This window comes from Euphorbia lathyris, chromosome 4 (assembly GCF_963576675.1).
Source record: "Euphorbia lathyris chromosome 4, ddEupLath1.1, whole genome shotgun sequence".
Lineage (NCBI taxonomy): Eukaryota > Viridiplantae > Streptophyta > Magnoliopsida > Malpighiales > Euphorbiaceae > Euphorbia > Euphorbia lathyris.
This window is the reverse complement of record NC_088913.1, coordinates 28,506,152-28,578,240: the sequence shown is the minus strand read 5'-3', so window position 1 is coordinate 28,578,240 and position 72,089 is coordinate 28,506,152. Positions and strand designations below refer to the sequence as shown.

The following is a 72,089-nucleotide window of genomic DNA, read 5'->3' as shown; positions in this document are numbered from 1 at the left end:
ATCTATTCATAAGAAAATGAAGAGTATAAAGGCAATGGATTGTCTTAATACCATATTAGTTTGAAGAGCACCCAACCCACAGCAGCAAGCAATCAACAGCATAAAGGCAATGGATTGTATATATGAATTTCTTAGTTGACAAAATCGAAAAACTCAAAAAGGGAAATTGAAAAATGAAAACAATATCAATGTATTGGATATGAGAAACGTTGGAGCAATAAATCCCTTGTAAAAATTGATGAACCCTTACGGAAATTAGTAGAGATATACGTTCATCCTTCTTTCTCTTGCTAGCATAATTTTAATTGAAAGCTTTTGAGAGAGAGAAGGGAGTTAGAGAGAGAAAGGGAGAGAGAAGAGTTGTAAAGAATAAGAGGATAGGGAAGCCAAAGAGATGGGGTATTTTAGTAATTGAACATATGGTGGGTCAATTTTTGACTTTTTGACTAGTCAAAGCTTACATGGCGCGTTGACTTCGCGTTGATCGGTTGTTTTTTCCTGCTGTATACCAAAGTGGGAGGTCACCTATAAGTTCATATATATTAGTGAGACAAATTGAATGTTGTACACCAAAATATGAAATGAGGTAATTGTTGTACACCATTGATGAAATTTACCCTAAAATTTAACTTTAGGTTCATCCTGATCCACTTCCATTAAAATCTACTTAATTTTTTGGGTGAATTTGAAAATTATAAAAATAGTACTGTCAGCATGGTTATCAAAACTGCACCGGTTAAACAGCCGGTAAAAATAAAAAGTTTAAGGTTTAATTAGGATTTAATTGAGGTTGAACCGAGATTTAAAACATCATGTAAAAGCTAATATTTTAAATTTTATTTAACCTTTTAACATAGTAAAATATATATTAATGATATCAATAAAAAATTATTTTAATAGTTATTATAATCATGTTATTTAATATTGAAAAATAAATTAGAATTAATCCTAAAATAATAAGTTCATAATATAATATGTTATGTTGAAAAAACATATATAAGTTAGAGAATGCAATGTAAAAAACAACAAAGTGAGAGAATATCATTGAAAAAAAACAATAAAAAAAAATTCATCATAAACATCAATTTGTCAATATCTCTATATTTTGTTTTTGATAGTATGTAGTCAAAATGAATGTTTGTTTTTCCTTTAATGCGTTTTGTTATTTGGAATTGCTTTGGCGCTGGAGGAAGTGTCTTCCAGAAGTCGTTGTTTCATCTTATTAGGACCCATCGTCCTTCTATTGTTGTTCTTATTGAACCTAGGATTCCTGGCTCCCGTGCTGACCAAATTCGGAAAGGTATGGGGTTTAGTTCTATGGAGATTGTGGAAACTGATGGCTTCAGGGGAGGGATTTGGATGTTCTGGGACGCTGCTGAGGTGCTAGTTGATGTTCAGTACAAAAATAACCAGTTTATTCATGCATGTGTCACTATCCTGGTTGGTAGCTCAAAGGGAGTTAAGTTTGAGCTTACTACTGTTTATGTTAGACCCCAAGGCGCTGCTAAGAGTCAGTTTATGGCTGATATGGCGAGTGTGAAGTCCTCTGTCAGACTTCCCTGGGTTATTGCAGGAGACTTCAACTGTATTAAATCCGCTGAGGAAAAATTAGGAGGCTCAAGTGTTTCTGCTTCTCGTTGTGCGTCTTTTTCTAATTGGATTAACTCTCTCCAGCTCATTGATGTGGGGTTTGTTGGCCCCCCTTTTACTTGGTTCCGTGGGTGCTCCCCTCGCACTCATGTTGCCTGTAGGTTGGATCGGGCTCTGTGTGATTCTGGCTGGAGGCATTTGTTTCCTAACGGGATTGTTTGGCATCTCCCGAGACACAACTCTGACCACACGCCTATTTTGATTGATGTAATGGATGGTAGCCCGAGGCATAGCCGCACTCCATTTAGATTTCAGGCTGCTTAGGCTGAACACCCTGGTTTCGCTGCTGTCCTTAGAGATAACTGGGATGGGTCGAATGGGTTGGTTAAGGGCCTCCAGCATCTGGCTTCTAGTCTTCAGAATTGGAACTCTAGCACTTTTGGTAATATCTTCTATAGAAAGAAAAGGCTTATGGCTCGTCTTGATGGTGTTCAAAAAAGGTTATGTCAGGTTAATGAGGGAGGCCTGTTTAAACTGGAAAGATGATTGTCTAATGAGTTGTCGGCGGTTCTTTTACTTTACAGGAGGAACTTCTTTGGTTCCAGAAATCCCGTGTTCAATGGATTAAATGTGGTGATCAGAACTCCAGGTTTTTTCATACTTCGGCCTTGATCCGTAGGAGGAGAAATCGCATTGATGGCCTTCAAGATATTGGGGGGAGTGGATTTGGGATGATAGTCGTCTAAAGCAGCTAGCAGTTAGCTACTTTCAGGGGGTGTACACGGATGACGTGAGGGGTAGACCAAAGCTCAGGACTTGTCAGAGTTTTCCGAATTGGAATGCTACGGCCATTGATGGTCTGAACAGGTTGTTTTCTACTGAGGATGTTAGGAGAGAAATTTTCGCTATGTCCCCTTTTAAAGCGCCTGGTAAAGATGGGTTCCAGGCTTTTATCTACCAGAAGTTCTAGGACATCCTCGAGCCCGCTGCTTGCACTTGTGCTCTGAAGGCGCTCAATACGGGAGTTTTGGAGGAGGGTTTGAACACAACCCTGATTACCCTTATTCCTAAAGTAACCAATCTTGTTAACCTGACCCAATTCCGGCCCATTAGCTTGTGTAACGTGATGTGTAAGGCCATCACTAAATGCTTAGTTCTGAGATTAAAAGAACACCTCCAGTATCTCATTGGCCTGTGTCAGAGTAGTTTTGTTCCGGGTAGGCAGATTTCTGATAATGTTATTCTTATGCAAGAGGTTGTGCATTCCCTTAAATGGAGATCAGGTAGAACGGGAGTCATGATCCTTAAATTTGATCTGGAGAAAGCTTATGACCGCATTAATTGGGATTTCCTCCATGACACGCTGATGCTTATTAATATTCCTCTTCATTGGGTGGACTTGATTATGACTTGTGTTTCCACTCTGCATATGTCAGTTCTGTGGAATGGAAAAGAGTCTCAGGAGTTCAGCCCGAACCGTGGTCTTCGTCAAGGGGATCCTCTGTCCCCTTATTTGTTTATGCTTTGTATTGAGCGGCTGAGCCATCTTATTGGTGATGCCATTGGAAATGGGATCTGGAAGCCGATACAGGTGTCTAGAAGAGGTCCTAAGCTCTCTCATTTGATGTTTGCTGATGATATCGTACTGGTAGCGCAGGCGTCGGTAGATCAGGCCATCACGATGAAAGGCATCCTGGACAGTTTTTGTTTTGCTTCAGGGCAGTGTGTTAGCTTCTCCAAATCGAGGGTCTCCTTCTCCTCTAATGTTTCGGAGTGGGTTGCTTCTAGGATTTGCACAGTGTTGCAAGTGGCACCGACTACGAACCTGGGTAAGTATCTGGGAGTGTTTCTCTTCCATAAACGAGTGGATCGCAGTGACTTTCAGCATGTAGTGGATAGAGTGCAGAACAGGCTGAATGGGTGGAAAAGTCATTGTCTATCCCTTGCTGGTAGAACCACCCTGATTCGCTCTGTTGCCTCCTCTATTCCTTCTTACATTATGCAGACAACGATTATGCCGATAAATATGTGTCGCCTTATGGATCGTTTGAATCGTCAATTTTTGTGGGGTAGTATGGGTAGCCGGTGTAAAATTCACCTTGTTCGATGGGACATTGTGTGTCGGCCAAGATGTTGGGGTGGCCTAGGAATTCGCCCCACACAGGAGTTTAATTTGGCTATGGTGGCGAAGCTTGGTTGGAGGTTAATCACTGAAGATTCGACCCTTTGGGTTCAAGTTTTGAGGAACAGGTATATGAGAGGTACGTCTGATCTTAAGGAGATTCGTGCTAAGCAAAATTCTAGTCATGTTTGGAAGAGCATTGTGTAGGGTTCAGTTTTATTGAATCATGGGCTTGAAAGGCTCGTCGGGAATGGTACTTCAACGAAATTCTGGACTGATAGATGGGTGGGGGATAGCACTCTTGAGGAAAATTGTATTTCAGTGATTCCTGAGACTGTTAGAGGTAGATCTATAGCTTCCTATTGGAGGAGGGAAGGGGGCTGGGATTGGAAGATGCTTCATGGTCTGATTCCGAGCTCTACTTTGCTTCATCTGGCATCAATGATCGTTTTTCCTGGCGACGAGCAGCAAGATTCCTAGAGGTGGAGGCTCCCTAGTTCAGGTATGTTTAGCGTCAAATCTGCGTTAGTTTAACCCCGGTCCAGGGGAGGGATTTTATGCATACTAAGAATTGGAAGATGATTTGGAATTTGCAAATCCCGGAGAGATTGAAATACTTTATTTGGTTACTAATGTATGAAGCTGTTTTGGTTAATACGATTCGGATGGCGAGACATCTGAGCGAGTCTGATGTGTGCTTAGCGTGTGGTTTATCGGAGTCATTATTGCATGTTTTGAGGGACTGCAGTGAGGCTGTGGGGCTTTGGCGGATCCTGATACCTGCTGCGGATTGGATTGAGTTTTGCCGCGCTGATCTTAGTTCTTGGCTGTTAGCTGGTCTCAGTAAAAAGGGGAATTGGCATGGTATAGGCTGGAGTACCGTGTTTGTCTACACCATCTGGTGGCTGTGGCGGTGGAGATGCTCGGCGGTGTTCGATCCGGATACTGCTTTTTGTCGAAATAAGCTAGAATTTATATATGGTAAAGCTGGGGAATGTCAGAAAGCCTTTTTAGATGAGCAACGCATGCGAAATAGAAGTAGAAGGACTGTCATGGTAAGTTGGAAGCCCCCGTCGAAGGGCTGGATCAAGGTGAATAGTGATTGTGCTTGTAAGGGAGCCCCGGGTCCGACGGCTGCAGGGGGCATTGCTCGGAATGACAAATGGAGTTTGGGTAGGAGGGTTCACTATTAACTTAGGTATTTGCAGTGCTGTGCTTATGGAGCTATGGGGTCTGTACTTCGGGTTGAAGTTTGCTTGGGATAGACATTTCCGTAGAGTTGTATTCGAAATGGACTCGCTTGTGGTTGTGGATTTGGTGAAGAATGGTAAGGATCATAGGCATAGTTTCTTTTGGCTGATTGATGAGTGTCAAAGATTGTTAAGATAGGATTGGGAAGAGGTTAGGTTGATTCATGTTCTCCGCGAAGGTAACCGTGCCACGGACTGGATGGCGAATTACGCAGGAAGTTTTTCCCCCGAATGTCTACTTGCATTTAATACGCTAAAGGAAAAACTAGTTAATGCACCTATCATGGTGAAACCCGATTGGAACATCCCCTTTGAACTCATGTGTGATGCGAGTGATTTGGCTGTAGGTGCTTGTTTGGGCCAACGGGTGGATAAAATCTTTCGCCCTATCTATTATGCGAGCAAAACGCTCAATGAGGTCCAACAAAACTATTCAATCACGGAAAAGGAGATGCTTGCCGTTGTTTTTGCTTTCGATAAATTTAGGTCATATCTTGTGTTATCCAAAATTATCGTATACACTGACCACGCAGCTTTCAAGTACTTGATGACTAAGTAGGACGCCAAACCACGCTGGATACGGTGGATCCTACTCCTACAAGAATTCGACATTGAGATCAAAGATAAAAAAGGAGTGGAGAATGTTGTGGCCGATCATCTCTCTCACTTACAAGGCGAGCAAGGCGAATCTCCGGAAGCTATTGAGATTAAGGAGACCTTTCCCGACGAAGCACTCTACACGGTAACATCTTTACCTTGGTATGCCGATATGGCAAACTACAAAGCCGGTAATATTCTTCCCCCGCACCTTACATATGAGCAGCGTAAGAAATTCTTTCACGATGCTAAGCATATTTTTGGGAAGAACCCTATCTGTTCAAATCTTGTGCCGATAACATTATTCGTAGGTGTATACCGGAAGAAGAGGTTAATCATGTGCTACATATGTGGCATACCCAAGAGCCGGGGGGCCACTTTGGCCCTAGTCGGACTATGGCAAAAGTCTTACAATGTGGATTTTATTGGCCTACTTTGTCCAAAGATTCCCAGGACTTCGTCAAATCATGTGACGCTTGTCAAAGGAGCGGAAACATTTCCCGAAAACATGAAATGCTCCAACAAGGAATCTTAGTTTGTGAACTTTTTGACATATGGGGGATAGACTTCATGGGACCTTTCCCTAAGTCGCATAACAACGCTTACATTCTTGTAGCGGTTGACTATGTCTCCAAATGGGTAGAGGCCGTTGCCATGCCTTCAAACGACTCTAAGGCGGTAGGGAAATTTATAAAGAAAAACATTTTTACTCGATTCGAGACCCCTCGGACTATCATTAGCGACGGGGGTTCCCACTTTTGCAACCGACAATTCGATCAACTCTTACTTAAATATGGGGTTGCACACCGAGTCTCTACACCCTACCACCCGCAAACTAGTGGGCAAGTTGAGGTTTCTAACCGAGAGTTAAAACGTATTTTAGAAAAAACAGTTAACTCCTCTAGGAAAGACTGGAGCTTGAAGCTCGATGATGCTCTTTGGGCTTACCGCACGGCATTTAAGACGCCCATCGGGATGTCCCCTTATCGTCTAGTTTTTGGAAAATCATGCCATTTGCCCATAGAATTAGAACATAAAGCATATTGGGCGCTGAAATTTTTAAATTTTGACGTGTAGGCTACAGGAGAACACTGCCTCCTCCAACTCAATACTCTTGATAAACTTCGCTTAGGGTCGTACGAAAATGCCAAACTTTACAAAGAACGTACAAAACGGTGGCATGAGAAGCACATTCAGGTTCGGGAGTTCACCAATGGGGATCAAGTTCTCCTCTACAACTCGCGCCTCCGGTTATTCCCCGGAAAATTAAAAAGTCGGTGGTCGGGACCATACACCGTAATCAATGTACACTCCTCCGGAGAAATTGAGATCTAAGGTCCCGACAATGCAACCCTGCGGGTCAATGGCCACCGTCTAAAGATATACCGCGGCGGCGTTTTTCCACAACAAGGCGAAACCACGCTCCTCACCACACCGTGAGTTTGCGCATCACCTAGGAAAGTTGAGCTGCTCCGACTCTAAATGTAGCGCTGGTTTGATGCTCTCAAACCCTGTATATATCCATCCATTCGTTTCGCTTCACTCCCACGGAAAGCCAAATCCCAATTCGACATAATACGCGGGGCGTCTTCCTATGCACGTCCTGCGTCTTTGTGCCTCTGATCCAAAATTCTGCAAGGGACACCTTTCACGCAGGGCGTACCCCCTATTACACCCCGCGTATGAGTTCCTTTCCGCGGTTCTCAAAGTTCAGAAACTCAAACACGCGGGGCGCCCTGTTCCTGCGCCCCGCGTATTTGAGTCTCTGACTCCACATGCAATAAAAACGCCGCCCTACACGGGGCGTCCCCCTGGGCACGCCTCGCGTAGGGCCCCTGACCACTAAGAGTCTTCTTTTCCTTCCTTACCTTTATTTTATTTTTGTTTTTGTTTTAACTTCTTTTTGCGACGCCCTTGGAATAGACGTCATTTTAATAACGCGGAGGGCCGTGCAACCCCGCACTCATCATTTGTTTTGCACTAACAAAAACAAAAATAAATAAAAATCAAATAAACAACAAAATAATTAAACTAATTTATTGATCCTAAAATACTTCCGACACACTACCCCCTCGGAAATTAATTAAAGTTTCGTTATTTGTCATCAAAAATAAAAAAGCGTCGGAACATAAAGGAATGATTCAATTAAGAGATTTTAGTCTTGATCTTAAAGTTAGGGAATTTGTGCAAAACTTAGGATTAGTACTAAACTAAGACATTGAGTCTTAACCCAAATGTTATCTCCATAATAAACTTTAAAAAGGCAATAAAAACGGGATAGTTGAGAATTTAGCGAATACTTGATAATACACAATTTAAACCCGAATCTTTGTGAGGTATTCTTGAGCCTAAAAGAGTTCGTATGAGAACTCTAATTCTTTCACAATTTTTCGAGAGCTTTGACTTCACTCGACTCATAGAATTTGCATCCAATACCAGGTTAAGTACACTTATTTGTGGTAAAAAGGCAATAGATGATAAACCGAACCCACTTAGGCTAATTTTTCTTAATTTATTTTTCTCATTTTCATTGAACATTAGGAAACCCCTTCGAGCCTATTAACCAACTTTTTTGTTAATACCCTCTTAACATTTAACCCTTTTTCCTCTTGTTCAATTACCGACATAATCAAGTTGCACCCAAATTACCCGAAATAAGTCACGACCTTAGCAAATGAGCACCATAAGTTCTCAAAATATTATTTTTGTTCCTCTATCAAAATAAAAGATACAATAAAAATAAAAAGGCATTCTCAAGCTCCACCCGAGCAATTTTGAAGTATATTTTGTAAAATTCGCCAAGACCGAAATAAACAATGATACAGTGCAATCACAAAACGGTATTTTTGAACTCGAGTTTCTTTAAACTAACCACTAAAGAAGCCACCCACATTACAACCCCCCTCCGGGTTCATTTTTAATGTTACTTAACCATATTTTAGGAGGAAAAACCCGGATGAAAATGTAAATTCAACATGATCTCGAGTAAGTGCAAAGAAGAGTGCTAAAACACCGACCCACCTAAAATTGAGCGTAAGAGCGAAAACTATCGGGTTCTCAAAAGATAATCAACCCCCGTTAATATTGCCTATTAATTCTTGATCATGGAGGTTTCAAACAAGTTTCGTACTCAATTGTTTGCGTAGGTACTTACCAAAACCTTTGCACAAAACCATAACTTTGAAATCACGCACTTGGCAAAACCAACCTTCGGTTTGTTTCTTAATTTTCTCAATCCCTTGTCTTTCGATTTCTTTTACTTGAGGACAAGTAAAACTTTAAAGTCCGAGGAGGTTTGATAGGGGTATTTTACCCCTATCTTTTAGCGTGATTTACGGGTTGATTTTGGATAGAATAAATAAGTTTAATTATAAAAATAAAGTGTTTTGATAAAATAAAGAAATAAAAATAAATCTCGTACTTTCAGTTAATTTTCCGTACTTTTGATTAGTTTAGGAAATAAAAAAGTCAAACTAACTCGGCTCGCAAGATTTGTATTTCAGGTACGAGCATGGAGCGAAAATCTACTCAAATACGCAGGGCGTATAATCCTTTACGCGGGGCGTGAAACATATGTCAGCAATAATTACCTTATCCGCAGGAGCCATGTGGAATTGACTCAGCATACGCGGGGCGTATGCCACCCTACGTGGGACGTATGACACATGTCGGCAATAATTGGCCTAATCCTGAAAGTCAGACTGCACTGTCTCCCTGAGTCAACTCTTCGTACGCGGGGCGTATAACCATACACGCGAGGCGTACCGGGCAATTCTTCAATGATAAAAACTCAGAGACTCTTTTACGCGGGGCGTACTTCAGCTACGCACGGCGTAAAAGCCCCAATTCAAGCAATAAAACTTCAGAGACTCAAACGCGCGGGGCGTACTTTAGCTACGCAGGGCGTGCTTGAGACAACAAAATATGGAATTGGTCCATATGCAGGAGATTTCTGACGGAATGGGCACTTACGCGGGGCGTATCATGGGATTTCTGCACCAAATAATGTTGCTCCATACTTGTACTTTGTGAAGTTACAAACTTGCCCTTGCTTGATGTCTATAAATAGGAAGCTCTTGAACTTCATTTGATACCAAGAAATAATTACATACTAGAGAGCAAACTATACTTGTGTTGTTACTTGTTGTAGTATAGATTCAGTTTTTGTAGCTAAACTCTCCACCTCGAGAGCTTGTTCGGTTGTTTCGGCATTCCATCGAAGTTCCGCTCCACCATTCGTCACCAAGCTCGAGAGTTCCACCTCCACGACCTAGGAGACAGCTTTGAGTCCGGTTAGCTAGTTTCGAGGGCGGATTCTCCCCTTTTACGTGCTAATTAGCTTGTACTCTTCCTATGTACTAGGCTTGGTTGTATTCCATTTATATACATTTCATATTTATAATTTCATGATTTACAATCTCTATTCCCCTTTACGTGTTAGTGTTTGCTACTTGTTTTGATATTGATAATTGATTATTGTGTAGGAGAACGTGATTTCCGACGCCATTCGGGCTATCTTTAGGGAGTTATATAGGTGTTGCCCTACCGAAAGTGACAAATCGGAAACCGTAGGAATTAACAAACCACGGAACTTACGGGCCCTAGTTTCTAATTCCCCCGCATTACACACGCCTTGACTAGGAATTACGTAGTCTAAGTGCTTCACGGGTCGGTCCTACTATACTTAGTCGTCTTTGCAAGAGTAAATTATAATCTGTATACATTTAGAGTCATTATTTATCCTAGTTATAACTTATCGATATTCATCCCACTTCATAGGGTTTTAGCTACACAAATCTGAGTCGCCAATAGTTAGGATAGTGTGTAGTTGTATCTTACTTCACCCCAAAGTAATCGCCGCTTAAATAATATACGAAACCGAGTCGTCTAATACTTGTAATTATAAATCCCGTGGATTCGATACCCGGTCTTAACCGGATTATTACTTGATACGACGGGGTACACTTGCCCCTAAGTAGTCGTAGCGTCTAGTAGAGTTAAGAGCAATTTATAAAGAACACATCCATAGATATAGAGTCCGCACTCATAATATATATATTTCGTCATTAGAAAACTCTACCTAGATCTTACGCCATTAGTTATCCTTGACGAACTCCACCATTCGTTCATCATTGATAGAGGAGACAGCCTCAGCCTCTACCCATTTGGTGAAATGATCCACAGCCACTACCACATACTTTCTCTGTCTTCTGGTAGGAGGAAACAGTCCAACAATGTCAATTCCCCAGACTGCAAAGAGTCGACCTTCGATGATGGGCCTTTGAAGGTGCTTAGCAGTGTGTGATTCATTTGCGTAAATCTGACAATTATGGCAAGACTCCACAAACTTTTGAGCATGAAGTTCCGCTGTAGGCCAATAAAATCCTGCTAACTTGGATTTCTTCAAAATAGAGGAAGATGCCTCATGGGCTCCACATGTTCCCTCATGCAACTCTTTGAGGATCTGTTGTCCCTCTTCCGGAACGATGCATTTCAGCCAGGGGTGGCTAAAAGACTTTCTGTATAGGCAATCATTTATCACGGAGAAATAGGCTGCCTTTCTTACGATCCGCCGAGCTTCTTCCTTGTCCAAAGGCAATGTTCCATCTGTTAAGTACTGGCGGATTGGTGATCTCCAATCATTCTCTACAGACATGAGTAAGGATACCATCTCCGAGGCGAACGCCGGTGCTGTTTTAACCTCAAACGGACATTGCAGATCCGCCCAATGCTCCTTGCTTGAAGCCATTTTGGCTAGGTGATCAGCCTCTATGTTGGATCCTCGGGGCACATGTATCAACTCCCACTTGGTGTCTTTGGCTTCGAGGTAATTTAGCAGCTTCTTAACCTCTTCAACATATTTGGCAAGAATGTCATCTTTGACCTCGAAATTTTTGATCACCTAGTTGACCATTAATTTAGAATCGATGTAGATCATGATCCGCTCGGGAGTGATTTCCTTTAGCAGGCGTAGTCCCAATATTAAGGCCTCATACTCAGTTGTATTGTTGGTTACGAGGAAATCCAATTTTGCTGCGTAGTGTAGCTTTATATATTGGGGACCTTTGATCACGATGCCTATACCTGCACCTTCTGCCGAAGAAGCCCCATCTGTGTATATCGTCCATTCCTCAACTTTAGATTTGGGGAGATTCATTCTCTCTTCAGTGAATTCATTCACAAAGTCTGCCAAGACTTGACTTTTCAGGGCTGATCGGCTTTCATAACGAACATCGAACTCTCCTAGGCGGATTGCCCATTCCATCAACCTTCCTGAAGTTTCTGGCTTTTGCAACACTTTCCTCATTGGTATACTTGTACGAACTATGACAGTATGAGCTTGAAAGTAAGGCCTGATGCGTATGGAGGTTGTGACGACGGCCAGTGCCATTTTATCCAGCTTGGAATATCGGGTTTCAGCATCCTTTAAGACTTTACTCACGTAATAGATAGGATATTGTTGGCCCTCTTCTTCCCTTATCATGATCGTGCAAACAACTTTATCTGTAACTGAGACATACATGTAGAGATTCTCACCTTTCAAGGGGCGACTCATAAGGGGTGGTTCCGTGAGAAACCGTTTGATCCCCTGGAAAGCTTTCTCACAATCCTCGCTCCATTCAAACGCCTTTTGCTTATTGATTACTTCATAAAAGGGTTGACATCGTCGGGCTGAACATGAGATAAACCTGCCCAAGGCTACGATACGCCCGTTAAGACGTTGCACTTCTCTAATATTCTGCGGCGCTTTCATCTTCAAGACTGCTTTGATCTTGTCAGGATTTGGGCTCACTCCCTTCTGGCTAATCATGAATCCCAAGAACTTTCCATATGTCGCTCCAAAGGTACATTTCTCCGGATTCAATTTAATGTTGTGATGTCGGAGTACGTCCAGTACCTCCTTTATATCATCTGCATGCTTTTCTACAGTGGTACTTTTGATGATCATATCGTCCACATAGACCGAAAAGTTATCACCTTTGCTTCCGTCGAATGTTTTGTTCATCATCCGTTGATAGGTTGCACCCGCGTTCTTAAGCCCAAAGGGCATGACTTTGAAGCAATAGGTGGCTTGGTGAGTCACAAATGAAGTTTTGATTCTATCCGAAGGCTCCATTGGGATCTGGTGATAACTCGACTTCACGTCGGTGAAGGAGTACATAGCATGTCCTGCGGTTCCATCTACTAGGATATCAATACATGGTAGGGGGTAGTTGTCTTTGGGACAAACTTTATTGAGATTTGTGAAGTCAATACACATGCGGTATGATCCGCCTGCTTTCTTGACTAGAATCACATTCGCCAGCCACTGTGTATAAAGTACCTCTTCGATGGCATCCGCCTGTTTGAGCTTGGTGATCTCCTCTTCTATCACCTTATGCCTTTCAGGGCCATGGTTTCTCCGTTTTTGCACCACCGGTACCGCGTCCTTGTCGATGTTGAGTTTGTGAGTGATCACATCTGGACTAATCCCCGGAAGAATCTCATCTTTCCATGCAAAAACATCTTCTGATTCATGGAGAACCTTTGTAATAGCTTCCTTTATCTCTCCTTTTAGCCCTTTAGCCATCCATACCTGCTTTTCATCCGCCATGAGGTATATCTCTGTTTCACCCAAGGCCATTGTGACAAGTTCTTCCTCATCTTCATCTTTAGACTGTAGGCGAATCATTAACGATGCCAAATACGTCTCCTGAGCCACCTTTTGGCTTCCTCTGATCATTACACCTCCCTTGGCCGTGGGGATGTAAAGAGTTAAGTGGCGTATGGCGATAAGAGCTGCAGCTTTGGAGATAAAGGGTCGCCCAAGAATGATATTGTAAGCTAACTGGCTATCTAGGATGGAGAATTCCAGATCTCCTTTCCAGATTTGATCTTCATCTGCTAACTCACAATCTAATGTTACCTGACCCTTTGTTTGGATGGTGTGCCCTGTTACTCCCAGAATGTCCACTATGGTGGTTTCCACTTGGATAGGGTCGACCATGAGCTTGGCGAATGCTCCTCTTGTGATGACATTGCATGAACTTCCGGTATCAATCATCACTCTTTTCATCTCCCAGCCTTCCACCATCATAGTGATGACCAGGGCGTCCGCATGAGGAGAGATCTCCGGGCCGGCATCTGTAAAAGGGTGATTAAGTGATGCCCTATCCAGAGCAGTGGTTTTTTCCTTTTTCAACACAGGTTGGTACCCAGGTCCGCCTGCTATGACATTGATGGTCCCTTTTGCCTTCTTCTTTTGATCATCTCTGGATCTATCACCATCTCCCTTCCTGCTATCATTTTGAACGAACCTGTCCAACTTTCCTCTTTCGATAAGCCTTTCTATCTCTCTAGCTAACTCCCAGTATGCGTATGTGTCATGGCCATTCTTCATGTGGTATTTGCAATAATTTTTGGGATTTTTTCCGGTGTTGGTGTACTCCCCCCCTTTTGGTTCGGGGTATGAAATGCTCCGCTTGTGCTGGCTATTCTCAATCCACATTAGCACTTCACTTTTAGAGGCATTGAGTGGCGTAAATGACGACACAAATGCTGATTTGTTCTTATAGCCCCTTCGCCGACCTCTAGAGGATGAATCCTGATGCTTGTCCTTCTCCCTGTCTCGATGGCAAGATTCGCCTTTGTCTTTCTTGGGCGGAGACAATGACTCTCTGCGGATGTCATCTACCTCCATGAAGTCCTTGCATCTTTCAATTAATTCTGCCATATCTCGGGGCTTCTTCCGAATTAAATCTTCTTGCAAGCTTTTGCACGTGGTGTTTTTCACTAGAGCTTCCACTGCCATGGAGACATCCACATCGACAATTCGTATACATAATTTGTTGAAATTGTCTACATATTCTCGAAGGTTTCATTCGTCTTCTGCTTCAATTCAAAAATCTTCCGTGACTTGACCACTGGAGGAATACATCCGGCGAATTTAGCACAAAACTCCCTACTCAACTGATCCCAGCTGTCGATTGATCCGGGAGGTAAAGATTGGTACCAATCATAAGCGGGGCCGCCTAATGTGGTGATGAACATCCGACATAAGACCGCCTCACTTGCACGGTTAAGGCTGAGCAACATTCGGTACTTTCTGGCATGGGCCTCCGAGTTATCGGCACCCATGTAAACCGGGATATTAGGTATTTTGAAATGCCTCTCCGTTTCTTCAGCTTCGATCCATGCGGTAAAGGGCGAATCACGATTGGTGAATGGATTATGTTGGGCATTCTCTTCATTAATGCGGAGCACCGCAGCTCTAACGCGATCATCAAAATTTTTCGGACCCGCCCTGGGGCGTCCCCTTCGTGGCGATCTACTCGGAGGTCTCCTATGGGGAGATCTACTCGGAGAAGATGAGGAGCTGGAGCCGGACGACGGATCTGATGGTGAACGCCCACCTCCACCACCCTGTCCCCCAGGAGGAGATTGTCCATCATCACCTCTGTGGTCTCCTGGAAGAACGTGTCTATCCTCTCCTTGGTTCGGCGGTGGCGGTGGCCTATCCGGACGCGGCGTCTCTACTAGCCTCTTGCTTTGTCTACGACCGGAGGACGGGGGTGACCTACCCCGACGGGAAGATCTTTGTCGCGAAGGCGAAGGTGATTTTGATCGCCTGCTTTTCCCCTTTCTCCGCTTTTTGTGTCTTCGACCTTCTGATCCGCCTTCTGGGAGACTCGACCGAGGGCGACTTGGGACATCTGATCCGCCCAGATTCATCCCATGGCTTGCTGATCCCCCCGGGAGAGTTTGGTTATTCCTTCGACTCCCCTATGCTCCATCAGAAAATAATTGCCGATTGAGTGGTGGGTTACTAACTGCTACGGTAGTAACTACCATGGAAGCCGTAGGTTGAATTTGGTAGAATGAAGAATCATGGGCGTTTGATTCTATAGCTTCCTGTGGCCATTGAGATGCTGTAGAGGTTGGTGCCGTGCGCCGAAGCTCTGGAATTATCATAAACGACCTTAGGCGGCGCTCCATCTCAGGGCCAAACGCTCTTCCTATGGACCCTGCACATGTTTCGATGAATGTATCCGGCGACATTCTCCTTCCATCATGCGTCGCAGGAGCATCAACGTGACCAACGCTAGTTATTGGTTGGCTTGATGGTGTTACCCATGGTGTTTCAATCCCTGAAGTGGGATCCAGCCCTCCACTCGTCATGTCTTTAAAATATGAACGTAAACCCTTGTTTGGTTAGGGATCCACGATCACTGCACCAATTGATGACTAGTGGAGAATTTCCGATCAGCTTCCGTCCCTGTGGGGGGCGTCGTTGGGTTCGACGGGGGGAAGCTCCGATGCCAAAGTCAGTATAAGTATGAGAGAGTAAACTGAATTGACAAAGTAGGGTTTCTAGGATTGTGTGAATGTGTACCTTGACAGCTTGAGATGCAAGCTATATATAGTCGTGAAGTTGTAACCATTAGTAACTAGAAAGTCTCCATTAATGCTTCATTAATGGCGGTTACTGGTTTCCTTTAAGTATGCCTGTTAGCTTATTAATAGCTTATTAATGGTCTTTATTGCGGGATCGGCTCAGCTGTTCCGCTGGCGATTTGAGGGGCTATGGCGATTCGCCACATAGGTTCGTCCGCGGATCTCTTGTGGTGAGGTGTTGGTGATCCGCCTCTCGGATCTCCATGCTCGATACGCCGTGACACTCTGGTATCAGGTGATCAACACGTGGCCATTCTAGGCGAATATCTCTTTTGATCCTTAAGATAATATCCCATGTTATAAAAAAAAAAAATACATCAAGATCCTAGAAGGGGGAAGCTTACATTTCTCTATTTTGTTTATATTTGCTGAAGATATTTGGGAGTTGGCAAATTATGTCAATGGAACTTGTACTGTACTGTCATGTGAAGAACAGTGGAAACAAATTAGCTCGTGGACTGAAAAATTTGGCAAGTTTGAAAAGGTATTGTCTCTTCTCAAATTCTATATATATATATATATATATATATATATATATATATAATATGTGAAAATGAATAAGCAAAATGCTTTTTCCTTGAAAACTCCATTGGACTTTAAGTGATCTTGTTATAGTTAGTTGATAATTAAGTATATTATCAATGTGATTTTGTTGGTTATGTAACTAATTATCATAAAAGGAACAAAATGCTGTACTTGCACAAATCAAGAGAATGAACAGTAGTACTAGAATCAAATAAGCACACATTAAGAAAAACCAAGTCTTTTTAATTAATGAACTAAACTAGATTGAAAACTCCTTACATATTGTATTGTTTGTTTTTGTATAATTTTAAATTACTTGGTTTTTATCCCAAAAAAAAAAAAAAACAATGTATTTGTCTTGGAAAATGACAATTAGGAAATGCTATTATAAGTCTTGATTCAATTATATATTATAACTGTATTTAACTAAGTTTCAAATTTGTTAGTTTAGTAGCATATATCTAAATGAGTCTAAATATGTAAATACGCTTCTCCAACTGTATATATTTACATACAAAACTGTTTTTAACTACTTTCCAGTTTTGTTAGTACTCGGTTGTACTCTGTTGGAATATATTAGCTGCTAACAGTAACAGATGAAATGATGAAAACTATAAAACATTTAACTAATCCAATGTTTCTTCCATAGAAGGTATCAACACGAAGCCATACAGTACTTGCTAACCTTGTGAATATATAAGAGTCCATCACTTGATTTTCTTTCTAAGCATTTCTCCTTAATCCTAATCTTCTTTCGGATAAAAATTAAGATTATTAATCATGATTAGCACCAAAAAGTTTCCATAAAATAGCACAAAAGTGGCTTCAAACAAGAAATACATACAGTAGCAAGGAATCATGTAAAGGCCATTTCGATGTCTACTCGAGTGAATGGAAGCGTTTTGTAATACCTTTGTCATATCTCAATGATCGAATTTTTCAAAAGCTTTTCGAGATGTCGGAAGAAGAGTTCGGATTACCAAGTGAAGGTCCTATTAAAATTCCACGTGATTCTGTCTTTATTGAGTAATTAAGGTTATGATAGGTATTCAGATTGTGATGTATCACGGGAATAGTTGTTAAAGGCGCGGTCATGATGCCCTAGGCTGAGCGCCTTAGCAAACAAAAGGCGAGTGCTGCCACTCAGGCAAGGCCTTACTAGTTTTTACAGTATTTTCACATTCTTTTTGCAATATTTTCTCATTATTTTATTTATTGATTTATTTTATTTTTTTTACTGAATGACATGGTACCCTTTGCAACGTTAGAAGGGGAAGGAAAAGAACAGAACTGCTATACACATGTCAACAATGCCCTCAACAGAAGACAGGTAAGCTTTGCATGCAACATATAATCCAAAACATTGAAACTGATTTGAATCATATTCTTGTTCTATTCTCTTCTCTTCTCTGCTCAAATATAGGTATACTGATAAACAAAAATGGCAGATAGCAAGATGAAGATGAGCTCAAATCTTCACATAGCTATGTTTCCATGGCTTGCATTTGGTCATTTCATACCCTATCTTCACCTCTCTAATAAACTTGCTGAAAGAGGTTGCAGAATCTCTTTCTTATTACCTAAAGGAGTTGAGGCTAAATTAGCCAAACTCAATAGATTCCCAAACCTCATTCACTTCTTTCCTCTCACCATTCCTCATGTTGAAGGCCTTCCTCATGGTGTTGAAACTCTATCTGACATACCCATTTCACTCCAAAGCCAGCTCTGCACAGCCATGGATCAAACAAGAGACCAAGTTCAAGCCATTTTAGGCACAATCATGCCTGATTTTGTTTTCTTTGATTTTTCTTTCTGGGTTCCTTGTTTAGGTAGAGAATTAGGCTTTAAGTCTGTTAAGTACGTCATAGTGTGTGCAGCTCTGTCAGCTATAAGCTTAGTTCCTTCTGAGAAGATGATGATTAGAGGCATGAAATGTGAAGAATTGATAAAGAAGAATGAGTCATCTGTTAAACCAGCTGTGGAGTTTGGTAGTGGGTTATCTTTTTATGAGAGGATGCACACTGCTGCAGAAGAGAGTGATGCTTTAGCATATAAGACTTGCTATGAAATCGAAGCGCCTTTTGTTGATCACCTTGCACAGCATTTCTCAAAGCCAGTTCTGTTAACAGGGCCTCTCCTGCCGGAAAAAGCTGAAGTACCAGTAGAGGAGAAATGGGAAAAATGGCTGAACAAGTTTCAACCAGGTTCTGTGGTGTTCTGTGCATTTGGGAGCCAAAGCATGCTACAAAAGGACCAGTTCCAAGAACTACTTTTCGGGTTCGAGTTATCTGGGCTGCCATTTCTTGCTGCATTATCTAAACCAAATGACTGTTCAACCATGGAAGAAGCATTGCCTGATGGGTTTGAACAAAGGGTTCAAGAAAGAGGTCTGGTACATGGAGGATGGGTTCCACAGGAACAGATACTGAACCATCCGTCTGTTGGGTGCTTCGTTAGCCATGGCGGCTCGAGTTCTATGTGGGAATCTATGGCGAGCCATTGCCAGATAGTTCTTGTTCCACCGCGTTTTGATTATGATGTGCACTCCATGGTAATGGTGGAAGAATTGAAAGTTGCAGTTGAAGTGAAGAGGCAAGAAAACGGGTGGATTTCAAAGGAGAGCTTGAGCAATGCTATCATATCTGTAACGAGCCTGGAGAGTGAAGTGGGGTTGATGATAAAGAGCAATCATGCTAGATGGAGAAAGTTTATACTGGATAAAGATATGTAACAAACCTATCTTGACACTTTCATCAACAAGTTGCTTGATTTATTGCACTAGTTATGTTTTTCTTTTCTTGTGTTTGAATGTGGTGGTTTATCTTCTTAAAGTGTTAAATCGTTGCTTTAGTAAAACAGGGCTCCCAGGTCTGGTATTCAGCTGTTTCTATATTGGGAGTACAATAATAGGAGGAGCCATAATATATATATATATGTGTGTTTGACATTTGTGACATTTAACATTATATATATGTTTGACATTTAATGATTGTGCTACAATAAATTTAATCTCAGTTTAATCTCAGTTTTCCTTGATCAGCCATAGAAGAAGCATATGTTGATCGTATCCTTGTAACATGTACACAACCTATTCGGATAATGCAAAATATTGCTTGTATTGGACGAGAATTTCCCATCAGAAATTTGGGTTGTGTAGAGTATTTTTTGGGAATTGAAATTCGATATATGAAACAGGGGTCAGGCCAAGTATGTTAGTGATTAGGGGTGCAACCGAGCCGAACCTTAGATAAGCTCGGTATTGGCTCGTTAATATATCGAGCCGAGCCCTCTCGAATTGAGCTTTGACGAGCTTTGACCGAGCCGAGCTTTTATCGAACTTCTAATGAGCTTTAACCAAATTCTTCATACATGCATAGAATAAGTAGCATAAAAAATAGAAAAGCCTTATAACATATTTCATATGAGTTTAAAATATTTATAAAGAAAAACAATCAAGTTATTGTCGAGATTCCAGAACAATATATGATACTTGTGATCGGAAAAGACATGCTCGGAGAAAAGTTTCAAACAATGACATATATTAAACTTTGTAATGTATTTTATTTCTTATCAAAGTCTAATTAAAGTAAGAAACAAACAAACAAATTTGTGCTACAAACTTCTTAGGAAATATCTTACCGCCGGTAGTCTGGATCCACTTCACTGACAGAAGCTAGAAAGTTCCAGGATTTCGAAAACGATTTGATCAAAAAAAGTTTTGTGCTTCCTTTGCAATATCTTAATAATGAAATGATGAGAGATTTATTCAATATGGCAGAGGAAGAGTTTGGCAACATTCCTTCAATTGACAACTTGTAGCTCCTGAATAATTACAAGTAGATCAGTATTCAAAAATATAGAATTGTACATCAATATACTTAGTCAAGAATCTTATGTTTTTTTTATGTTTATGTACATATCCAGTGGCGGAGAGAATTATATTGACTCTGTTTAGTATTATTTCAACTTTTAAAGATAGATAAGATGGTTAAAAATGTTTATTTCTATTTGAGATAGGTTCCGCCACTGTACATATCTGTCAATCATAATCACAATTGTTCTGCAAATTTAGAAATCCTAATCTCATCATAGTTGTAGCTCATGATTATAACCACAAAGCATGGAGATGCCAGATGGCATGCCATATACATAATTTTGGACATAATTTTTTTTAGGGTAAAGTTCAAATAAAACTCCTGTGGTTTCACTAATTTTCAGATAAAGGACTGTGGTTTACTTTTTGTCAAAACGAGTACTGAGCTTTTCAACTTTAGCAAAATAAGGATTTTTTGGATTGATTCTATTAAAATCACCCTTAACAACTTCAAAAATGACATATTTTAAGAACTACTAACATTCTAAGCAACTTTAATTCTTCAACTTTTTTATTTCGAGATTATTTAGATGATGTTTGGTAAAGAGAGAAAGCTAATATTTAGAGAGAGAAAGTTCCAAAAAAGATGATTTAAAATCGAAAATGTAGTTCCATAGAAAATATGACATTGAACAACTTTAATTCTTGAAAATTTTGATTTTCAAGTCGTTAAAGATAGTTTTAATAGCATTATTAAAAGTGCGAAACCTCAGTCCTTTATCTAAAAATTAGTGAAACCATAAGGGTTTTATTTAAACTTTTCCTTTTTTTTTTTTTTATTGAAATCACATTCAACAACTAATCATATAAGTTGCAAATATGTAGAAAGCATTTTTTCCTATACTTTAAATCAAAATAACATCTTTTCTCAATATATTAGTAGTCTTTTCAACTTAGCAATAAGTTGATTGATTCTATAAACTTATAAAAAGTCTTGTTAGCTTCATGATATGATTAACTTTCTAAGTCCACGTGACATAAAATGATTGAATTTGGACGGATTAAAATATATATCACTTATATTATTGTAAGCAAGATTATGAGGGTAATAGAACACTTTAAACAAATTAAAGTGATCAACAAGTTTAGAAAACTGATAAGAAATCAATGGATTTTTTAAATCAAGTTGGAGCTCCTGATGTATTAAACCTAAAATCTTTATACAATATTCCGTATATCACTCCGTCTTTATATATAAGGTGTTGATTACACACCCTAACAAATTAGGGGTTATAAATTTTTTTTACGGTTAAAGAAAAAAAGAAAAATTCAGCCTATATAAGTTGAGTTTTTTTACTTGAATTCTATATATATATATATATATATATATATATTTTTTTTTTTTTTTTTAATCTAAAATTGCTCCATATGTGAAATTTTACTAGCAATATATCCATACTTCGTATAAAAAAGAGAAAGAAAAAACTTTAGATCCCAGTTAAGTTGAACTTTTTATCTAGAGAGATGGCCCAATTCAAAATACTGAGATCACAGTTCAAGATACACATGGATTAACAACCATGTTAGGAAATGGGCTTTCGAGACGAAAGCTTTCCGATACCCCAAATCTCTCTCTTTGCTCCGATTCGAGGCTCCAGCTAGGGAAGGGATTATCAGATTACCGAAACGACTTTCAGGTACGATGGATTTGAATTTTTGGAAATTTTTCTACACTGTTCGATCGTCTATTTTTTTGCGGGGTTTTAGCTTCGAATTCCTCCAAGAAAGATGCCTCCCTGGATTTGCAGAATACCTTCTTTGAGGTACTCTCTTAATCTCCACAAATTTCCAGTCATTGCACATACATCTCTCGTTTCCTTCTCCACTTCAACCCCCAAAATTTCAATATTCGATTACTTAGTTAAACATCAACAATTCTCCCCCCAATCCGCTGCAAATATTTCCTCGTCATCATCTACCAAATTCCTCAACAAACCCCAAAATGCTGATTCCGTTCTAAATTTTCTCAACGAAATTGGGTTTTCTAAGGATCAGATTGAAGCTTTGGTCCTAAAAGTACCACGGATTCTTTCTGCTAATCTTGAGAAAAGTATCAAGCCTAAAATCAAGGTTTTTCAGGACTTGGGGTTTCAGTCCACTGACTTTGCTAATTTTATTTCTACTTCTCCATGGTTTTTGACTAGTAGTGCTGATAGGCTTGGGCTCTCTATTTTAAGGTTAAAGAATGTTTTGGGACCTAATGCTGATATTTGTAGGTTCTTAAAGAATTTTGGGGGTGGGAAGTTTCTGATGCATGATTTGGTGAGGACATTTTTGCCTAACGTAGAATATTTCAAGAGTTGTGGGATTTGCTCCTTGCAGATTGCTAGATATGTTTGTCGCCATCCATTGTTTTTTATATGCAAGCCAGAGAGGTTAGAGCTTACTGTTAAAAGAGTAGATGAGATGGGTGTTGATAGGAAATCTAAGATGTTTATTGAAGCTGTTAGGGTACTGAGTTGTATTAGTAGAGAGAATTGGGAGCTGAAGTTGAAACTCTTTAAGGAGCTTGGTTTTTCAGAGCAGAATATTTTGGTTGCTTTCAGGCGAGCACCTCACGTATTTGGTGCATCAGAAAGGAAGATTAAAGAGGTAACATTGCTGTTGCTAAGTGTTGAGGACATCCCTTATATTGTTAGCAGCCCAACGTTACTTACTAATAGTGTGGAGAAGAGATTAAAGCCCCGACTTAGAGTGCTCGAGGCCCTTCAGAGCAAGGAGTTGCTTAAGAAAAAACCTTCTTTGGCTCGATTTTTAGCGATCCCTGATGCAGAGTTCATAAACAAGTATGTAAGTCCTTATTCAAATGAAGTAGTAAGTCTATATGCTGCTAGTCAGGATTCATAGCCAACAAATGTTGTGTTACACCATTGGCTTAGATAGGAAATTTTGTGATCCATTATGCAGATTTCATCAAGCATGTAGCACAGGACAACATTTGCTTGTTTGGGGTTATTGAAGCTATAACTTCAATTCTGTAAAATGAATGCTTTATGCAATGGAAAAACTTCTATTCTATCTAGTTATAACTTATATAGCAAACACACCATCAAAACTTCTGGTAGGTATCTTGCATCTAGCAATTGCTGCTCATTGCCTTTTTCCGTTCCAACAATAAGTATTAAGCCATCAACTACCGGTTTGTACTCTAGTCGGGGACGGATTTAGGGGGGCTTTAGGTAGAGGTGGCAAAGCAATTTGAATATTTGGGCTTTGTGTCATTTTTGGGTTGAAAACACGACACAGAATCGACACTAATCTGAACATGTTAACAGGATTGCGACATGAAAGTTTTTAGGTTGGGTTTGAGTTTACTCTTTTTAACACGAATCCGAAAACGATATGACACGACACGAACACGATAATTACCAGATCTAGGTTTAAGAGGGCTTGAGCATCCACTAGTTGTCGAAAAACGCCAAATTTTTATAGAAACGACCAATAAGACTTTAATTTTTTTTAGGTAAAAACACAAAAAAAAAACATTAATTTAGCATTCATAAATTACGATAGACACCCCTTTCGGTGAATCCTAGATCCGTCACTTCTCTAATCAAAAAGTGTGTTCTGTAAATAGTGACTATATTACTGAAATATTTGTTAACTAGTAAAATGTTAGGAACCGAACCAATTTATGAAGGAGTTCAATTTTGTAAACAATTGATATTAACTTATTATTGCATACCATTCCAATTGGTTATAACAGAACACTAGAAGATAAAACAGGATGTCATTATTGATGCAGAGAGCATTTTTGCACTATCAATCCATCAATTACCAATTTGCAGCTTGACAAGAGTTAGAGTAATAAACTAATTTTTTTAAGAATAATCTTTCATAATCATTACAATTTATACAAATTTAGTTGCGCTTATTGTTATTATTGTTTGCTGTTGGAAAAATAGAGATTTATGTTTTTGGAAAAAACTAATATATAAAAGACAATCAGTTCCATAACTAAATACCTAAAACTTTTATTTTAATATGAAAAGACAAACAAAATGGAAAAAAACTGAGTAAATAAACGCCCTCTTAGAATCTATTATCATTCATAGACATACCATACAACAAGCACATTACACCACTCAAAAGTTAGGAAAAATGATGAGGTAAATGGCAACAACTCCACACTTTTGGTAGTTTGGTACATATCCACACGTGATAATTTTGTGTTTTGTGTCAAGATCGTATTATCTCATGTATGTGTTTCATATGGTTGTATATGATGTAAAAGCTTGAAGAATGATCTACGTGTCAATCATGTTGTGTCAGTCGGATTGTCTCTATAAATCGTGTTTTCGTATCAGAAGCTCGCATATTGAATTTTAATTTAAGTAGAAATCAATTAATGTGAATAATGCGGATGAAAATAAATAAATTCAGTAGGCCTAAGAATCAAGAGCATGACAGATAATACATAAATAATGTTACTAGATCATATCTATCAACTAAATAACCCATTCACATTTTATTTTATCATATCTCCTCAAACTAAGAAGTGGATCTAAATTTCAGTAAGGTTTTTTACACAATTAATTTAAAAACACAAAATATTACAAATATACACCATAAAATAAAATTGCAATCCAAGTTTTACCCGTTGAAACCACTTTGAGATAAACGGATTTGCACTGATCCTATTGAAATCACGTCTATTTTATAATTTATGTTGCACTGACTATAAGTTGTTTAAATAAATCAATTCTGGTCGTAATGAAAAAAATTTGGCGACAAAGACAAAACAAATGTAAAAGAAATCTTATCAGTGGTATGGAACGCATAATAATATAAAAACACAAAAAAGAACAAAATATTGGCTCTGTTTGGTAAAGAGCGTTTTGGGATAAAAAGAGCGGTTTTGACCAACTTTAGCGGTTTGATCACTGAAACCGCTGATTGGAGTGTTTGGTGGAGAGAGGTTTGGGAGAGAGTTTTAGGATGAAAACGCTAATTTAGAAAAAGCTCATTTTAGGAGTTTTTTCAATTAGCATTTTGCAATATTAAAATTAATGGACTTCTTTAACCCTAAAAGATAGACTCCTCCTCCAATATTAAAAAAAGAAATGCCCTTATTCGTCTTTTTGCACAAACCGCTATTATCAATTAGCTAATTTTTATCAAACAGGTCTACACAAATAGCTAATCAAATCAGCTAATGTAATCAGCTAACAGCTAATTCCCAAACAGGGCCATTGTTTTCGAAAGTGTAAAGAGATGTGTATTTTTGTAGAATTTTTTTTTAACATTTTAAAGAAATGCTAGTATGAAATAATTTTATTTAAATTTTTGGTAATTTTCTGAGAAGTTCACATTTATCTAAAGAATTCAAATGGCCCAATTCAGAAAACAAAACAGATAATCACAGTTCAAGACAAACATGGACTCATCCATGTTAAAGTATGTCGAAATGGGCTTTTCCAGATTAAGGCTTTCCAATGGCACAATCAATCTCCCATGATTCATTTGAATTTCTGAAGTTTTTCTACGGATCAAGGCTTTTTAAGTTCTAGCTAGCTAGGGTTTATCAGACTACGGAAACCACGTTCAGGTATGATTCATTTGAATTTCTCAACTTTTTCTACACTGTTCGATCGTATACTTTTTTAGGGTTTTTAGTTTCAAATCTCATTAAATTCTTAATTCCCCCAAGAAAGATGCATCCCTGGATGTGTAGAATACTTTCTTTGAAGTGCTCTCTTAATCTCCATAAATTTCCAGACTTAGCACATTTATCTCTCGTTTCCTTCTCCACTTCAACCCCCAAAATTACAATATTCGATTACTTAGTTAATCATCAACAATTCTCCCCCGAATGTGCTGCAAATGTTTCCTCCTCCTCATCGACCGAGTACCTCAAAAACCCCCAAAATGCTGAGTCCGTTCTAAATTTTCTCAAGGAAATTGGGTTTTCTAAGAATCAGATAGAATCTGTTGTACAAAAAGCACCCAATGTTCTTTCTGCCAAACTTGAGAAAAGTATTAAGCCTAAAATCAAGGTTTTTCAGGACTTGGGATTTCATTTCACTGATTTTGCTAATATTATTTCTACTTCTCCGTGGTTACTGAGGAGTAGTGCTGACAGGCTCCGGAATTGTATTTTAGGGTTAAAGAATGTTTTGGGACCTAATGCTGATATTTGTATGCTGTTAAAGAACTCAGGTGGTAGGTTTCGGGGATATGATTTGAATAGGACACTGCTTCCTAACTTAGAATACATGAAGAGTTGTGGGATTTGTTCCTTGCAGATTTCTGCATATGTTTGTCGATTTCCATTGAATTATGTTGTGGAGCCAGAGAAGTTAAGGTGTATTGTTCAAAGAGTTGATGAGATGGGTGTTGATAGGAAATCAAAGATGTTTATTGAAGCTGTTAGGGTGATGAGTTCTATGACTAGAGAGAATTGGGAGTTGAAGTTGAAACTCTTTAGGGATTTGGGGTTTTCAGAGCAGAATATTTTGGTTGCTTTTAGGCGAACACCTCAAGCATTTTGTGTATCAGAAAGAAAGATTAAAGAGGTAACAGAGCTGTTGCTAAGTGTTGAGGACATCTCTTATATTGCTAACAATCCACTGTTGCTATCTTACAGTGTGGAGAAGAGGTTAAAGCCCCGACTTAGAGTGATCAAGGCTCTTCAGAGCAAGAATTTGCTGAAGATAAAACCTTCTTTGGCTCGATTTGCAAAGATCACTGATGCAGAGTTCATAAACAAGTATGTAAGTCCTTATTCACATGAAACCGGAGATTTATATGCGGCTAGTCAGGGTTCATAGGCAACAGTTTCTGTATACAACATTGGCTGTGATAGGAAATTTTGTTATTTACTCACTTGTTGATGACTGCCAATTTGTTGTTCCATAAAATCTTTGTCGAGCTATTTAAAATGTCCGAAGAAGCATATGCATTGCAGAGTGAAGAGCTATCAATTTTTCATGTGATATAGAGAAAGCTTTGGTTACATCCATAGAAACTTAGTTACAGATTCCATCAATAATGTAGCACAACACAACATTTGCTTGATTATAGTAATTGAAGCTATAACTTGAATTCTGCAAAATGCTTGTATCTGTAATTTCTAATTCTCATTATTATTTCAGAGATTTCCAATTGTAATGTTCTTGTCCACTTGGGAAATCAGATTATTGCAGAACAGAATAATAATTAGTTGATTCTCTCGTTAGTTAACTTAATCTTGTGTTTTTTTGATGGAGTATTTGTAAATTGGCTGTGCCTTCAAAGCAAAAGCCATAGAAGGTTCGACTATCTTGAACTATCTTTAAACTAACTACATGCTCCTTGAAATATAAGGACTCCATTTCATCTGATATCAACACGTATGGTATCGCCAAATGTGCAGGAATTTCTATATGAAATTGTTGAAGTTTTAAGAATTAAGCCTCTAATGTTCAATTTTCACACGCATTGAGTCCATTTACTAACAACTCTGTTACCTTACCTGAAATAGTGATGAAAGTTTCAATAGGTTTGAAAAGTAAAAATTACTAGTTTAAAATGCTAGTGGAAGTTTTAATGTGTGTGGAAAGTAAAAGCAAAAATAAGGACCTTAATTTCGAAAAATTTAATAGTTCAAGGTAGCGCCGTAAATGAGCCGAACTGTTCATGAGTGGTTGGATATTTGGTTTGATAAAAGTTTGATTGTGTTCGGTTCGATTTGTAAACTAGTCAAACTTGAGCATGGTGAAACTCAGTTCGAAAGTTCGCGAGCAGACTCGATTATAGGCTCATGAACAAGTTCATGAGCAAGCCCATTATAATGTTTATGAACATGCTCGTGAGCAAGTTTTGGTTCGATTTTTTTTAATAATAATATTTCTATAAGGAGAAATGTAAAAAACGTAGTTTTATCTAAACTTTAGTTTTATAGATTTCAAGAGCATGTAGTTTTGTGTTAAAGAAATTTCAAATTAATATAATTAGTCAACATAATTAATGAGTTGTTTGCGAGCGAAATTCATGAACTGGGTTAATGAACTATTCATAAGCAAAGCTCGCGAACAATTCATGAACAACTTACGAATAGAATATTGATCTCGAACTCGTCAATTTTCTGACAAAGGCTCGGTTCGATTACAACCCTAAATTTAATGTGTTTTGATATTTATTTATTTAATGATATTATTTTTAAAAGATAACAAATAATAATAATTTTTTTCTATTCAATTTTTGAATGTATATATTTAACAATTAAAGAAATTATAGTGAAGAGTCCAAAAAAAAAAGAAATTATAATGAAAAATAAAAGATTCACAAAGATGACCCGTGTTTTTCGTTTTCAACAATACAATTTGAGGTAAAGTTGAATTTAAAATTTGACTTCTAAATTAATACATAACTAGTCGAAAACTCGTGCGATGCACGGAGTATGAAACTTTTATATAATTTAGATAAATAAATAAATTGACATATTTATTTTTAAATAATTTTATATCATGCTATGAAAAAATTTATATTTGGTATATTTAAAATTAATATATATTTTTTAATGATAATTCAAATTAAATTAATTTTAAAAATAATTGACTACTTTTTTTATAGAATTTTAACTAAAGATGAGTGATTTATTTATTTTTACAAAATTCAATGATTTGTACTTTTTAGGAATTTTAATACATTTTCATATTCCAAATATTACGTGAAACAATAATAATAAAAATAGCAGATTAATTAAGAAATATATTAGAATATAATAAAAAAACCAAAAATTGAATTAAACTATAATTAAAATTAAATATTATATTTACGATACAAAAGAATTACAATATAGGTTAAATAAAAATTAAATTAAACTACAATTAAAATTAAATATTATATCTACGATATAAAAGAATTACAATCTATGTTAAAATGGAAGCAACATCAATATATTATTCAATAAACTATTACAATCAATACTTTTCTAATGTTGCATATGAAAAAACTTTATGAATTCAATATGTTACATATAAAAAAAATAAAATTCGTAAGAATTAGTCACAAATTCATCTTGATGATAATTATTTTGGTTGATGGAATTTCATGATCACCAAGTATTCAAATTCAATTATTCATTCTGCTACAATAACACAATATATCTAATTGAATCAGTTTAAGATGATGATTTCTCATATTTTCATCTCGTAATATCTCATCAAGACATTCGATCAATTTGTTCTTCATTCTTTCACTATATAGAATATCAGCCATACTCGCAGATATCACTTATTTGACTTCATTAATATTTTCTAATAATTATATATTCTTGAATTTTGTAAGTAAGAAAAACAAACAAAAGACCATCTTCCTCTCGGTTTTTTTTTTTTGAAAATAAGAGAGAATGTCGAGACATAAGCGTATAAAGAGGAGAGTGAAAATATTTTTTGCCCATTAATTAAACATTTTATTTTTTCTTAATGAAGTATTAAGTCCATAAATTAATTTTAGTTAAATAGAATTAAATCGCAATGGTAACCACTCAGTAAAAAAAATGTTTTATAATTAATATGTGAAATTAATTATTTTAATTAGAATCATTATGCTCAACATTTGAGAATTTGAAGAGATTCAAATAATAATATTTTCTTAATTAATATTTTTCAATAATTTGTCTTATGATCATATTTCATTTTCATATGTTAAAAACTCTTGAAATACTAACAATTTTGTACGAACCATAATATAATAGTTAAAATTATATAAGCCAATGTTGCAAAAGCAATTATCTCAATATCCATAATTAATGTACATTTTTAGGATTTTGAGCACCAAAATTTATTTTTATTTACCTTGATTTTGAATTCGTATCTAGCATAATCCACATTCTTCAAGAATAAACATCTTATCAAGCGTATTAGACGCTTACAATCTCCTTGTCTAGAAAATTGGAAAAAAATAATTTCTTGATAATAATAATAATAATATAATATAATTTATATTGGAATAAACTTCATTGTAAGTATAATATTTTAATATCTCTTTAATATTTTATTTAATATATCTCAAACTTCAATGAACAACTATCGTGTGAAACTTTATATCTATTTGTACCAAAATGCATAAAAATAAAAAATACAATCCATATCAATTAGCTAAACTCAAACTAAAAAAATGAGTGGATTTCAACATGTTCCGAATTAGAAAAATTAATTTAACTTCAATTAAAACTAAAAATTGAGTTCATAAAAAGCCAAAAATCTAAATTTTAGTTAGAGTTAACAATCAAAACGATAACACCTAGGAACATATACTAAAAAAGAATGCAAATATACAAAATCTTTATTTTAGTCATTTTGAAAAATAAATAAATAAAAAAGAAAACATGGATAAGGTAGCAAGAGGTATGGAATCTGGATAATGACAGAAATGGAATTTCATCTCTGAAAGATGAAACTATAACAACAATTGTTTAATAAAAATAAAACAACAGCACAATTGAGAAAGCCAAAAATTGGGTTCATATAAAGCCGAAAATCTAAATTTTAGTTAAGAGTTAGCAATCGAAACGATAACACCTAGAAACATATACTAAAAAAGAATACAAATTTACAAAATCTTTATTTTAGTCATTTTGAAAAAAAAACAAATAAAAAAGAAAACATGGATAATGTAGCGAGCGATATGGAACTTGGGTAACGACAGAAATAGAATTTCATATCTGAAAAATGAAACTATAACAGCTATTGTTTAATAAAAAGAAAACAACAACACAATTGAGAACAAAATTAACTACAACATATGAAAAAAATCGAATAATTACCTTGAGAAACATAAGAATTTCTTATAATTTTTGACACTCTTGTGTTTTCCGGTTTTAGTTGTTCATGCATCTTCTATTTCTGTCGGATTTCTTCAATTTAAGCTATCAGTTTGGAAAAAAAAGATAAATAAAAAAGAAAACATGGATAAGATAGCGAGAGGTATAGAACCTGGGTAACAACAGAAATGAATCTGAAAGATGAAACTATAACAACTATTGTTTAATAGAAATAAAACAACAAAATAATTGAGAACAAAATAACTACAACATATGAAAAAAATCGAACATTTACCTTCAGAAATATAATACTATCTATCGTGACCAATGAATATAATGATGGAATTCTATCTATCATGCTTTATATAGAAGTTTATTTGTGACTTTTGGATTTCCTTTGCTTTGTGTTTTTTCATCTTCCCGTAACTCTTGCTTTCTTTTATTATTTTAATTAATAGTCTAGTAATTATTTAATATATTATAAATATAAATTTGTTATTTTTAATTAATTAAATATTTTTAATCTAATTTTTTACTACGTTGACAACTCATCAAAAAGACCTTTAAAACACATAGTATAGATAAGAACTAATAGAAAAAATATTAATAAATTTTTTTTTGATAAAAAAAATCTATACTATATATAATTAGGGAAGCAGAGAGAAATGAGAAGAAGTGTTTTAGAGGTCTTTTTGATGAGTTGTCAACGTAGTAAAAAATCAGATTAAAAATATTTAATTAATTAAAAATAAATATTTAATTAATTAAAAATAAAAAATTTATATTTATAATATATTAAATAATTACTAGCCTATTAATTAAAATAATAAAAGAAAGCAAGAGTTACGGGAAGATGAAAAAACACAAAGCAAAGGAAATCCAAAAGTCACAAATAAACTTCTATATAAAGCATGATAGATAGTATTTCACCATTATATTCATTGGTCACGATAGATAGTATTATATTTCTGAAGGTAAATATTCGATTTTTTTCATATGTTGTAGTTATTTTGTTCTCAATTATATTGTTGTTTTATTTTTATTAAACAATAGTTGTTATAGTTTCATCTTTCAGATTCATTTTTGTTGTTACCCAGGTTCTATACCTCTCGCTATCTTATCCATGTTTTCTTTTTTATTTGTCTTTTTTTTTCCAAACTGATAGCTTCAATTGAAGAAATCCGACAGAAATAGAAGATGCATGAACAACTAAAACCGGGAAAACACAAAAGTGTAAAAAATTACAAGAAATTCTTATGTTTCTCAAGGTAATTATTCGATTTTGTTTTCATATATTGTAGTTATTTTTGTTCTCAATTGTGTTGTTGTTTTCTTTTTATTAAACAATAGTTGTTATAGTTTCATTTTTCAGAGATGAAATTTCATTTCTGTCGTTACCCAGGTTCCATACCTCTCGCTACCTTATCCATGTTTTCTTTTTTATTTGTCTTTTTTTTCAAAATAACTAAAATAAAGATTTTGTAAATTTGTATTCTTTTTTAGTATATGTTGCTAGGTGTTATCGTTCTGATTGCTAACTCTTAACTAAAATTTAGATTTTCGGCTTTATATGAACCCAATTTTTGGCTTTCTCAATTGTGCTGTTGTTTTATTTTTATTAAACAATTGTTGTTATAGTTTCATCTTTCAGAGATGAAATTCCATTTCTGTCATTATCCAGATTCCATACCTCTTGCTACCTTATCCATGTTTTCTTTTTTATTTATTTATTTTTCAAAATGAATAAAATAAAGATTTTGTATATTTGCATTCTTTTTTAGTATATGTTCTTAGGTGTTATCGTTTTGATTGTTAACTCTAACTAAAAATTAGATTTTCAGCTTTTTATGAACTCAATTTTTAGTTTTAATTGAAGTTAGATTAATTTTTCTAATTCGGAACATGTTGAAATCCACTCATTTTTTTAGTTTGAGTTTAGCTAATTTATTTTTCAAAATGACTAAAATAAAAATTTTGTATATTTGCATTCTTTTTTAGTATATGTTCCTAGGTGTTATCGTTTTGATTGTTAACTCTAGCTAAAAATTAGATTTTCGGCTTTTTATGAACTCAATTTTTAGTTTTAATTGAAGTTAGATTAATTTTTCTAATTCGGAACATGTTGAAATCCACTCATTTTTTTAGTTTGAGTTTAGCTAATTGATATGGATTGTATTTTTTATTTTTATGCATTTTGGTACAAATAGATATAAAGTTTCACACGATAGTTGTTCATTGAAGTTTGAGACATATTAAATAAAATATTAAAGAGATATTAGAATATTATACTTACAATGAAGTTTATTTCAATATAAATTATGTTATATTATTATTATTATTATTTATCAAGAAGTTATTTTTTCCCAATTTTCTAGACAAGGAAATTGTAAGCGTCTAATACGCTTGATAAGATGTTTATTCTTGAAGAATGTAGATTATGCTAGATACGAATTCAAAATCAAGGTAAATAAAAATAAATTTTGATGCTTAAAATCCTAAAAATGTACATTAATTATGGATATTGAGATAACTGATTTAGCAACATTGACTTATATAATTTTTAACTATTATATTATGGTTCGTACAAAATTGTTAGTATTTCAAGAGTTTTTAACAGATGAAAATGAAATATGATCATAGGACAAATTATTGAAAAATATTAATTAAGAAAATATTATTATTTGAGTCTCTTCAAATTCTCAAATGTTGAGCATAATGATTCTAATTAATATAATTAATTTCACATATTAATTATAAAACGTTTTTTTGTGTGTACTGAGTGGTTACAATTGTGATTTAATTCTATTTAACTAAAATTAATTTATGGACTTAATACTTCATTAAGAAAAAATAAAATGTTTAATTAATGGCCAAAAAATATTTTCACTCTCCTCTTTATATGCTTATGTCTCGACATTCTCTCTTATTTTCAACAAAAAAAAACCCGAAAGGAAGATGGTTCTCTCCTAATTATCTTTTTCGTCTCTTCATTTTTTTTCAATTCTTTTGTTTGTTTTTCTTACTTACAAAATTCAAGAATATATAATTATTAGAAAATATTAATGAAGTCAAATAAGTGATATCTGCGAGTCTGGCTGATATTCTATATAGTGAAAGAATGAAGAACAAATTGATCGAATGTCTTGATGAGATATTACGAGATGAAAATATGAGAAATCATTATCTTAAACTGATTCAATTAGATATATTGGGTTATTGTAGCAGAATGAATAATTGAATTCAAATACTTGGTGATCATGAAATTCCATCAACCAAAATAATTATCATCAAGATGAATTTGTGACTAATTCTTACGAATTTTTTTTTTATATGTAACGTATTGAATTGATAAAGTTTCTTCATATGCAACATTAGAAAAGTATTGATTGTAATAGTTTATAGAATAATATATTGATGTTGCTTTCATTTTAACATAGATTGTAATTCTTTTGTATCGTAGATATAATATTAATTTTAATTGTAGTTTAATTCAATTTTTGTTTAACCTATATTGTAATTCTTTTGTATCGTAAATATAATATTTAATTTTAATTATAGTTTAATTCAATTTTTGATTTTTTATTATATTCTAATATATTTCTTAATTAATCTGCTATTTTATTATTATTGTTTCACAGAATATTTGGAATATGAAAATGTATTAAAATTCCTAAAAAGTACAAATCATTAAATTTTGTAAAAATAAATAAGTCATTTATCTTTAGTTAAAATTCTATAAACAAGTAGTCAATTATTTTTAAAATTAATTTAATTTGAATTATCATTAAAAAATATATATTAATTTCAAATATACATAATATAAATTTAGGGTTAAGGTGCAAAAATACCCCTAACGTTTTGGGTCAGGAGTAATTTTACCCCTAACGTCTAAAATGGTGCAATTTTGCCCCTAACGTTTGTAGCTAAGAGCAATTTTACCCATAACGTTGGTAATTTGGGTCAATTTCAGACACTATTATAAAATACAGATATCTTTATTCATTATTTTGCACCAATTGTATATTAATTCATTCTAAAAAAAGGATTTCATGTTTTTTGTAATTTAATAATAGCATGATATAAAATTATTTAAAAGTAAATATGTTAATTTATTTATTTATCTAAATTATATAAAAGTTTCATATCCCGTGCATTGCACGGGTTTTCGACTAGTATTAATAAATTGTTTACACTAATTACCACAAAAAAATATAGCATCTTATATTAGTAACATAAAATAAATGGGGTTAGGCGATTGGCTGGCGATCTAGGGATTTACTTCTCAGGGTCCAACTTTCGCGTTTTCCTTCTCTCCCGATTGGCTGGCGAGGGCGTTTGACTGGCGATCTTGGGGTTTTAGGGCGTTGTATGCAGGCGAAGGGTGGTGCGTTCGGCCTGCGTAGGTGGTAAGAGTGCAAATCAAGGGATGGCGAAAGGGAGAGAACGGGAACGAGCGAGTGGACTGGCGGCAGGGAAGGGATGTGCGGCGGGGGAGTCGGCTGGTGAGGATGGTGTTCGGACGGCGGGGCAGATGGTTTCTGCCGATCCTGGGCTGGGGGTTGAGGGCAGCGACGGGGTGGCGGTTGGGCTTGCCCGCTACCGCCGTCGGAGTGGAGAGAGGAGGCGGGATCGATCGACTGATCGGTCTCGGCCGGTGGACGGGAGCTGGTTCGGTGAGGGTTTGGGCATTGGGGGCGGCGTCGAGGGAGAGGCTGAGCGGGTTAGGGCTAGGGTTCCGGTAGTTTCAGACGGGGATCCGGTTTTGGTTGCGGGTGTGCCGGATCGGCAGCTTGGGTCTGATCTGGATACCCAGCGGGTTGGCGTCAGTGCGGTGGAGCCCAGTGCGCCGGGTCATGTGGCGCCTGGGTCTGGTTTGCATCCGGCGGATCCTTCCATGCCGATGGCTCCGGCCACTCTATCCTCACAGGACATTCACGCATTGGCGGTTTTACTTGCTGAGCATTCTGCTCAGAAAGATTTCTCCTCGACAGTTCCTATCTCGGGTTCTGTTGGCCAACAAACCCTAGCTCCTCTAAAGAATAGGGGATCCACCTCCTGGAGGGATAAGGTGTTAGGGGTGGTTGAGGAGGATCCCTTGATGGATGAAGACACTTTGGAGGAGAATTCTGATGACTTCCTTTCTGACTCTGATGTGGAGGATGGAGAGCCAGAGAACCCGTTGTGTCCTAGAATTCGTCTCTCCTCGGAGGACAAACGTGTTCTCAGGTCACAGTGGAAACTGGCTCTAATTGTCACTGTTCTGGGAAAAAGGATCAGTTTTAATTACTTTGCCTAGAGAATCCAAGCCCAATGGGCTAAGGTTGGGAAAGTGACCATCACAGATCTTGAGAATGATTATTATGTCATCAAATTTACAAAGGCGGAGGATTTTAATGCTGTTGTTAATGGGGGTCCCTATATTATCTCCAATCATGTGTTGGCTTTGAGACCTTGGGTCCCTAACTTCGATCCCCATGATTGCTCGGTGAATCGGATCCTTACTTGGGTCAGATTCCCAGGCCTTCCGTTGGAATATTACAGTGAGAGATTCTTGAACAAGATCGGTAGCCTGGTTGGAAAGGTGCACCATGTTGATAAGCCTACTATTGGGGCAGTTAGGGGCAAATTTGCCAGGGTCTGTATAGATATTGACCTCGCTAAGCCTCTTCTATCTCAATTCTGTGTTCAGAATAAGGTTTTTCATATTGAGTATGAAGGTATACACAATATATGCTATGAATGCGGTATTTATGGCCATACCTTTGAGGGGTGCCCTAGGAAAAGGATGGTGGGGGAAGAGTTAGTGCAACCTAGTATGGGTAGGGTTGAGAAGAACCTGGGGGAAGAAAGGAGTTTTGGCCCTTGGATGCTAGCCAAGAGGAATGGGAGAAGGAAGCCACGTGCTAATGCTAGTTCCAGTCAGTCTCCAGATATCAGTCAGAAGATGACTGCTCTCCAGATTGTTCCTGAGATCAAGGTCAAGCCACCGGATACCAAAAAGGGGAGTGAGATTGGTGTGGTGTCAGCTTCTGGTTCAGGGTCTAGGTTTGGTGCTCTGGCCATGGAGGAAGAACAAGGCTCGGATCCTTCTGATGAGCGAATTGATTTAAGTATGCCAGGTCTAGAATCTGCTGAGCCTGCTTCTAGTCTGGGTAAGGCTTCTAATCCCCTCATTGTTCCCAATGCTGAGGATGAAAGTGGAGGCCAGTCTCTTCTTTCAAAAGGGAAGGGGTTGTTTAAAGAGGGTAGTAGTCTGACTCCTCCTACGGAGGTCCCTATTGGTAACACTATAGGTGTGATTAAGATGAATATGAAGAAACCCAAACCTAAAGCTAAATCTAGGAAGTTCCCTAGTAGGGTTGATTCTTGGGACAAAAGGGGGCCTTCTGGTTCTTCTGCTAGGCTCTCCGGAGCCCCGAATAAGTACCTGAATTAGGGTATGGGCTTGTGTCGGTTGCTTTCCTTTCTGATGGATTTCTTTGTTTGGAATGTTAGAGGTACGGCGAGCAAGGCAACCCGTATTCATGTTAATGATCTCATTAGACAATTTAACCCCTCTTGCTTTGTTCTTCTAGAAACCAAAGTCAGTGGTTCTAAAGCAGATGAGGTGGTTAGAAAGTTTAAGAGTTGGAATTGTGTCAGATCGGAGGCTACTGGCCGGGCTGGGGGGATTTGGCTTTTTTGGAAGCCAGGTCGAATCATGATTGATATTATTACATTGGACAAACAATTCATCCATTGTAAGGTTTGCTTCCCTGGGAATAGACCTTTCTTTGTTACCTTTGTTTATGCCGATCCTGTTTTATCTAATCGGAAAAGACTGTGGGAGATTCTTCATTCTGTTAGCTCTATTATGGTGGAGGCGTGGTTGGTGGCTGGGGACTTTAATGACATTGCCCTTTTGAGCGATCAGAGAGGAGCGGGCAATCATTATGTTAACCGGTGCCTGAATCACAAGCAAAATATGGATCTTTGTGGTCTTTCGGACCTGGGAGCTGCCGGTCATAAGTTTACTTGGAAAAGAAATAGTGTGTTTGTCCGGCTGGATAAGGTGTACGCCAATGTTGCGGCTATCTGTAGGTTTCCTGAGGTTAGTGTGCTTAATCTCCCTTTTCGCCACTCTGACCATTGCCCCATCCTCATTAGGATGGTTAAAGGGAATCGGCTTAAAGGTAACAGACCTTTTAGGTACCTCGTGGCTTGGGACTCTCACCCTGAGTTTAAGAAGTTCGTTAAAGATAATTGGCAACCTCACTCGAATGTCCTTCTTGCTGCTGAGGAGTTCAGGAGGAATGTGGCTGGGTGGAATAAAAACACTTTTGGCCACATTATCAGAAGGAAAAACAAGCTTTTAAGAAGAATGGAGGGCATTCAGCGTTGCTTGGAGGCCCGTTTCGACCATAGCTTGAGTGGTCAACTTAGATCTCTCCAAAACGAGTTGGAGGCTGTGCTTAGACAGGAAGAGCTTCTTTGGTTCCAGAAGTCAAGGAAGGCTTGGATTAAAGACGGGGACCGGAATACCAGATTCTTCCACCTCTCCACTATCATTAGAAGACAGAGGAATAGGATCGATGCTATCAAGGATACTAATGGTAGTTGGGTTTTTGAGGAGGAGGACATTCGGCGCCTTGCTCTTGACTTCTACCAAGATCTGTTCAGAGAAGAAGAGGTGTTCTTGGAGAGTGCCTTCTCTGAGACGTCCTTTCCTCAGTTAGGGGAGGATGCTATTAGGGAAGCTTTCCATCCAATTGATCTCAAGGAAATTGATTTGGCCTTTGCCAGTATTGGTTCCACTAAGGCTCCTGGGATTGATGGCATCCCTGCTAGTTTCTTTCATAAGCACTGGGATACTGTAAAAGAGGGGATTTACAGTTTTGTGTTAGGAATTTTTGCTGGTTCTAATGATATTAGGTTGGTTAATAAAACCCTCCTTGTTCTGATTCCTAAGGTTGATAAGCCCTCCTCCTTCCTTCAGATGAGACCTATCAGCCTCTGTAATGTTTTGTATAAAGCTATTACCAAGATTGTGGCGAACCGGATCCGGATGATCCTGCCAGACATTATCAGCCAGAACCAAGGGAGCTTTGTTCCTGGCAGACAAATGATGGATAACGTTGTGATTGCCCAGGAGGTTGTCCATTCTATGAAGATTAAGAAAGGGAAGAGAGGGATTGTGGCTCTTAAACTAGATATGGAGAAAGCCTACGATAGGCTTAACTGGAACTTTCTTCTGGATAGTTTAGCCAAAGCTGGTATCCCGGAGAGCTGGAGGAATTTGATTGAGAAGTGTATCTCCTCCCCTGTTTTCCAGGTTATGATTAATGGGGACATGTCTGAAGAGTTCTCTCCCTCCAGGGGTATTCGACAAGGGGATCCTATGAGCCCTTTCCTGTTTGTCATTGCCATGGAAAGACTCTCTCACCTGATTCAAGAAGCAGTTAACAAGGGGAGTCTCCACCCTATCTCCATCAATAGACATTGCCCTCCTATTACTCATTTGTTCTTTGCTGATGATGTGATGCTTTTTGTGGAGGGGAGTGTGGAGCAAATTAAGATTGTGATGGATATCTTCAAGTGCTTTTGTGAAGCCTCTGGCCAGAAGATTAACATTCAAAAGTCCCGTATGCTTTGTTCTAATAACATGGATAACGGTTTGTGCAGAAGACTTAGTGAAGTCTCTGGCATCCCCCTGACCCAATCTTTGGGTAAGTATCTCGGGGTTCCTCTTCATAGTGAGAGGGTCTCTAAAGCCTCTTTTAAAGACATTTTGGATAAAACTAACGGTTTGTGCGCTAGCTGGAAAGCTAATTCTCTTTCCCTTGCTGGTCGCCTTACCCTTATCCAATCTGTCAACTGCACAGCCCCTAACCACATCATGCAAGCCTGTAAACTTCCTGAGCCGATTCTTAACGACCTTGATAAGATTAACCGGCGGTTCTTGTGGGGAGAGTCAGGTGAGGGAAAAAAGGTCCACCTGGTTCCTTGGAAAGAGGCCTGCCAGCCTAAAAACAGGGGGGGCTTGGTATAAGGCATGCGAAGGATAATAATAAAGTCCCCTTAATGAAGCTCCTTTGGAGGATGTGGCAATTCCCTTCCTCTCTTTGGGTCCGTCTTCTGTACGGCAAATATCGGAAAGACAAAATCTTCGGTGGTCCGAAGGAGAGGGTTGTCACCTGCTCCTTCCTCTGGAAAGGGCTTAGTGAAGTTTTTGCTGAGTTCTGTACGGGGATTGGGCTGGAGGTGGGCAATGGTAGATCCATTAGCTTCTGGGAGGACACCTGGATTGGTGATAAACCCCTTATTGATGTGTGTAGATCCCCTCCGCCTAGTAATATCCGTCACTGGAAGGTTGCTGATGTGGTGGATTCGGAGGGTGATTGGATCTGGTCTAAGTTTGACTCTTTCCTTAGTGTGGAAACCCTCCTGAAAATTAGAGGAGTTAAGGTCAGCAACCTCGAGGAGGATAAAGACAAACATTGTTGGGCTTTGTCTAATAATGGCATCTATTCTTGTAAATCGGCCTATGAAGCCTTTTCCTCTAGTAGGGAGTATCCTCATTTGGAGATTTGGAAGACTATTTGGGCCCTTAAAATTCCTTATCGAATTAGGAGTTTTTTGTGGTTAGGGGTTAAAGACAGGCTGCTCACCAATGTGGATAGGCAGAGGAGGCACTTGACTGAATCAGGAACCTGTAGTAGATGCAGGGGTCATATGGAGACACTTTGCCATGCTCTGAGGGATTGCCCTAATAGTCAGAAGATTTGGGAGGGGGTTCTTCCTGCCCATACCCTTCCTCCCTTCATGGCTCATTCTGCAATTGACTGGTTCTCTGAGGGCGCTAAGGGGAAGTTATTGGCCAATATGGAGCACGGCGACATTTTCTTTGCTCTTATCTGTCACCATATTTGGAAATGGAGGAATGATGAGTTATTTGCTAAGAAAACTACCTTTATTCCTGATTTATTAAACTTCTTTTCCAAAAAACTTTCGGTTATTTTGCAAAGTTCTAAAGGGGAGCCCCTGGGTAATCCCTCCCCGGCTAAGGTGGTCCACTTGGTTGGTTGGAGTAAGCCTATTGAAGGGGTAGTGAAGTTGAATACGGATGGCTCATGCCTTAGCAATGGCAGAATTACTGCTGGAGGAGTTCTTCGGGATGCTGGTGGAGCTTGGCTGGCTGGGTTTACCCATAACTTGGGATTGGGCTCGGCCTTTTCTGCAGAGCTCTGGGGGATTCTGTCAGGTATTAAGCTTGCCATTCGCATGGGAATTAAGAAGCTGGTGGTGGAATCTGACAATTTGGAGGCTATCAATAGGATTTCTGCTTCCCAAGTTTCTTATCTCTCTTGCCAGAACCTTATCAAAGCCATTTTGAGGCTTCGTCCTGCTTTTGAGGTTATTAGGTTCTCCCATATTTTTAGGGAGCAAAACCGTGTGGCGGATTGCTTGGCTGCGGCTGGGCATGGGGGGATGTTAGGTGTTTCTACCATTTCTATTCCTCCTTCTTCTATTTTGTCCCTTCTGCTTGAGGATAGGGTTGGGGTCAGCCACCCTAGGCTGATCCCGAGTTAGGCTTTCGTTTTGTTTGTTTGTTTTTTTTCCTTGTCCTACTAAAAAAAAAAAAGTAACATAAAATAAATCAAACAATTTCATTTCAAATGTTCTTTTATATGAAAAAAAAATATTTAAGTCTCTTATAACTTTTCATAATTGAACTCTTGATTTCAATTTTTACACGTATTGAGTTCACTAACTATTTAGCCAACTGTTAGTGAAGAGTTCAATGTAAACTTAAAAATTGGGAGTTTAATTTGTGTAAGTAAAAATTCAAGGGACTTTTAATCTTCAAAATCACATAATTAGAGGCTCAATGCTTAAAAAAATTCATTTCGAAAGATCCCAATCTATTCTAAATTCATCTCTGTGCTTCAACAACCGTTCCAATGCCCACTTCGAATCTTCAATTAAATACCTTGCTCTGATTCTAGCTTTGGAGAAATGAGCTCAAAATGGGGATTATCAGACTATAGAAAGGACCAACTTCGAGGTACGATTCATTGATTTCACTTTCTCATCTTCTTTATACTGTTTGATTGTCGATTCTTGTGGTTTTTGCTTCAAAATCCTTTTCGATTCCCCCCGAGAGAAATGCCTCCCTGGATTTGCAGAAAACCCTTTTTCAATAGCTCTCACCATCTCCATAAATTTCCAATCTTTGAAGCAATATCTCTTGTTTCCTTCTCTACTTCCACTCCCAAAATTTCAATATTCGATTACTTAGTTAATCAGCACCAATTCTCCCCGGAATGTGCTGCAAATGTTTCGTCGTCATCATCATCTACCAAGTACCTCAACAAACCCCAAAATGCTGATTCCGTTCTAAATTTGCTCAAGGAATTTGGGTTTGCTAAGAATCAGATAGAAGATGTTGTCCAAAAAGGACCCTGGGTTCTTTCTGCTAACCTGGAGACAAGTATTAAGCCTAAAATTAAGGTTTTTCAGGACTTGGGATTTCACTCCACTGAGTTTACTGATATTATATCTGCTTGTCCATCTTTATTGCGCTGCAGTGCTGATAGGCTTCGGCTGTCTATTTTAGGGTTAAAGAATGTTTTGGGACCTAGCGCTGATATTTGTAGGTTGTTAAGGAGGCCTGGGGGTGGGTGGTTTCTCCATCATGATTTAGATAGGACACTTGTTCCTAACATAGAGTACTTGAAGAGTTGTAGGATTTGCTCCTTGCAGATTGCTACTTATCTTGGCCGTGTTCCATTGCTTTTTGTCGCCCATCAAGACAAGTTCAAGGGTTTTGTTCAAAGAGTTGATGAGATGGGTGTTGAAAGGGAATCAACAAGGTTTATTGAAGCTGTTAGGGTGATAAGTAAAATGAGCAGAGAGAATTGGGAGCTGAAGTTGAAACTCTTTAGGGATTTGGGCTATTCAGAACAGAATATTTTGAGTTCTTTTAGGGTATATCCTGGAGCATTTGCTCTATCAGAAAGAAAGATTAAGGAGGTAACACAACTGTTGCTTAGTGTTGAGCACATAGGCATCTCTGAAATCATTAGCAACCCAGTGTTGTTTACTTACAGTGTGGAGAAGAGGTTAAAGCCCCGAGTACAAGTGTTTAAGGCCCTTCTGAGTAAGAATGTGCTTAAGAGAAAACCTAGTTTGGCTCCATTTTTTCAGATGACTGATGCAAATTTTATAAACAAGTACGTGGTTCCTTATTCAGATGTAGTAGGAGATTTGTATGTGGCTAGTTAGGGTTCCTCGTCAACAGATTATGTGCTTTTGATGGAAAAAACCTAACATAACCCTTGTAGTGGAATTGAACGTTGTCGCTAGTACTTAAGTAGATTGTGTTTATTGAATGTTTTCAGTATTTGTTGAAATTTGAAAGTATTAAGTGGTAGTGATTCCTTATTTAGATCATTGATGCAAATTTTACAAACTAGTATGTGATTCCTTGCTCGGATGAACTAGGAGATTTATACATGGCTAGTCACGGTTCATAGTCAACCGATTCTGTACTTTTGCTGAAAAATTCTTGACGTAACCTTGAAGTGGAATTGGACATTGTTATTTGAAATTATTAAAGATGTAGTTTCTGTTCTGGTGATTAAGTTGATTTTTATGGTGTTGTGTAGTCAATTGCTTGTTAGTGGGTGTAGATGTTATTATGTTAAAAACTTCAATTCTGATGATTGGTGGATCATGGCTGTAACGTAAAATAGAGTTGGTGCAGTAGAATAGAAAACCGTTGGTAGCATAACATAAAGTATATAATCTCACTCGTCTAAAAAGGAGTATCTAAAGATATAGAAGAGAACATTACTTAACTGCATCCATAGGAACAACATTCAATAGGTTCCATCAATTCAAGAACATGTATAGCACAAAAATAACATTTGCTTGTTTGGGAAAACAATATTGACATTTGGAGATTGAGCTGTGAACAAAATGCGATGCATAGATATTAAAGGCGTGCTGTCACGATTATTAGAGTAATTAAGGGGAGTACTTTAGGTATTATTTAGGTTGTTAATTATCTTGTTAATTAGTGTTTGATTGCTCAAATAGTTGTTATTTTAGAATGGTTTTACAGCTGTAAAAGCTGTACTATTCCAGCTGTAGGGATTTGTAACTGCTGCCACATCAGCAGTGGTTATTCCTATATAGGGTCATCCTTTTGTTATGTACGACATTATCAGAAAATTATCAATGAAGTTTATCTTCCTTCCTTCTTTCTCTCTTCTTCTTCCCTAATTCTCTGTTCTACCTTATTTTCTATTCTTCTGCTTCCTTAAACCCTATTTCTTCTCTAATCTCTACAGTCAGAAATTCTAATCCTGACATTGGTATCAGAGAAAGCTTTCCTCCGCCCATGGAAGACTTTGAACATCAAATAGAACGTTACCGCTTAGAGTTTCACGAGCGGCAACAACGGTTTGATGAACAATGGGAACTGCTTCGCAAGAAGCAACAAGAGAAAGATGAACAAGTCTGCAAATCATTATCAAACTTGGTTCAATCGATTCGAGAATTTCGAAGAGTTACAAATCCTTCTTCAGTTGCCCCCCAACTGTTTGATGAAATTCCTGAGAGGAAATTGGAGCTGGTAGATTCCTATTTGCAAGATAAAACAGATGCACCCCAACTGTTTGATGAAATTCCTAAGAGGAATTTGGAGTTGGCAGGTTCCTATTTGCAAGATAAAACAAAGAAAATGGTGGAGCACACTACTATAGATGCAAATCAAGGTCAGTTTGACAATCTTACTGACTCTTATTTCATTAACCAGTGGAAACCTAAAAACCGATATGAATCAAGATTATATCAAACCATAGATTTCTATAAGCCTGCTACGTTTCAGAACATTCATCTCAAGGATGTGAGTGAGGCTCCTAAGCCCAATCCTACATTCATATCTCCCCTGGTTCCAAAGCAATGGCCCCAAACTAACCATTCCTACCACAAAATCTCAACCCAAAAGACCCCAAACAACCTAGAACCTCACCCCAGTTTCATATCACCAATCATCACTTCACCTTGGTCCCAAAACACCCCAAACAATCTGAAACCTAACCAAATCCTTAGAAATCCAATGACTACATATTCCTCAACTGTTTCTGGCATGAATTCAGCAATAAATGGTGTTATTCATGAAAAAAATCGACGTCTGCCAACAGAGAAGTATCGCAAAAGAAATCAAGCTATTCCATCCCGTGTAAAGGGTGCTATTGTGATTGGGAGGTATGAGTTTCAGCCCCAACAAATTAAGACAAGAGAGCCGCAACAACAGCTACAAATGCAGCGGTTGCAACGAAGGGACCCTAACCATCCACCTCTTACCAGGTCTATCAATACAAGAGATCCTAAGGACATCAAAAGGAAGACCAACTTGCACCCATCTCAGAAGAGTTCACATATGGATTCTTCATGCATCTATGCACAATCAATTTTACATTCCAAGTCTGGATTATATGACATCCCAGTTAACTGTTACATTCTTGGGGACAAGAATGGCTTAACGGGGGGAGCAATTCCATTGGTGAAGCTAATGGATGAGGTCTCAGGAGCCGTTAGCATCTTAGTGATTCCATGGTTCATACTTCAACACTATATCTTTATTGAAGTTTCTTTTCACAGGGAAATACATCAAGCACTAATGGAGTTAGGGGATAAAGACCCTTATTTTGTTGGTTTGACTTCCAAGATCATAAATGCAAGATTAGGAGCTGAGCTTTCTAAAAAATGTAGAGAGCTGGCCATGCACTTTGAGAATCAAGTGATTAGTGGTGGTGTGCTTGCATATACCCTTTTGGGCGTTGATTATGGTGAAGGTAGTGGAGGTTGTGCACTCCTAAAAGTTGAGCTGCGTAGACGATGGAATGGTGCAATGCTTCCTTATTGGGTTTTTGACATGACAATGAGGAGTGCTGGAAATGCTCTTCGGGAACCTTTTGCTGATCCGTTGTATCTCCAATACATATGGAGTCTTGATTATATCGTTGCCTTGCTCGTTGCACTTAATGGTTCTTCAATGGATAGGACTTACTTAGGTATCACCATTGGGAAGCTTGTTTGTTTAACTCACTGTGCTGGAGCATTCCCAACAGATCAGAGCACTATTGATGACTTTTGTCAACATGTCCTTAAATGTTCTACATCTGATGACCGTCATTTGTTGTCATTTTATCACGGAGGGACATTAAAACAAACAGGATTGAGTCATTTTTCACCTATTAGTGGTTACCATGCTGGAAGAGACATGACATTGACTTTGAATGTTGCACGGTTCAAGTACCCTCCACATTGTGTTCTTGTACAACTTTTTTGGCAAGCTATGCATAAAGTTGATGAGGCAACTATGCAACACAGAGGACTTATGCTTATATCAAGACCTCACGTTGAGCCGGGGCTGCTTAATAACATGAGCTGCGGACATGAGAGTTGGGCTAGTGTTGCAAAGTATTTAGTGGATGAGGGTCCTCTTCTCTTAAAGTTAGGAGACGTGAAAGACATCTCCAACTTGTTCTATGTAGTTTTTACATCTCTCCCATCATATTTTGGAGAATTTATTACGAGGGTTGCAGAAGTTCGGAGACAAGAAGATAGTGGTATAAGTGTAAGCCAAGAGGAAAGGGGAAAGCTTGCTATCAAGGAACAAATGTTAAAACAGGTGCAAGAAGCTAGACTTTTTAAACATGCAGCTGGATTTCTGTCTTCAGCAAATTCATGTTGCAGTGACATGCCAATTCTGAGTCAAGAAGATGATCTTCCTCCTATTGCTGCTAGCGTCTGTTGTCAAGGGGCAAAGATTTTGGCAGGGAAGTCTGGCTCTTCAAGTCACTGCTGTAGTAAAATGTGCAAGAGATGCATAACGACCAATGGAGACAAACACGTTCCTTTGCTTGGGTTTCATACTACTTGTTTTGGGCTCTTTCTCATCTCAGAGATCATTATATGGCTCTCCTAAGGGAAGAAGATTTATAACAAATCATCATGGTTGTTATGGAAATCCTGCCTTTGTTGGTGTGTCGAATCCTCGATGTCACTTGGAAGGACTGGTCTCCAAACTTTCTACATTCTTGGGGACAAGAATGTTCTTAAGGAGGGGTATTGTCACGATTATTAGAGTAATTAAGGGGAGTACTTTAGGTATTATTTAGGTTGTTAATTATCTTGTTAATTAGTGTTTGATTGCTCAAATAGTTGTTATTTTAGAATGGTTTTACAGCTGTAAAAGCTGTACTATTCCAGCTGTAGGGATTTGTAACTGCTGCCACATCAGTAGTGGTTATTCCTATATAGGGTCATCCTTTTGTTATGTACGGCATTATCATAAAATTATCAATGAAGTTTATCTTCCTTCCTTCTTTCTCTCTTCTTCTTCCCTAATTCTCTGTTCTACCTTATTTTCTATTCTTCTGCTTCCTTAAACCCTATTTCTTCTCTAATCTCTACAGTCAGAAATTCTAATCCTGACACGCGCCTCGGCTAAGGCTCCAGCCTTAGCGCCTTGGTCAGTAAGGCGCGCGCCTTGGCTACCTTAGGGTAATTTAGGGTATTTTAGAGTTGAGGGTATTTTAGGGTTTTTTAAGTTCAGAAAATAAAAGAAAAACAGAGACAGACAAAGATCGGAAGTTTTTACTACACATATCGCAGCAGACATTATGCCTTAGTAGTTAACTAGAACTTAACTCATGCATTTTATGGTTTTATTGTTGGTATTTGACGATTTGTGACTAGTATTATGAATTTATGATTTTTTTTTTGTTTTTTGTGCGCCTCGAGTCGCTCGGGCGCGCGCCTTAAGTTGCGCCTTGCGCCAAGGCTCCAGGACCCCCCTTGCGCCTTAGTGCGCCTTGCGCCTTTAATAACTATGATGCGATGTATATTGATTAGTTGATAGATAGAACCTTAAGCAATGGAGGCAGAGCCATCTTTGGGAGAGTAGGCATGCTTATGTTTGGAAGAGGAGAGAGAGTAGTTGGTTTAGGCAGAGTTGGAAATGTGGGCTGTGGAACTGTTGGAATATTGATAGGCAATGGCGGCACTACTGTAGCCTTTGGCAAATTCAGAATCAAAGGCAAAGGTGGCATCTGAAGAAGACTGCGAGCAACTTCTCCAATGTCCATGCTCAAAAATGACAGCAATGAAAACAGGTAACATGAAAACTTTTGAATCAGCCATTGCTAAAGAAGATGGTAATTAGAATTCTACGAGAACAAGAGCAATCTGGAAAAATGAAGGCTGCTCATTTGAAATTATACGTCCTTGTCATCATAGATTAGTTAGTTTTGATGGGAAAAAAATGAAAAATCTAGTGATCTTGTTTGCTCACTTTCCATGCTTATTCTTATTGAAAATACTTGAAATATGTTGATGTTGATGTTGGCTAATCTCAACTAGAATTGAAATTATTGGCATCATGAATCTGAACAACGTAACTCTGATCTCTGTATATAGTTAGTTCTTGAACATAATTTTGGAGATTAAAAAGTGAAGGAGCCTATTAAAATATTTGCATGTATGGTTTCTCACTGGCTAAAAGAATTCTGTCAAAGATGGACATTTTTTTTTTAGATTAAGGGCCTGTTTGTTTTACCTACTGTTTGCTGTTGCTGTTTGCTATTACGGTTTGCTGTTACTGATACGGTTTGCTGTTTGCTGTTGAAAAAAGCTGTTTTTCCAAAAAGTAGAGATTCTCGGCTTTTGTAGAAGATTGCTTTTCGGGTGTAAAAGGTAAACATGAGATCACTAACCAAACACCTAATGCTGCTTTTCGGATATAAAAGGCAAACAGGAGGTCACTAACCAAACACCTAAAACTCCCATTTTTGAAGTGAAAATGCAAAAAGGAGCATGAAAAGGAGCAACCAAACACCCCATAAAGCAATTTTCAGTACTGAAGAGCACTATTGAATTCCATAGCTCCTACTTGCACTTCATTGAATCTCCACCTCCAGCTCCAGCATGAAGAAGTAATAGGTCCTCAGTTAGCAATTTACAGCTTCTGAAGAGCTATAATTACATCTTTACTCTACATATTAGTATATAAAATGTACATTGCTACCTCTTTTAACAATACATTACTTTCAACAATGATATATAATTATCTTTTACTGAAATTCCAATGTGGAATTAAATTAATCACATAACGGTGGTTTGGTAAGATTGTCTACCGAAGTTGTTTCAAGTGTTTGAGGTATAGTTTTGCTGTAAAATTGTAAGATTTTTTTTTTCTTCGGATGTATTGCTTTCGATGTATTGCTTTCGATGTACAGGAGAAAGTCTCATCCATACAGATTCGAATCTTGAACCTTCATAAAAAGAGAAACGTCCTTACCACCACGACACAATTAGATGGGAAAACTGCTATGCTGTATTTTGGAGAAATAATTATAGAGCAATCAATTCAGTTAGATTTCTGGTAAAAAAAAAAAAAATTCAGTTAGATGGGTTTCTAATTCCTAAAATTCCTCAACCCTAACAATTGAATCATGCCACATGTGGAATACTTGATTTACAAAGCAACCTACAATAAAACTTCGATAAATGCATATCATTGGGATCGGAAAAAAATATTTTATTAAGCGAGATTATTTATTTATCGATAAATGAATAAATTATTCATTTATCGATAAATCAATATTTATTATGTTATAGATAATTTTTCATTGTAAAATGCATACATGGTATGTGGTAAGAAAAGTTAAGAATGGTGTTTATTTATGGAATGCCCCTTTGCAATCGAATGTTGGCAGCAGATGGGCATTGTTTTACTTGGGAATTCTGAAGATGCATTTGGTCAGTTTCTTCTGCAGACGTGTCAATTTCAATCGTCGGACTGGTTGTGCAAAATGGCGGTGGTTCTGTGGGTAGTATGGAATCAGCGAAATGAGTTTCTCTGGAATGGGAACTGGAAAAATCCGGCAACAGCAATACGTATGGGTCAGGCGTTTGTAAATGATTGGAAGGAACAGCAGGTTCCTGTATCTGCGCAGATGAGAACGGAACAGTAGCATCCTGTTTGGCGTCTTCCTGATTTCGGTCGACTTGTTTGCAATATTGATGCTGCACTTTTTGATTCTGATCACCGGTATGGTTGGGGAGCGGTAGTTCGGAATGATCAGGGAGGTTTTATAGCGTGCAGCAGCGGGTACCAACCGGGTAAAGTGGCAGTGAGAAACGCTGAAGCTTTTGCCCTTCTTTCTGGCCTTCGATGGTGTCGATCTTTGCAGTGGTTAGCGGTGGATTTTCGCACAGACGCTAAAGTCATCGCCGATTGCTGTAACAGTGAGGTAACTGATTTATCTGAATTCGGTTTACTAATACAAGATTGCAAAGATATTCTCGTGTCTAGACCTGATTTTAAAGTGTCTTTTTGTCCAAGGTTAGCGAACAAAGCAGCTCATACTCTAGCTAGGAGTGCTTGTTCCAATGCTAATCCATTTATTTCTTTTGTTATTCCGCATCTCTTGGAGTCTGTACTGTTTTCAGATTTTAGTTCTATGCTATAACGAAAGCTTCGAGTGTTTCCTCAAAAAAAAAAAAACTATAGATGTATTTTTTAATAAAAAATGATTTCTAGTTGATTGATTGAAAGGTTTTTGTCTATATATATAATTTGTATGTAATTCAATAATTATTAATTTATATTTTCATTGGGCTCTTAAGGATTTAAATATTTTTATTACTTAATACATTTTGCGAGGTTATTACTTTAGTCCATTGGCCCAAATCGGGACCGAAAGAATTTATTATATAAACGAGGTTATTACTTTATCGAATATTCATTTATCGAGGTTTAATTGTATATATTAATCAGTGTGTAACAAAACTTAATAATCCAGCATTATAGACAGAACATAAACCACGAATTAAGTGCAAGTGGACCAAAATTTCTCCAATGAATTATGATTGCACATATTAAACTTTTATTAACTAGGTGAGACATGAAACTCAATTCATCAAATTTAACTGAATTTGACTTTATTTTTTTTAATTTTTTCTTCTTTATCAAAAATATAAAATTTTAGGGTGCTATGGAAATAAAAAAGTACTATTTAAAAAAAACCCTTTAAATTTTCTAAAAAAAAAAAACTCTTTCATGACTATTATAATTAACTATAAAATTATAACTAAATCAAATTATCAAACTTATTTCTGAGTATGTTATTATTTTCTATATATATAATAAATAAAATACGTTATTATTTTCTATATATATAATAAATAAAATACGCTTTTACATCCTAATTTAAAATTTCTAAACTCCAATTCATAAATCCTAAATCCTATACTATATTCTAGATCCCTAATTTATAAAATCTAATTTTTAAAATAGATTAAAAGTACTGATTTTATTAGTTTAATATAATTCATTGTAGATTTTTTTTATAAAGAGTGAATTTATATGTAAATTTCCCATATTTCTTTAACAACTTCCATTCAATGTTTATGTAATTTTTTTGTTAAAATATTGGGTTAGTTACATAATTATCATAAATAATCTAAATACTTACAAAATTCTAAGAATATTCAAAAAGAAATTCTAATTATATTAAAATTTAAAAAACTGTCAGAATTTAGTTATTTTTTTTAAAATCAGTAACTGAATTTGATAAAACTGAAAATAAAAATATGAGAATTTGATATATTTATATATATAAAAAAATACAAATATATGAATTAGTCAATGTATTTCTATATAATTTCCTCTAAAGTATTTGGATGGCCCAAGGCAACAATTCAAAGCAAACGTGGCTGATCAGTGTCCAAAATGGGCTTTCTTCGAGATGGTCCAATCTGTCCCATTTCTCAGTTCATCTCTTTTACTTCAACCACCCATGCCGCAGTTTGATCGATGCCTCGCTCTGACCATCGAAATGATTTCCAGGTACGATTGATTTTACTTTCTGGAGCTTTTTCTTTCCTGTTCGATTGTCTATTCTGATTTCTGCTGGATTTTTAGCTTCAAATCTCATTAAATTCCCCAAACAAAATGTCTCCCTGGATATGCAGAATACCCTTTTTGAAGAGCTTTCATTTTCTTGCACATATATCTCTCGTTTCCTTCTCCACTTCAACACCCAAAATCTTAATATTCGATTACTTAGTTAATCAGCACAACTTCTCCCCGGAATGCGCTTCAAATGTTTCGTCGTCATCATCTACTAAATACATCAACAAACCCCAAAATGCCGATTCCGTTCTAAATTTCCTTAAGGAAACTGGCTTTTCTAAGAATCGCATAGAAGCCATTGTCCAAAAAGGACCCTGGATTCTTTCTGCTAACCTTGAGACAAGTATTAAGCCTAAAAAAGGTTTTTCAGGACTTGAGATTTCACTCCACTGAGTTTACTGATATTATATCTGCTTCTCCATCGTTATTGCGTATCAGTGCTGATAGGCTTCGGTTGTCTATTTTAGGGTTGAAGAATGTTTTAGGGCCTAATGCTGATATTTCAATTTGTATGATGTTAAAGAAAATTGGGAGTGAGTGGGTGGCTTCTGAAGAATGATTGGGAGAAGACATTTGCGCCTAACATAGAATACTTAAAGAGTTGTGGGATTTGCTCTTGCGGATTGCTAACTATCTTAGTAGCTCTCCCATGCTTTTTCTAAACCTGGCAATTATCATGTTCGAGTCGTGTCATTTCGGGTTCGTGTAAAAAATGAGTAAACCCAAACCCAACCCAAAAACTTTCGTGTCAAAGTCGTGTTAACCTGTTCGGGTTAGTGTCGATTTCGTGTCGTGTTTTCGGGTTACATGTAATTTTGTTATGCATATATATTAATAATAACTCTTAAAAATATAAGAAGATATGGTATTGTTTTTAAACATTTTATATCATTTTTAGATTAGTATGTTAACAATAATTATCGAAAAGTTCGATAATATCATGTTAAAGGGTCATGTAATGTGTTTATAACAATTTAGGAAATTCAAATTAATGTTTGCAATTAATAATTATAATTATTTTATTATCTTTATTAATAAAGTGACATAAAAAACACAAGAGAATATAACAATAATTTTCAATATCCATGTCATTTCGTGTCGTTTTTAGGTTCACATATCAACACTAACTCAACTAAAAAATTAGCGTGTCAGTTTCGTGTCAATCCAAAAATGACCCATTACCTATTAAGCTCAACACTAACACGACCTGACCTGCTCAACACGACCCGATCTGTCATTCCAAATATTTTGAACTTTACTTCAAATTCATAATTTGAAAAATTAAAACCTAATAAGTTAAGATAATAAGATAAGATAGGATTTTTTTTATACTCTTTATATTTATACTTTAATAAATATGAAAAGTCATGTCTATTTTTAACCTAGTTTATCATAATTTTTAATTTTTTTAATTTCTTTAATTAAATTTCGGGTTAGTTTCGTGTTTTTCGGGTTGAAACGAAAATGACACGAAAATTAACGTGTCATTTCGTGTCGTGTCAACTTTCATGTCCTGTCATAAAACCCTAAACACTAACACTAAAAAAGCATGTCGTGTTCGTGTCGTGTCATCGGGTCGTGTGTCGCTTTGCCGGGTCTAGCTTTTTCTCGCCAATCAAGATAAGTTAAAGGATTTTGTTCAAAGAGTTGATGAGATGGGTTTTGAAAGGGAATCAAAGAGATTTTTTGAAGCTGTTAGGGTAATGAGTTCTATGACTAGAGAGAATTGGGAGCTGAAGTTGAAACTCTTTAGGGATTTGGGATTTTCAGAGCAGAATATTTTGGTTGCTTTCGGGAAAGCACCTCAAGCACCTCAAGCATTTGCTGTATCAGAAAGGAAGATTAAGGAGGTAGCAGAGCTGTTGCTTAGTTTTGAGGACTTAGGCATCCTTGAAATTGTTACCAACCCACGGTTGCTTACTTGCAGTGTAGAAAAGAGGTTGAAGCCCCGATTACAAGTGATTAAGGCTCTTCAGAGTAAAATTTTGCTTAAGAAAAAACCTAATTTGGCTACAGTTTGTGTGATGACTGATGCAAATTTTACAAACAAGTATGTGATTCCTTATTCGGATGAACTAGGAGATTTGTATGCGGCTAGTCAGGGCATAATTATGTTGCATGGAAACGGAAACAGGAAATGTAACGGAAACGGAAGCGGATACTGGAAAACGTTATTTCTAAGAAAAAGTAGCTAGGAAACGGTAATGGAAATGAAAAAGAAAAGGAAACGGAAATGGAAATGGAAATGGACGCGGAAACGCTAATGAAAAAGAGTACCAGTGCAACATAGGGGCACAGTTAACAGATTCTGATGAAATATTCTTCAAGTAAGCACTAACTGGAACTGGGCATTTGTTTTTAGTACTTGATAGATTGTTTTTACTGAATTGTAGTAATTTGAAATTATTAAATTTTAGTTTTCATTCTGAGAGAACTTGTTTTTGTGAGGATATATTAACACAAACACCCAAAAGTAGAAAGGGAATTGTAATCTAGTATTCTGTGGTGGAAGAGTTTAAATGGGCATTTCCAATTAAGCACAACACTACATGGTAATTAAGGTGCATGTGATCAAAACCGGTAATTGCTAATATGGGTAGAAGGCAAGTTATTAAGCAAAGATGCAAGAAAAGCTCAACAAGAGTGTAAGGACAAAGTTCATTGACTAATAATCTCAAACTCTGCAAAAGAGGCTTTACATTACTTGTAACGATTTGGTCCGGAGGTCGAAAGTTTGAGCAAAAAGCGGTCATAAAGGATGGCGATGAGATATGGATAAAATGTATCTCACATCGGAAATGGAGAAAGTTATTAGAGCTGATCAATAATGTGAATTTATAACACATGTAGATACGTCTTAAAGTGGTTAGGTTCAAAGTATTGAATTTAGACTAAAACGGACAATTTGTTTTATTTGAAAACTAAAATCAGCCTTTAACCATTTTAATAGAAGTAGTTATGAAGTTCCAATGGCTCAAAACTTATGGGTAAGGTTTAGTAATTTGAAAAACTTGTCTCTTTAGTTTCCAATTCTCGTTATTATTTCAGAAGTTTCCAAATGTAACGTTCTTTTCCACCTAGGAGATTAGATTATCACTAAGCAGATTGTAAATCTAGTTATAGCAATCCTTTTAACTTAATAATTAGTTGATTCTCACTGTGACTTCAAAGCAAAAGACATATGCTTTAGCCTTAAAATATAAGGAAATCCATTTCATCTAATATCACCAAATGTGCGGGAATTCCTATATTCAATCCTTTTTCTTCTTCATTGCTGGATATTCATTCATACGCATCTTTTTGTTTCCTCAGCATATCTTGAGTTACCCCGAGAGAATCTTTGATGGTTCCGTCATACATTATTGAGTTGCAAAAACTTCTGACTGTATATAGCAAATGTTGTTCATTGCCTTTCCAACTCCAACATTAGTTATTAGGTCATCAAGTACTGATTTGTACTTTCTAGTCAAAGAGTTTCTTTGTAAATTGTAACTATATTAGTGAATTGATGTTTCATAGTCAATTTCCCATGTCTATACCTCAAAGATCTGAGAATGGATGAAAGTGTATTTTATAGCACCATCACCTATATAATACAATCATATGCAATTTAGACACGGGTAAGTTGTTCCTACACAAATTGGGTCCAACTTCTACTTCTTTTGTCAACATTTTTACATTTAAAACAACACATAAAATGCCTTCATAAGCCAAAGATATAGGGTCCAACTTCAAGTGTCTTAAACACACACATGCATATGCCTAGGCTTCATAAGAAAGCTTCCGTAAATAATTTAGTAGCTGGTGTCTAGCTTTCATTTCATTTATTGATTATCAACGTAACCAAACATACCCAACTCCATCACATGCTTTTGTTTCCACAAATGATTCAGCAGCTTCTTATATAAACTCAGCCTAATGCCTTCGCCTTCAACACCATTAGCATTCAGCACTCCAAAACTCTAAAATCTCCTTCAGCTGTAAAATCTCCTTCAGCTGTAGAAAAGCAAGATAATCATGATCAGTGCCAAGAAGCTCCTCAAATTAGCAAGGAAATGGCAGAAGCTTGCTGCACACAACAGAAAAAGAATCACATTACCACAAACTGCTGGAATAGCAGAAACTACCAGCTGTAGCATGTCAACAAAAGTAGACAAGGGTCATTTTGTTGTGTACTCTGCAGATCATAAACGTTTTGTGCTTCCTTTACAATATCTTAACAATGAAATTATGAGAGAGTTATTTAACATGGCAGAAGATGAGTTCGGATTGTGTAGCGATGGACCTCTCACATTACCATGTGAAGCAGAGGTTATGGAATACGCAATTGTTTTAATCAAACAAAAGGTTAATAAAGATGTACAAAAAGCATTGTTGACTTCCATAGCTAGCAGTTGCTCATCTTTCCATCTGCAACATCAATCAACACTCCAGCAATTACCAATTTGTAGCTTCTGAATAGTTACAATTAGATCTGTAATACAGATATATAAAATTGTACATTATAGTTCATCAAAAATCTTAAAACCTCTTTCAAAAAAAAAAAAAAAAAATCTTAAAACCTTTTTGCTAATATCTACTTATAATTTCTCTATCATAATCACCATATTTGTGCAAATTTTAGAATCTCTAATCACATAAATATTCTCTATGTTACTTCAGTTTATATCATTAACCTCTCCTACCATGCTATTGGGTCTTCCAAAGACTATAAAGAGATTAAAATGTTTAAAATGTTTGCTATGTTACTAATATAGTTACAAATTACCTATCAAAATGTTAACAATGGAATTAAAATCAGATATCTATTGAGTATGGCTGAAGAAAGGCAGGGATTGCAGGGCAAAGCGGGTCTGACTTTACCGTGTGATGCCGAGAGCTGATAGAGTCTGTAATTGCTTTGATCAAGCAAAACGTCCCTTTTGATGTAAACAGAGCACTGTCACGTCCATATCAAGCAGGTGTATTCATCTCCAGAATCAAAACCAATTCATCAAATACCAATTGGCAGCTTCTGAAGAGTTACTGTTATATATATACATATCTATTAAAAAAAAAGCACACAATAAATTCATAACTTAGGTCAACAAGCTCAGAAGTTATGTTCTTGTCTAGTTATCTTTTCAAGGAAACGTCTTTCATAATCACTAAATTTATGCAAATTATAGAATATCTTTCGCTCTTATTCCAGATTGAATCATTTAATCCTCCCTGGAATTTAATTCTGCAAAAAGAAGAACCCAAGTCAGATGGCATTACGGGAAGAAGAATAAAATGTTTCTCTTGTAAGATGATGAGAATGACAACAATGTTATCTGAATATAAAATAGTATTATTCTTATTAGTAAAGAAAGGGTAATCATATGTTGTACATTGAACCCCAATCAATAACATATCACAAAAGTCTCTAATTTCTCTTCTAATTTTTTTGAAAGGTTATCTTCTAATTAATAAAGCTAACTTGTTTGGCTTCCATTCACAGTCAAAATTAAATTAAAGCAGCTTATGTACATGCTTCACCTATATGCCTACATGGTCAATTTCAATTCTCATGTGATCATCAAAGATCTTTCTGCAATACCTAATTGCTTTAGACATGGATAAGTTGGTCCAAAACAGCTGCTTCTGAAAATATACATGACTTGTGAGCCACAGTTTTCATGCACCTGTTTGGCAGTTGCTACACCTACACATGAACTTCAACTTTGATTTTACACTTGAAACAACATACACACATGAAATGCCCCCGCATAAGCCAAAGATTAATCACATCTATTTCACAGTTATCAAATCGGGTCCAACTTCAAGTGTCTTATACACACACATGCACATGTCTAGCCTTCATAAGAAAGATTCCACAACTCTGCCAGCTTTCACAAACTATGCCTGTAGCTTTTATTTCATTTGTTGACTATCAAACATAACTAAACATGCCCACATCTCTTACAAACTATATCACATGCTTTTGCTTCCCATTTATATCTACTGGGACCTCCATTGCTTCTTCCTTTGCAAATATAAAGTCATAACCTTTGCCTTCCACACCATCTCAACATTAGCATTCACCATTCCAAAAGTCTACAATCTGAAATTTCATCCTTCACTTGTCCTCTTAAAAACATTTCCATTTCATTCAGTTGTAGAAAAGCAAGATGATCAGTGCCAAGAAGCTCCTCAAATTAGCAAGGAAATGGCAGAAACTCGTTGCAATGAAGCGAAAAAGAATCACATTGCCACGAACTGATGGAGTTGCAGAAACCAGCAGCTGTAGCACATCAACAAAAGTAGAGAAGGGTCATTTTGTCGTGTACTCTGCAGATCATAAACGTTTTGTGCTTCCTTTGCAATACCTTAACAATGAAATTATGAGAGAGTTATTCAACATGGCTGAAGAAGAGTTTGGATTGGGTAGCGATGGACCTCTCACATTACCATGTGAAGCAGAAGTTATGAAATACGCAATTGCTTTGATCAAGCAAAAGGTTAATAGAGATGTGGAAAAAGCATTATTGACTTCCATAGCTAGCAGTTGCTCAACTTTCCATCTGCAGCATCAATCAACACTCCAGCAATTACCACTTTGTAGCTTCTGAATAGTTAGAATTAGATCTATAGTAAAATAATTACAATTGTACATTAATATAGTTCATCAAGAATCTTGAGAAATTTTTGCCGATATCTACTTATAATCTCTCTACCATAATCACCATATTTGTGCAAATTGAGAATCTCTAATCACATAAATATTCTCTCTGTCACTTATGTTTAAATCATTATCCTCTCCTCCCATGACATTTGATCTTTCCAAAGGCTACAGCCAGATTTGACATGCCAAAAAATATACCATAGAATAGTTTAGTATAAGCTGCTGGAAGTCATCGTAAGGAAATGAGGTTGAGGTTTAAGTGTGAATTGTCTAATTCAAAATAGGGTTGAGGTTTAAGTGTGAATTTGGGGGTTGATTTACAGAAACTGGCAAGGAGAGGTTCATTGTTGTTCAATGACGACTGCAAAGACTTTCAGTATAGGTAGCTCCTCAACTTTAACTTCAAGACTAAATATAAAATTGGCAAAAAACACCTTGAAGCCCTGATCGACTTAAAATTGTCTCTTCCATTTCAACAAATTAAGCTCAGAGAACTGTTAATCTTTACTCAGACTGTTTTGAGCATCTTTTTATACATGGAAATTTCCTTAGGACCCCATTTGCACTAGTTTTGCCGCCCTGATCTTTTAACAGTTCAAATTACTGTCACAACAAGTCTTACATTTAGTTTACTGTAATGAATTGTTTGAGAGTGAAGCTTATGAATTGAATTAATGAGTTGCTCGAGCAAAGCTCGTGAACAAGTTCATTAACAAGCTCGTGATCAATGAGGTCGTTAACAAGCTCGTGAAAAGGTTGTTAACAAGCTCGCGAAAAGCTCGTAAGCAGCTCATGAACAAAATATTGAGTTCGACCTTATAAATTTTCTGACAAGCCGAGCATGAGTGGGCCAATCGATTACAGCTGTACCCGCATCCCTAGTTAGTATATATTTAACTATGCATTGTTAGTAAGTATATAATAATTTGGAATCTCTTCACATTATAAAGTAGCACCAAGTAAATATATATAATCAATTTCAGATGCATAAGATAAAATTGATATTGATATTGGATTAGTACAGTAAAATAAATATTACAATGGTAAAGAAAGAGTTAACTGTAGTCAAACACAAAGCATTTATCATCACAAAAAAGGCTCTACAAACTATATTATCTACAGTGTCAATTCCCATGTCTATAACTCAAAGATCTGAGAATGGATGAAAGTGTATATTATAGCATCCCTTACCTAATTGATTTAGACACAGATAAGTTCAAAATGGGCCCAACTTCTACTTCTTTTATCACCATTTTTACACTTAAAAGAACACATAAAATGCCTTCATAAGCCAAAGATATAGGGTCCAACTTCAAGTGTCTTAAACACACACACATGATAAGAAAGCTTCCATAAATAATTCAGTAGTTGGCGTCTAGCTTTCATTTCATTTATTGATTATCAAACATAACCAAACATACCCACCTCCATCACATGCTTTTGTTTCCCACAAATGATTCAGCAGCTTCTTATATAAACTCAGCCTAATGCCTTCGCCTTCAACACCATTACAAGTTTCCAACATTAGCATTCAGCACTCCAAAACTCTACAATCTCCTTCACTTGTCCTCTTAAAAACAATTCCATCCCATTCAGCTGTAGAAAAGCAAGATGATCAAGATCAGTGCCAAGAAGCTCCTCAAATTAACAAGGAAATGGCAGAAGTTTGCTGCACACAACAGAAAAAGAATTACATTACCACGAACTGCTGGAATAGCAGAAACTACCAGCTGTAGCACGACAACAAAAGTAGACAAGGGTCATTTTGTTGTGTATTCTGCAGATCATAAACGTTTTGTGCTTCCTTTACAATATCTTAACAATGAAATTATGAGAGAGTTATTTAACATGGCAGAAGATGAGTTCGGATTGTGTAGCGATGGACCTCTCACATTACCATGTGAAGCAGAGGTTATGGAATACGCAATTGTTTTAATCAAACAAAAGGTTAATAAAGATGTACAAAAAGCATTGTTGACTTCCATAGCTAGCAGTTGCTTCCATCTGCAGCATCAATCAACACTCCAGCAATTACCAATTTGTAGCTTCTGATAATTACAATTAGATCTGTGATACAAAAACATACAATTGTACATTAATATAGTTCATCAAGAATCTTAAAACTTTTTTTTGCCAATATCTACTTATAATCTCTCTATCATAATCACCATATTTGTGCAAATTTAGAATCTCTAATCACATAAATTTCTTTATGTTACTTCAGTTTATATCATTAACCTCTCCTGCCATGATATTGGTCTCCCAAAGGCTATAACGAGATTAAAATGTTTGTTGTCTTAGTGATATAGTTACAAATAACCTATCAAAATGTTAACAATGGGATTAAAATCAGATATCTATTGAATATGGCGGAAGAAAGGCAGGGATTGCAGGGCAAACCGGATCTGACTTTACTGTGTGATGCAGAGAGCTGATAGAGTCTGTAATTGCTTCGATCAAGCAAAATGTCCCTTTTGATGTAAACAGAGCACTGTCACGTCCATATCAAGCAGGTGTTCATCTCCGGTATCAAAACCAATTCATCAAATACCAATTTGCAGCTTCTGAAGAGTTACTGCTATATATATATATATATATATATATATATATATATATATATGTGCATATATATTAAAAAAAGCACACAGTAAATTCATAACTTAGGTCAACAAGCTCAGAAGTTCAGTTCTTGTCTAGTTATCTTCTCAAGGGAACGTCTTTCACAATCACTAAATTTATGCAAATTATAGAATATCTTTCGCTCTTATTCCAGATTGAATAATTTAATCCTCCCTGGAATTTAATCCTACAAAAAGAAGAACCCGTCAGATGGCATTACGAGAAGAAGAATAAAATGTTTCTCTTGTAAGATGATGAGAATGAAAACAATGTTATCTGAATATAGTATTAATCTTATTAGTAAAGAAAGGTGAATGATATGTAGTCCATTGAACCCCAATCACAAAAGTCTCTAATTTCTCTTCTAATTTTTTTTGAAAGCTTATCTTCTAATTAATAAAGCTAACTTGTTTGGCTTCTATTCATAGTCAAAATTAAATAAAAGCAGCTTACGTGCATGTGATCATCAAAGATCTTTCTGCAATACCTAATTGCTTTAGACATGGATAAGTTGGTCCCAAACAGCTGCTTCTGAAAACATACATGACTTGTGAGCCACAGTTTTCGTGCACCTGTTTGGCAGTTGCTACACCTACACATGAACTTCAACTTCTGATTTTACACTTCAAACAACACAAACACACATGAAATCCCGAAGATTCATCACATCTATTTCACAGTTATCAAACATATCGGGTCCAACTTCAAGTGTCTTATACACACATGCACATGTCTAGGCTTCATAAGAAAGATTCCACAACTCTGCCAGCTTTAGCCTTCATTTCATTTGTTGACTATCAAACATAACTAAACATGCCCACCTCTCTTTCAAACTATATCACATGCTTTTGCTTCCCATTTATATCTACTGGGACCTCCATTGCTTCTTCCTCTGCAAATATAAATTCATAACCTTTGCCTTCCACACCATATCAGCATTAGCATTCAGCATTCCAAAAGTATACAATCTGAAATTTCATCCTTCACTTGTCCACTTAAAAACATTTCCATTTCATTCAGTTGTAGAAAAGCAAGATGATCAGTGCCAAGAAGCTCCTGAAATTAGCAAGGAAATGGCAGAAACTTGTTGCAATAAAGCGAAAAAGAATCACATTGCCACGAACTGATGGAGTTGCAGAAACCAGCAGCTGCAGCACATCAACAAAAGTAGAGAAGGGTCATTTTGTAGTGTACTCTGCAGATCATGAACGTTTTGTGCTTCCGTTGCAATATCTTAACAATGAAATCATGAGAGAGTTATTCAACTTGGCTGAAGAAGAGTTCGGATTGGATAGCGATGGACCTCTCACATTACCATGTGAAGCAGAAGTTATGAAGTACGCAATTGCTTTGATCAAGAAAAAGGTTAATAGAGATGTGGAAAAAGCATTATTGACTTCCATAGCTAGCAGATGCTCAGCTTTCCATCTGCAACATCAATCAACACTCCAGCAATTACCACTTTGTAGCTTCTGAATAGTTACAATTAGATCTATAGTAAAAAAATTACAATTGTACATTAATATAGTTCATCAAGAATCTTCAGAAATTTTTGCCGATATCTACTTATAATCTCTCTATCATAACCACCATATTTGTGCAAATTGAGAATCTCTAATGACATAAATATTCTCTATGTCACTTCAGTTTAAATCATTACCCTCTCCTCCCATGACATTTGATCTTTCCAAAGGCTATAACCAGATTTGACATGCCAAAAGATATTCCATAGAATAGTTTAGTATAAGCTGCTGCTGATTAACTAAGCAATCTATATGGAAATGATAGAGCTATTGAAAGAGGGCAGTATGCATTATTGAGGGGAATTTGATGAGATATTGAAGCTAAAGCCACCATAATTAACAATCCAACAGTGTAATAGAGTTCAATAAGTGAAAGGAATCCCCCTTTTGAACTCATTTTCCCTAACTACAATTAGAGCAAAGCACGGAACTGGGGTATTGGTATTGGATGTTGAAGGAAAGAGATGGTCCAAATGGACTAGACCATAACAATGTTTTCAATGTCATTATCCCTTTATATATATTCAGAATAGAAGTTAAAGCTTCAATAGCCACAGACAAGCAAATGTTGTTTTGTGCTATATATGTTCTTGATGGAACCTATTGAATGTATCAATGTTCACTACAACTAGTTTCTATAGATCCAGAGAAAGAATTAGTTACATAACACAAACAGAATCCTTGCAAATTAGAATTAAGTTACTTGTGTTATGCTACCAGCGGTGTTCTATGCTATTGCACCAACTCTATGTTACAATACAGCCATGAGGACTTTCAGTTGAAAATTTTAACTTCTATACCCACTAACAAGCAATTACACAACAATCCATCCACAACTTAATCAACAAAACGGAAACTAAGTCTTAGTAATTTCAAATTACAACAAATGCTGAAAACATCAAGTAAAAACAATGTACTCAAGTACCAGCCTGATTCCGGGTCATAGTTACGTCAAGAATTTTACATCAGAATCTGTTGATTATGAACCCTTACTAGCCACACAGAAATCTCCTAGTTCATTCGAATAAGGAATCACATACTTTTTCATAAAATTTGCATCGGTCATCTGACAAAATGCGGCGAAACTAAGTTTTTTCTTAAGCAAATTCTTATTCTGAAGGGCCTTAAGCACTCGTATCCGGGGCTTCAACCTCTTCTCCACACTGCGAGTAAGCAACACTGGGTTGCTAATGATTTCAGAGATGCCCAAATCAACACTAAGCAACAGCTGTGTTACCTCCTTAATCTTTCTTTCTGATACAGCAAATGCTCCAGGATATACCCGAAAGACATACAATATATTCTGCTCCGAAAAGCCCAAATCCCTAAAGAGTTTCAACTTCAGCTCCCAAGTCCCTATACTCATAGAATTCATCACCCTTACAGCATAAAGAAACATCTTGGATTTCCTATCAACACCTATCTCATCAACTCTTTGAACAAAACCCTTTAACTTCTCTTGATTGACGAGAAAAAGCAACGAAACCGACGAACATAGGTACCAATCTGCAAGGAGCAAACCCCACAACTCTTCAAGTATTCTATGTTAGGCACAAATGTCCTATCTAAATCATGATGGAGAAATCACCCACACCCAGGCCTCCTTAACAACCTACAAATATCAGCATTAGGTCCCAAAACATTCTTTAACCCTAAAATAGACAGCCGAAGCCCATCAGCACTTCTACGCAATAACGATGGAGAAGCAGATATAATATCAGCAAAATCAGTGGAGTGAAATCTCAAGTCCTGAAAAACCTTGATTTTAGGCTTAATAGTTCTCTCAAGATTAGCAGAAAGAGCCCAGGGTCCATTTTGGACAAAAGCTTCTATGTGATTCTTAGAAAACCCAGTTTCTTTAAGGAAGTTGAGAACAGAATCAGCATTTTGGGGTTTCTTGATGTATTTGGTAGATGAGGATGATGAAACATTTGAAGCGCATTCCGGGGAGAAGTTGTGATGATTAACTAAGTAATCGAATATTGAGATTACGGGTGTTGAAGTGGAGAAGGAAACCAGAGATATATGTGCAAAGATTGGAAAATTATGGAGATAATGATTACTGTTAGAAAAGGGTATTCTGCATATCCAGGAAGGCATTTCTCTCGGGACAATTTAATGGGAGATTGAAGCTAAAGCCACCAAAATCGACATTCCAAGAATATTGAAAAATCAGAGAAAGTAAAATTAATGTGATACCTGGAACTGGAAGACAGTCATTTGTTGTTTCTCGAAGATTAAATACTTCATGTGACTTAGCCGGAGAGAGAAATTGGAGAATTCTAGAGAGAGAATACGGTAGAAGAAATGAGAGTGCCCTAAACTTTTGTAAATCACTCTACATGACAAGTCAGGTTTGTAGTTTGCAACTCATCAATACTACAATAAACAACCAGCTACATGAACAAGCACTTTAGTTTGATGAAGTTTCACATGATTTCAATTTGGTGAACTGATGTGGAACAATTTCAGCAAGTTTTCACAACTTTTGATCACATTTCACCAAGTTTCAATTTTGGTGAAGCTCATAGGAAATTTAATGAAAGTGTTTTATCAAGAACATGTTTCCTAACCAATTTCTAACACTTACAATTGTTGTTAAACTCAGCCTCATTTTCCCACCCCTAGCCCCGTGAAAGACGAAAATGCCCTTTCATGGGTTTTGAGAGGGGAATTGCTATTTTTTTTGCCAATCCGACACGTGGGCGTGTGGCCATCACGCCTCACCTCGCGGTCGGACGTGATAGCCTCACGCCTCACTGTGTGGTAGGACGTGATAGCCTCACGCCTGACCGCAAGGTCGGGCATGTGGCTGTTACGTCCGACTACGCGGTGAGGCGTGATGGCCACACGCCAGCGTGTCGGATTGGCAAAAAAAAATAGTTTTTTTATCCCGTAAATAGTTCGTTAAACTCGTAAATAGGCCGTTAAACCCATAAATAGTCCGTTAAACCCGTAACTACAGAATTGTACTTAAAACCAAAAAATAATATAAGTTAATTAATAAATATTATTAATCACAACATATAAAACTAATATAATCTAGTCCAAGCCTCTCTCCTTTCAGCGTATAGATTCTCCAAGTGACGAACACTCTGATGACAAAATAATCGCCATTGGGTGGCAATGGGAGGCACTGGAAACGCAGGATGTAAATAAAGACGTATGTAGTGATGATAACTCCCCAAATGACAAATCACAATCTCTCGCTCTGGTGGTCTTCCATCGTCCGAACGCATCGGCAGTATAGTGCAACATCCTAATTGTTCTGTAGTAAAGAGGAAAATTACTGCGTTCAATACAGATGCAGCAGCAAATAAGTCATCCGGACTCACCATCCAGTGGGACTCACCACAACCCGCTCCTGCCCATTTAATACGTGTGAGGGCAGCATCAAATCCGTTCCCGTATACTGGCGCATACATATCACAGTTTGCCCGCATCTCATTCTCTATGAGCACTCTCATCAGCTTCCACTCCTCTTGGTTATAAATGATGGCATCGGCTAAAACACGAAATCCACAGTTACCATCTGCTACAACATCATGGAATCTAGTAATAAATGGTACGATGAGACGTTGAACCCGATGTAAATGGTGGTAACTGGCGATATCCGCATCAAATCCGACTGAAAATATTAATATATGAAATTTATCAATAAAAATATATTTACTTTAACTTCAACATATATATAAATGAAATAAAATATACCCGGCATCTGGCTGTTATGCACAGATGAGGATGAAGAACGGCCTCGACTACGACTACTCCTCGAACCTGAGGACCGTGCTCGACCTCGTGGTGACTGACTGTACTCCCATGCACTCGGATTTCGTTTTGTTGATGAATTTCCCTTTGGTCTACCCCTAACAGTGTCTTTGACCTCAGGTTCTTTAAAGCCACTTTGTTCCGGGTTTATCTGATCATGAATCATCATCGATATGCTACGCACCATTGAAGGATCTAATTTTTCAACCTTTTCCACAAGAGATTGAAAAAATCGGTGATCCTCAGACCCGTCAGCATATACTGGAGCAGTAACTGGTATGTCACTCAACCCTTCAAACGCAAGAGATCTCCAAAAAGGATGGATGCGGTCAACACGGACCGATTCATTTGTGTCAATATATGTTTTAAGCTCACATGCACACGGAATGCCATAAGTCATGGGCAACACGCATCCGCATTCACTTACCACATCCATACTTAATCCCTGCATACGCTTGAGCTCATCATTTAGCAGTAATGTGAAACGTGTAAGTCGAGATACGCGAAAGGTTCTCCACAGTGATTCACCGCAGATCTTCTTCTCGAGTCCTCGAGTGAGTATCTGATTATATACAATGAAGGATTACAAAACTAATGTATTAAATTTTAAAAGATTAAAGCAAATAACAGAATAAATGTCTTACTTGATCGCCTCGATCTGAGCCTCAATGTCATTGTGCACCTTCGCCCACACTGTATCAAGTGCACCAGTAGATGAATTCAACCACTGTTTCAACTGTGCATGTGAACTCTCCACTCGACAGGTTGTGGTGTTTCCTAAGTGCAACACCTTGTTCGTCCATGCTCGACAAAACTTCTCTTTATACACTAGCCACATGGTCTCCACATACTGAATCACACCAGGCCAGTTGCCAGTAGTATTCTTCATGGCTACCACTGCCGCCTCATATTCAGCTTCTGTCGGGGCTTCAATTATACGTTTCCATTTGGAATTCTTAAAAATTTCACCAAACTTCTTCATTCCACTCAACTTGCCAACTCTATCCTCTACATCTTTATTAATAATCCATGTGCACAATGAATGATGAGAATGAGGAAATACCTCACGAACCGGCCGCATCAGTCCTAACTCCCGGTCTGTAGCAATGGCTGTCGGATGCACATCAGGTTGGAGCAAAAGCTTCAATTTTTGTAACACCCACATGTAACTACCCTCGGTTTCATCCTTCATGATTGCATAGGCGATCAAGAAGTTTTTGTTTGAAGGCGTCATTCCAATGATTTCAAAGAATGGCATCTTATACTTGTTTGTTTTATATGTTGAATCCATACCAACAAACAAGTAATAAGATCGGAACAGTGTGATCGATGTTGGATGTGCCATAAATAAGTGAGTCACGACATTGCTGCCCGGCACCGCTTGCGTCCAATGTATATAGTCCTTATCTATAGCAAGCCGATAAAACTGACCGATTACATCCCGACCCTCAAAGCTCTCAGTCCTGATTTTCTCCCTGTAGTTATAGATATGTCTTTGTGTCGGGCAATCCTCCGGATGTTTTTCTTTGATTGCAGCAAAAATAGCACAAGGCTTAGCTTGAGCTGAACTCATTTCACGAACAAGTTTTTTGGAAGCTGGGCTTAGTCCGCTCATCTGTCTGTAGCCCTGACGATATACAGCCAACTGATGATAGTGCTGTCCTCTATCTCCAGGAATCCCATTCACCACCCAACCGCCCAATTCAGCGATTTCCATAACCTTTATCTAGAATTTGCAACCACAGTACTTTGTTTTTGTATTCTTCCATAGTATAACATCCATATCCACATCATTTTTCCTTTTATAATTCTTAACACCACGAGCACATTTAACCAATATCCACTTTGACTTGCACCCCGTCTTGTGCGATGCTGTGGTTAACTCAAACCCGATCCCAATTGCCGTCTGTTTTGCCCAGTTAACAGCTTCATGATATGTTTGAAATGTTTGTTTGGGAAAAAACTGCGAGCTGTAATCTATGCCGTTTCCGTCAAATTCTTCCCACGAAACCTCCTGTAAATGATTAATAACGAACATTACATTCCAAAACGTGACATTTCTACAACGTTTCGGTGTCTAAACCCGAAAAACAGCCACAAATATGCTCGGGCGTGTGAGCATCACGCCCCACCTCATGGTGGGGCGTATGAACATCATGCCTCACCTCATGGTGGGGCGTGCGGCTATCACGTCCCACCACATGGTGGGGCGTGATACTCATACGCCCCACCATGTGGTGGGGCGTGATGCTCACACGCCCGAGTGCCGAACCAGAATTTTTTTCCCAAATCAAATTACAGAAATGCAAGGAAGTTAAATCGGAAAAATACCTCGAATTCAGACGTAGCGTCACTCCCGTCTACTCTCGGTGATAACGAATTGTCTTCCATCAAACGTGTTGTCTTTGATTCGGATGAAAATGTATTTGGGAGACTTTGAGAGACTTTGGGAGGGATTCAAATTTTCAGTTTTTTTTCAAAGGGTGGTTAGGTCTTTTTCGGGGGCTGGAAGTGTGAATATGGGGCTGGGTTTAGTAACCCACCACTTAAAATTAGCATACCTGAGTTGTATTCCAATTCAGACTTTGTTATCCAAATTACATTTTATTACAAAAATATACCTGAATTAATGATAACCGGATAATTCAGTACAGACACTAACGGTCAAACCTAAATATTGACCAATTTTAATTAAAATTTGAAACCCACAAACACTCAAATAACATAAAAATTACAATATTATCATCTCCTTCATTCTTTTTCCTCATCTTCTTCCTCTCTTCTATTTCTTCTCTCCAATTTTTTCTCTCTCCCAAATTTTAATTAAAATTTATTTTCAGAAAAAAAATTGAAGAAACAAATATGTTTCTCTCTCCTCAAATATGTTTCTCTCTCTTTCTCATTTATGGCTATTCTCTCAATTTCTCTCTCCTCAAATATGTTTCTCTCTATTACTACTATTGGAAATGCCACATCATGCACCTTGTATTCAACTCGATTATCATCAGAATCGTCGTTTTCCTCTTCATAATTAATTAATTATCCATTCCTCGTGTGAAAATATTTGAAAAGAAAGGAAGCAAGTCCAAGAGGGAAACGAACTGCAATCAGATTGAAGAGTTGAGAAAAAGAGCACGCTGACGGAGGGACTGCTCATTATTGAAAGATTTGGACTGCTCATCGTTAATCCTCTTCCTCTATATTGTCGCTCGATTCATCAACCGTGGAATTCATCGATATATATTTTTTTCTAACTTGTCAATGTTATAAGTAAAATTGACCCTGGTTGTTAACGTTATGGATAAAATTATACTATTTTAGATGTTAAAAGTAAAATTGCTCGTGATTTTAAAAGTTAGGGGTATTTTTACACATTGGTCATGTTAGGTGAAGAGCTTTTTGGGGTAAAATTAGAGTTTTGAGCTACTTTAGAGGTTTTGACTAGTCAAACCTCTAATAGTGGTATTTGGCGAGGATATGTTTAAAAGAGCTTATTGGATTTAAAAAGCTAATTTTGAAAAAGTTGGTTTTAATTTAAGGGAGTGTTTGGTTAGGTAAACTTAGACTATGGAATAGGAGTGAGAGTAAATTATTCCATTTGTTAATGTTTGGTTAACCAAATATAGCTTGGGAATTAGAATCACATTCCCCCAACTTTGACAATTATGCATTCCCTCCACTTTTCCTTTCAATCAAATTTCATTCTCATTCCTAATGATTTATAAAAAAAACAATTAAAAATATAACATATCCATTTTTACTAGAGGTGGCAAAATGACACACGACCCGATTACACGACACGAACACGACACGGATTTTTAGTGTTAGTGTTGAGCTTAATAGGTAATAGGTCATTTTTGGGTTGACACGAAATTGACACGCTAATTTTTGGGTTGGGTTAGTGTTGATATGTGAACCCGAAAACGACACGAAATGACACGGATATTGAAAATTATTGTTATATTCTCTCGTGTTTTTTTATGTCATTTTATTAATAAAGATAATAAAATTATAATTATTAATTGCAAATATTGATTTGAATTTCTTAAATTGGTATAAACACATTACATGACCCTCTAACATGATATTATCGAACTTTTTGATAATTATTGTTAACATACTAATCTAAAAATGATATAACATGTTTAAAAACAGTACCATATCTTCTTATATTTTTAAGAGTTATTATTAATATATATGCATTACATGTAACCCGAAAATACGACACGAAATCGACACTAACCCGAATAGGTTAACACGACTTTGACACGAACGTTTTTGGGTTGGGTTTGGGTTTACTCTTTGTGACACGAACCCGAAATGACACGACACGAACACGACTCGAACACGACAATTGCCAGGTCTAATTTTTATCCAACATATACCCACCACTATTTTACCAACCCGAATTCCCAACATATCCACCTTATAATTTATATAATATATAAATATATTATGTGCAAATGTAGTTTCATGTACTAGTTTATAATACAACCTTTTTGTACAGTAAAAAAAGTTATCATCAACAAATAATTAATTTAGTTTTCTAGATGATATAAATTTTTGTATATTTTTTAATTTAATTGAAGTTATAATTATTATTATTTACTAAATTATTTTTAATAAATTTTGTATGCATTTTGATTCCGATCATTAACGAACCAAACAGCTTCAAAGAGAATCTCATTTCTATTCCAGATTGAACCAAACATATTGAATAAATAGTCATTCTGATTCTGATTACGCCACATTCCGTTTCCGTTTCCGTTTCCGATTCCGAAGTTTAAACCAAACACACCCTAAGAGATTTTTTAATTAGCTTATTAAAAGATATTTTTATCCCTAATTACTACTATTTAACCTCAAATAAAATAGAGAAAATTACAAAACTAGCACCTCTTAAGGGGTTAGTTTACTTTTCTAGCTCATTTTCAAAAACTAACCAAAACTAACATATTTCAACAAATAAATTCCAAGTTTGCCCTCGTCACTAACACTCCGCTCTCTAACACTTCGATCTTCCATCTCTCTAACCTAACACCCTGTTATCTCTCTCTCTAACTTACTGGCGATTCATTGTGCGATTCCGACGATTTCATCCGGCGAATCTCTCTAACTTCGAGTGGACATGGCGAGAACACGAAGCTCAGACAACGAATCGAATTCAGAAGGAAGGACGAAAAAGAGGGTAAATAACTTGACTTTACATTTGCGATTCTCTCTTGTATTGTATTTACATTTGTTGGGTTCTTGTATTGTATGTATATTTGTTGGGTTTGAGAAGGAATCTTTCGTTTTGCTTACTTCTTCTGGTGTTAGGGTTTATTTGGGTTTACAGTTGCCGATATCGATAAACCATCCATTCCTTGTTTGTTTATCTTCTATCTTCGTGCATATATTTATCGATATCAATCGATATCCTA

At 37.0% G+C, this 72,089-nt stretch overlaps 4 protein-coding genes and 1 pseudogene across 6 annotated transcripts; all 5 read left to right on the top strand.

Annotated features, from left to right (window-relative positions):
• The first annotated feature begins 21,818 nt into the window (after positions 1-21,818).
• LOC136225682 (uncharacterized) lies at positions 21,819-23,412 on the top strand. The gene is made up of 2 exons (XM_066013789.1): positions 21,819-22,029; positions 22,715-23,412. The coding sequence occupies exons 1-2, from the start codon at positions 21,913-21,915 to the stop codon at positions 23,237-23,239; spliced, it is 642 nt and encodes a 213-aa protein (XP_065869861.1). The 5' UTR covers positions 21,819-21,912; the 3' UTR covers positions 23,240-23,412.
• Positions 23,413-25,817: 2,405 nt separating this feature from the next.
• LOC136225450 (uncharacterized) lies at positions 25,818-27,213 on the top strand. The gene is made up of 2 exons (XM_066013450.1): positions 25,818-26,907; positions 26,979-27,213. The coding sequence occupies exons 1-2, from the start codon at positions 26,047-26,049 to the stop codon at positions 27,006-27,008; spliced, it is 891 nt and encodes a 296-aa protein (XP_065869522.1). The 5' UTR covers positions 25,818-26,046; the 3' UTR covers positions 27,009-27,213.
• A 17,295-nt stretch (positions 27,214-44,508) lies between these two features.
• LOC136226513 (uncharacterized) lies at positions 44,509-49,312 on the top strand. 3 transcript variants are annotated; one of them, XM_066015042.1, is made up of 3 exons: positions 44,509-48,307; positions 48,826-48,887; positions 48,989-49,312. In XM_066015042.1, exon 1 carries the CDS (start codon positions 44,524-44,526, stop codon positions 47,116-47,118), a length of 2,595 nt encoding a protein of 864 aa, XP_065871114.1. In that variant the 5' UTR covers positions 44,509-44,523; the 3' UTR covers positions 47,119-48,307; positions 48,826-48,887; positions 48,989-49,312. The 3 variants fall into 3 exon arrangements, with proteins under 3 accessions (XP_065871114.1, XP_065871112.1, XP_065871113.1); XM_066015040.1 differs by having other exon boundaries at positions 48,826-49,312; XM_066015041.1 differs by having other exon boundaries at positions 44,509-48,887.
• Positions 49,313-58,262: 8,950 nt separating this feature from the next.
• Positions 58,263-60,864, top strand: LOC136227111 (auxin-responsive protein SAUR62-like; annotated as a pseudogene).
• Positions 60,865-62,410: 1,546 nt separating this feature from the next.
• Positions 62,411-63,865, top strand: LOC136225831 (auxin-responsive protein SAUR62-like). Its single transcript, XM_066013948.1, has one exon. The coding sequence runs from the start codon at positions 62,411-62,413 to the stop codon at positions 62,849-62,851; it is 441 nt and encodes a 146-aa protein (XP_065870020.1). The 3' UTR covers positions 62,852-63,865.
• The last annotated feature ends 8,224 nt before the right edge of the window (positions 63,866-72,089 follow it).

What these genes read in the sequence shown, in the direction of transcription:
- LOC136225682 (XM_066013789.1), top strand. Translation starts at nt 21,913, where the DNA reads ATGTTAGGAAATGGGCTTTCGAGACGAAAGCTTTCCGATACCCCAAAT. An exon ending in ATTACCGAAACGACTTTCAG is followed by an intron (nt 22,030 to 22,714) that starts GTACGATGGATT and finishes TGCTCCTTGCAG; the next exon opens with ATTGCTAGATATGTTTGTCG.
- LOC136225450 (XM_066013450.1), top strand. Translation starts at nt 26,047, where the DNA reads ATGCATCCCTGGATGTGTAGAATACTTTCTTTGAAGTGCTCTCTTAAT. An exon ending in CAGAAAGAAAGATTAAAGAG is followed by an intron (nt 26,908 to 26,978) that starts GTAACAGAGCTG and finishes GCTATCTTACAG; the next exon opens with TGTGGAGAAGAGGTTAAAGC.
- LOC136226513 (XM_066015042.1), top strand. Translation starts at nt 44,524, where the DNA reads ATGGAAGACTTTGAACATCAAATAGAACGTTACCGCTTAGAGTTTCAC.
- LOC136225831 (XM_066013948.1), top strand. Translation starts at nt 62,411, where the DNA reads ATGATCAGTGCCAAGAAGCTCCTGAAATTAGCAAGGAAATGGCAGAAA.